The sequence below is a fragment of the Zingiber officinale genome, chromosome 1A, assembly GCF_018446385.1.
Source record: "Zingiber officinale cultivar Zhangliang chromosome 1A, Zo_v1.1, whole genome shotgun sequence".
NCBI classification, from domain to species: Eukaryota; Viridiplantae; Streptophyta; class Magnoliopsida; order Zingiberales; family Zingiberaceae; genus Zingiber; species Zingiber officinale.
Genome location: NC_055987.1, coordinates 113,463,395 through 113,535,250, shown reverse-complemented (window position 1 = coordinate 113,535,250; position 71,856 = coordinate 113,463,395). Strand labels below are relative to the sequence as shown.

The 71,856-nt window shown below is 36.3% G+C and overlaps 5 protein-coding genes across 8 annotated transcripts; 3 read left to right on the top strand and 2 right to left on the bottom strand.

Annotated features, from left to right (window-relative positions):
• Positions 1-6,995: 6,995 nt before the first annotated feature.
• Positions 6,996-9,815, bottom strand: LOC122028887 (guanine nucleotide-binding protein subunit beta-like protein A). Its single transcript, XM_042587843.1, has 2 exons — positions 8,876-9,815; positions 6,996-7,258 (listed from the first exon to the last, which is right to left on the bottom strand). The coding sequence occupies exons 1-2, from the start codon at positions 9,749-9,751 to the stop codon at positions 7,160-7,162; spliced, it is 975 nt and encodes a 324-aa protein (XP_042443777.1). The 5' UTR covers positions 9,752-9,815; the 3' UTR covers positions 6,996-7,159.
• Positions 9,816-9,959: 144 nt separating this feature from the next.
• LOC122028879 (threonine synthase, chloroplastic-like) lies at positions 9,960-11,936 on the top strand. The gene has a single exon (XM_042587830.1). It carries the CDS (start codon positions 10,021-10,023, stop codon positions 11,674-11,676), a length of 1,656 nt encoding a protein of 551 aa, XP_042443764.1. The 5' UTR covers positions 9,960-10,020; the 3' UTR covers positions 11,677-11,936.
• Positions 11,937-21,042: 9,106 nt separating this feature from the next.
• On the top strand, positions 21,043-29,857 carry LOC122028872. Of its 2 annotated transcripts, XR_006124990.1 has the most exons (10): positions 21,043-21,434; positions 21,758-21,942; positions 23,446-23,624; positions 24,327-24,611; positions 24,705-24,763; positions 24,890-24,926; positions 25,017-25,088; positions 28,810-29,110; positions 29,248-29,725; positions 29,819-29,857. XR_006124990.1 is itself a non-coding variant. In XM_042587816.1 (9 exons), the coding sequence occupies exons 1-9, from the start codon at positions 21,302-21,304 to the stop codon at positions 29,638-29,640; spliced, it is 1,644 nt and encodes a 547-aa protein (XP_042443750.1). In that variant the 5' UTR covers positions 21,043-21,301; the 3' UTR covers positions 29,641-29,801. The 2 variants fall into 2 exon arrangements, 1 of the variants encoding a protein (XP_042443750.1); XM_042587816.1 differs by lacking the exon at positions 29,819-29,857 and having other exon boundaries at positions 29,248-29,801.
• Positions 29,858-31,204: 1,347 nt separating this feature from the next.
• On the top strand, positions 31,205-35,292 carry LOC122028863 (ER membrane protein complex subunit 6-like). The gene is made up of 4 exons (XM_042587806.1): positions 31,205-31,424; positions 31,820-32,015; positions 34,393-34,412; positions 34,983-35,292. Exons 1-4 carry the CDS (start codon positions 31,318-31,320, stop codon positions 35,011-35,013), a joined length of 354 nt encoding a protein of 117 aa, XP_042443740.1. The 5' UTR covers positions 31,205-31,317; the 3' UTR covers positions 35,014-35,292.
• A 999-nt stretch (positions 35,293-36,291) lies between these two features.
• On the bottom strand, positions 36,292-48,368 carry LOC122028848 (probable isoprenylcysteine alpha-carbonyl methylesterase ICME). Of its 3 annotated transcripts, none has more exons than XM_042587784.1 (12): positions 48,028-48,368; positions 45,342-45,418; positions 45,075-45,144; positions 44,911-44,991; positions 44,728-44,802; positions 44,540-44,641; positions 42,895-43,032; positions 42,394-42,459; positions 42,134-42,277; positions 41,100-41,190; positions 39,321-39,518; positions 36,292-36,797 (listed from the first exon to the last, which is right to left on the bottom strand). In XM_042587784.1, exons 1-11 carry the CDS (start codon positions 48,279-48,281, stop codon positions 39,342-39,344), a joined length of 1,275 nt encoding a protein of 424 aa, XP_042443718.1. In that variant the 5' UTR covers positions 48,282-48,368; the 3' UTR covers positions 36,292-36,797; positions 39,321-39,341. The 3 variants fall into 3 exon arrangements, with proteins under 3 accessions (XP_042443718.1, XP_042443712.1, XP_042443726.1); XM_042587778.1 differs by having other exon boundaries at positions 36,294-36,802; XM_042587792.1 differs by having other exon boundaries at positions 36,297-36,802; positions 39,321-39,503; positions 48,028-48,365.
• Between the last annotated feature and the right edge of the window lie 23,488 nt (positions 48,369-71,856).

Below are 71,856 nucleotides of genomic sequence, written 5' to 3'. Positions count from 1 at the left end.
ACATGACTCATTGGAAACTCCATTAATTTAAAGAAATGTAAGTTCTTCACTAATAATCCTAGAGTTTATAGGCTATGCTATCTCTAATGAAGGAGTAAAGATGAATCCAAGCAATATAGAGGCCATTGTAAGTTGGCCAGACCAAAACCATTCAAAATTTTCAAAGTTTCTATGGTTTAACTTTATTTTCCCAACAGTTTGCCCAATGTTGTAACTCCATTTATCCTCCTATCATTGAGTTCTTAAAGTGGGTCTGTTTGATTGGACAGCAAATGCTCAACAAAGTTTTCAACATTAAAGGAAAAGGTAACAAATATCTGTATTCTTTTCATACCAGATAAAAAAACAAAGGTTGAATGGAATGCTCTTTTGACTTCAAGTATTTAACTTTGTCATCAAGCACAATGCAGGCTCACAAAACAAAGTGGGAGATATTGTAACTCAAAGACATTCTATGTTGTCTACATTACAAGTGAGTGTTCCTACTTTAAGGTGCTTAAAGAACTCTATAAAGGCGATGATTTCATTGGCCAAATATGGAAGAGTAAGCTAACAAACCATTCAAGTATTTTTTTTTTTCATTTTATACTTAGGTCAAATTAAATCCAACTTAGGTTAATCAAATTAATTAACCCTCACCTATGTGATAATCCAAACAGACTTTCTCCTATCCAAATAGATTCTTCCCCTTAAATGTGTCATATGAATTTCGTTTAAATTTTAAAAAAAAAATAAAAATTTTCAAAAAAATGTGTAAGGTTATTTCTCAAATAAAATTTATTATTTAATTGATATTTAAGTGTCATATCTAACACAAGAAGTCGGGGAGGAAGCCTGCTCAAGGAGAAGGTCAGAGTTGGATTCAGGTGAGCTCAACTCCGGGTAGCCGGAGCATCTCCCAAACAAGGATCAGCATATGGGAGCTGATCTGCCATTTGCCTCTTGGAAGGCGTCTTCCATGGCTTAGAAGGTGCATTTGATGAATAGTGTGAAGGCGTCTTCCAGACCATAGAAGGTGTCTTCCCTAGCCGTTAGCCAAAGATAAAACTTTATCTTCGGCGATAAGATTTGTCACGTTGGAGGCTCCTTCCAACCTATTGAATGTGCCTTCTAGCCTCGGATAGAATTTTTCAAGGGCTGTAAAAAGAGCTCTATAGCTAGGAAATATTCATCAACTCTTGTATTCATTTCCTAGTAATTTTCTGAGCATTCAACGAGTGTAAGAGGTTTCTCCACCTTCAACGAAGGAGATTTTTAGTGTTTTATTTTACCTTGGATTAACAACCACCTAGGTTGTAACCAAGTAATTTCTTTGCCGCTTATTTTTAATTGTTGATTTAATTTAATATAATTGTACTACTAATTAGAGTTGAAAGAACATGAAAGGTTTGATTTTATTTTACAGGTAATTCACCATCCTCTTGTCAGCTTCGCTGCATCAACAAGTGGTATCAGAGTCCAACCTCTTCAAAAGGATTAACCGCTAACTAAAGTACAAAGATGATGGTCTGACCGAGCATCTACCCGTCTAAATTTGAGGGGGAGTTCGCGATATGTAAAAAACACATAGAGGTATTTTTAAAGACTGATTTTAAATTATATTTAATAATAATATATGATTTTTTTTAGCCCCCAATGACCAACACTGAGATGAAAAGGAGGAATACTAGTGAACCAAAAAAGAACAAGCCAACTTTGTAGCAAATAGACTAGACGAGTTCCATCTATTGAGCGTACTTCCACCCTAGGAAGTCAGTCGAATCAGAACCTATGAATCAAGAAAAAATCTTTGGAAGAAGTTCCTGGAGATACATGAAGGAAAGTCAGAAGCAAAGCTCGCGAGATGTGGTCTGCTTCGAAACCAAATCAGCAACCTCTGTATGGAAGAAGGTGAATCGGTTGCTCATCTACACAAAAGAATAAAGGAGCTAATCACCGGATTAACAAAACGTGGAGAAACGGTAACTAATCGGGATGTTCAAAGGTATGCTTTAAATACGTTCCCGAGAACACCGGAATGGACATCAATAGTATATTCCTACTATATCTCCAAAGACCACTAAGTGAGTACACTAGAACATGTCTTCTCTTCTTTCAAATTACATGAGTCTCGGTGTACAGGACAAAGAAAGGGGCTAAGTCAGAACATAGTACTACAAGCCTAGAAGAGCGGACTAGATTCAGACTCATCGATTGACGAAGACGAAGCAGCCTTCATGGTAAGAAAATTATCTAAGTTTTTTAAACCTAATAAGTTTAAAAGTTGCAGGCCAAGAAGTTTGTTCCGGGAAAATGGAAAGTAAGGTGCTATAATTGTCAAGAAGAAAGGCACATCAAAAATGATTGTCCTAAACTGAAGAAGAAGGAGAAGAATAAAGGGCCAAGCAAACCAAAGCAAAGAAATCTGAAGGCGACGTGGGATGAGTTATCATCAAAGTCCGAACTAGAGGAGTATGCTAGACTAGCACTCATGGTAAGTCACCAAGAAGAAAGTATCGATGAGGAGGAAGCTATATCTAAAGAAAGCGGCGGCGAAGGGGGAGCATCCAACTTCAAACATGATATGGTAAGTGAGGTATGCCTCTTACCCCCTGATCAACTGTATTTTAGAATAACCTTAATGACTAGATCTTTATGTAAGCTAAAATCTAAAAATAATAATTTAAAAAAAAAATTAGTAGATGCATATCCACTAGAATTGTTTGATAAATTAAAATGGAAAATAAACAATTAAAAGAAAAAGTAGAATTATTCAAATAAAACTCTACATGTTCAAATACCAAATGTTATTCAACTATTAGATCTAACAGTAGACTTAATTGGTATTTACGATTTTACAAATGTCAAATTATAAAAATAGCCAGAACTAATATTCCTAAAAATTATTTGATAAATCTACCAAGTAAAAAATTTGCATTGGATTCCCAAATCATGCTAATTATAATTTAAATCAATTTTATGCATGCTTTAATATGTTTTATCTTTCACATTATTTAAACAAACTATTTAAATGCTTACTGTTCGTATTTCGAGATGAAATTTTATTCTATACTATTTGATGATTTAATCTACAATAGAAATTTTTAAAAAAAATTTCGAATGTTGCATTATTTTCTATAAAATTATTAATGAAAAGCATACCTTGAAATTTAAAATTATTTCACAGGCTTAAATTTTGAAAATCATTTTTTTTGTTACAATAAAATATAATATTATCTGTCAAAATGAATATTTTTGAAATCTTTTACCATTAAGTTATTTTTTATGAATTTTTTTTTATGAAAATGGTATATTAAAAATTAAAAATAATTCTATACTTATTTTTTGAAAACTTTTATTTTTATGTGATAAAACATGATATTCTCTATCCTTAAAAAAAAAATTTGAACTTTTTAGAATAGTATCTAAATTATTACGAATTATATTTTGAAAAATTAATTGTTAATATTAAAAATTCAGAAAAATAGAAATTCAGAAACTTTGATTTTTCTAGTATTAGACAATCTGTTTTTCATATCCATAAAAAATAGCAAAATTTTCAGAGTTGAAAAAATATTAAAATAGTTTCAAAATTCTTTCAAACTTTGACAAAAAATTTTAGGATTTTATGAAACCGAAAAATAATTTTTAAATTATTTTTTTCCCAAACAGCAGATTAATTATTAAAAATAAAATATGTTTGCAAATAATCTCTAAAAAATATAAATCTACTGTTAATCTTGATTATGTATCCCTATAAAATTATTTTAAATTTTTTAACTTTTATTTTATTTTTTTTAATTTTTTTATGTGATCAAAGGGAGAGAAATAGTTAAAAGTTAAGTGAAATTAAGGATTAAGGGGAGTTAGGAATTGTTATCCTTGTACTTATTATTGCAAAATTATCACAATTGCATCTACTTATGTTATTGCATTTTGTTTTTAACCCTAACTTTAACTTGGGTTGATGCACATCAAAAAGGGAGAGATTGTAAGTACCCCCATGGTAGTTTTGATGTGATCAACCAAGTTAAATTAAGTCTTATGTATTTGATCTTTGTGTCCAAGTGTGCGGGAACTTAGAAACACAAGACTCGAGCGGAAGTCGTAGCTAGCGAGAAGGATGACACGGAAATAGAGCCGACGGGTTCAGTGTATCCAAGGGACGAAATGTTGTGGAAGAATACACCGATGGACAAGAAGAATGTGCGCGACGTCCGAGGAACAAAAAGCCAGGGAGGAAGCTTTCTCGAGGAAAAAGTCGGAGTTGGATTTAGGTAAGCTCAATTCCAGGTAGCCGGAGCATCACCTAAACAAGGATCAGCTTATGAGAGTTGATCTACCATCTGCCTCTTGGAAGGCGCCTTCTATGGCTTGGAAGGCACCTTCGATGAACAGTGCGAAGGTGCCTTCCAGGCCATAGAAGGCGCCTTCTCTACCCGTTAGCCGAAGATAAAACTTTATCTTCGGCAATAAGATTTGCCACGTTGGAAGCACCTTCCAACCTATTAAAGGTGTCTTCCAATCTCGGAAAAATTTTTCAGGGGTTATAAAAAAACTCCTGGAGCTAGGAAATATTCATCAACTCTTGTATTTATTTCCCAGCAATTTTCTGAGAGTTCAACGAGTATAAGAGGTTTCTCCTCCTTCAACAAAAGAGATTTTTAGTGCTTTCTTTTGCTTTAGATTAACAACCACCTAGGTTGTAACTAAGTAATTTATTTGCCTCTTATTTTTTATTGTTGTTTTAATTGAGTATAATTGTGCTACTAATTAGAGTTGAAAGAATGAGAAATGTTTGATTTTATTTTATAGGCAATTAACCCCCCCCCCCCCCTCTTGTCGGCCCCTTTATTTCCTTAAGGTAACCAATAAATAGACACTTATCAGACTTAACGTTTAACTTTTCTGATACAAGCCTCTTCACATAAGTAAGATAACCCCATATCTTCAAGTAAGATAGATGAGATTTCTTACTAGCCCATAGTTCAAATGGAGTAGCAGAGATTACCTTAGTCGGGACTTTGTTTAGCAAGTAAACAACTATTTCGAGTGCATAACCCCAAAAGATTTTGGGAAGACTTGCATGATTCATCATTGACCTAACCATATCCAACAAAATTCGATTTCGCCTTTCAGATACACCATTATGTTGTAGCGTATAAGACGGAATCCATTGAGATAATATTCCATTGTCCCTAAGATAATCTTAAAACTTTTGACTTAAATATTCACCACCTTGATCGGATTGAAATATTTTAATACTTTTACCAAGTTGTGTAAAGTACGAAAAATTAAATAATAGGTGTTACTGGAAAAAAAAATATTATTGGATTTTTTGTGAATTTTTAGAAACGTTTCGGGATTTAATCGGAGATCGTATGACATGTTTTAAGGAGATCGATTTATTGGGTTAGGGAAAACCTATTTGGATTATCTATTAAGTGGGAGTTGATTGAGAAGTCAACTTAGGATTTAATGAAATTAAATCTAAGTATATTAGCTAATGGCACGGTGACCTAAGTTTATTTGCCCAATCCTCTCCTCCCTCTCCCACCCGCTACGATGTCTCCATCTCGCCTTCGTCACCAATCAGCCAAGCAATTGCCGGCACAGATCCAATCGCCGATGGCCCATCTTAAGCCTCGGGTGAGAGTACCGACTGTCCTTATCGCGTCGCCCTACACCCATCGCCATCATTGCCTTCCGATTGCAGACACCAATCACCCCAGATCTACTCCGAGCCGACAACTTGTAGGTATGATCATGGACACGCAGTTGTTACCCTAGAGCTCTATCTATAGCTCATCCTCTATTGTTATTGTTGTACCATTGATTTGATCTTGCAAGTAGAAAGGAAAAAAAATGAAAAGATGGTATAAATGTATCATCAGAGTGTCCTCTAGCCTTAAAAATGATCCATGAATTGTAATAACTAAAATCTGCAAGCACACACGGTAATATCCCTGAACAGACCTAATTTAATATGCAATTGATGTGACTATAAAAGGAAAAGGGATTAGATACATCGAATAGCATAGATGGTAAATGTAACTCAGACACTATATCATACTCCTTGCTTTAAACTGGATGAAGGAGTGCAAAAGTCCTGGTTATTTTGTCAACCACAAACTAGCCTCCATTTTTTCCAGCAATAACTTTACTTCCTTCTATTCAATCTTTAGAAACAGAATCGTGCTAAGAGAACTTTCGCTAAGTGGAATCAGTATCTCCATATAGTTGTTCCAAATAACTACGGAAAAGAATATTCTCGAGGAAAACTGCACACAGAAAACCAGATTGCAAAGGCTGATAAAATGCATTCAAAAGGCTCCAAATCCAGCGCCACTAACGAAATTCACTAAATGTAACAAACACTACCATTATCTATCTTACAAAAGAATGACAAATCTCGTACGTATTGCTAGACAACCAACAACTTGATCACTTGCCCATCACCTGCGATCTTCGGACGACTTTCGATCATCCATTCTGATCCAAACTATAATCTGAAAGGAAGATGAACCTAAAAAGGGATCACAATCAATTGTGATTGAATCGCTGCCACGATTCAATCACAATTCCATGTGATTCATCAGTCCATGATCGTCCGGCCCCCCGGTAAAAAATTAAAATGATAAGAATGAACGAGTCTTGGAGAGGGAAAATGCTGCATCTCGAGCACGTAAAGACGCCTAGTTCCAGGGGAAGAAGCAGAAATCCATAGAATCTTTTTAATTAAAAGCTTAGAACCACAAACTCAACACCTCGAGCACGTAAAGACGCCTAGTTCCAGGGGAAGAAGCAGAAATCCATAGAATCTTTTTAATTAAAAGCTTAGAACCAAAAACTCAACCGATATATTGATCATGCCAATTTTTTAATTCTTAGACTTGGGTTTTAAAATGTAAAAACCGCTTTTGTAAAAATTGAAAGTAAATAGTTCGTTCAAGCCAGCAATTAATACGATACAGTTTCAGTGAGCGAGTGCTACATTTGTGTAGCATGGTGGAAACTTGAGAAAAGCAACTTAAAATTCCAATGAAGGACAAAATGAGACATAAGCAGAAATGAGTCGGTATCTTAAAGCTAGGAAAGCATCAATAGAATTTGTTCATTCAGAAATAAAATTCTGGCTAGTAAAATGTAACTCCAAACAGGAGAAACTCCATCCATGTCTCTAGTATCGTATCTCCCACACTCTGATCGCTCCGTCCGTGTAACCGGTGAAAAGAGTACTGCCATCAGCGCTCCAAGTCAAGCTAGTGCAATAAAGCATCTGCGTAACATTTAAACCAATCAAAGTAACATGGATCAGATAATTGAACTAACTTGATTGGTATTTACTAATTAACTATCCAATAAAAAATTTAAGGGTACAGACAAATGAGAGATGTAAAATCACTTTCAGAATCTGATGAGTATAAAACAAATAGTTCAGCAATCAAAATTTAAAGTTTTGACCAGAAAATATAGTATCAGCACAGAACCATGTTAAGCAAAAATCTGTCCAGCATGACAAAGAAAAACCCAAACCAATCTGTTTAAACTTTATAAATTCAAAGAAAGGAGAAAGTATTAAAAAAAACAGCTACTAATCAACAGAATTGAATATATAATAAAAGATATCAAATTTGCATATGGTTTTACGTTGGAAAAAAAATCCTTGCTGCTTGTATAACCTTCACAGTCATACCTATCATGTCTAATATCAGGATCCAACAATATGATCACCTTAAATGCAAGAGGACAAGTCATTCAGCCTATCATGAGACTAAAGTAACTCAAGAATCGAAAGCAGCAGCTCAAGCATATCTTAAGGTATAAGATTTTCATTGATTGGCTTTTTTCATCTCCCATCTGAAATCATGAGTTTGATGTAATATGTCAAATCTTAAATGTTGCATTCTTCCAATCTTTAGCAACCATTGCCTAATTCCTTCAACTTTAAAATCTTGGTACTTCATCTTTATGAATAAACAAAACAACAGAAATGATAAAATTTCTACACCTTTGAATAGTTCGCACTTTATTTCATATATACTAATCTTGCACTCACAACATCAACATCAGTGAACAATGTTAATCCCAACTATTTAGAGTCATCTGTATGCATCTTATTCGTTTATTCAATAGTATGGTACAAAAAAGTAGTATGCATGCTTACAGAATTAACAAACACTGATTGCCAGGGCTTAAAGTTATCACTTTAGACATTTTTTCATCTAGGCTTGAAATAGACATTGGCAATTTTTGCACTCCACAATTGAAAAGCATACAAATCTCTAAATTAACAAAAAAAAACATATCATATACTAAAAGAAATTCCAATTTAATTCTCAAAACCAAATGACAATAAGAAATCAAGAAGATATAAAACATCATATCCTCAGAAAAACCACTCCGAATAAGAAAGAAAACAATGCCTCTACTTTTTTATCATATTTTCTGAACAATAATTACCAAACGAGAAGCCAGATATGAAAATGAACAATTAAGAAATGAATCAGAGAAATAAAATAAAAAATGTTTTTTTAAAAGTGTACAGTTCAATCCAATGTTTTGAAAAGTAAAGTGGAGGATTTTGTGGACTCTGAACAGCTAATCAGTTCAACACGCTGGGCAAATCAGAACCTGGCTCGGATCAATCAAAAACAAAGAACTGGCGGGGCTTCTGGTTCACACATTCCAACACATTGGTCCAATGACATCTAATCCACAATCACATTCTACCCATGATCTCTTAATAATAATAGAAATTATAAAACTGAAAATGTATCATTATCAAAGCAAGAGCCTCAAAACACATCAGAAACCAAATAAGAACATTAATTAGAGTAACAAAAAGCTAACCATGACTTAATCTTGCAGTGAAGTAAAATGAAAACCTAATTACCTGGTTCTTGGTGGCAGTGGTCTCAGGCTTAAGATCCTGCACAACAGACTTACTCTCGAGGTCCCAGATCTTGACGCTTTCTTGAGTGGCAGCGCAAAGCCAGTAGCGATTGGGGCTGAAGCAAAGGGCGTGAATAATAGCTCCTGCATCAAGCGAATAAAGGCGCTTTCCCTCGGCCAAATCCCAGAGAAGCGTAACTCCGTCCTTGCCACCACTAGCACAAAGGGATCCATCGGGGCTAACGGCAACTGTATTGACGTAGCCACCATGACCAGCAAGAGTGCATCGAAGTTTGCAGTTAGACAAGTTCCAGACTTTCACAGTACGGTCCCAAGATCCAGAGACAATGGTAGGCTGGTAAGCATTGGGACTGAAGCGGACGCAGCTGACCCAGTTGGTGTGCGCATCGGCATCCTGAATGGTGTACTTGCACTCCCCGAGGGTATTCCAAAGCTTGATGGTCCGGTCGCGTGAGGCCGACACGATCTGGCGGTTGTCGACGGAGAAAGCGACGGAGATGACGTCCTTGGTGTGGCCGCAGAAGCGACGAGTGGTGAGTCCGGTAGCGAGATCCCAGAGACGAAGGTCGCCATCCCAGGAACCGGATAACGCGAACTGGCCATCGGAAGAGAGGACCACGTCCTGGACAAAGTGAGAATGACCGGTGAGGCGACGCCGGGGCACACCATAGGAAGATCCCCCTCCGGCACCATCAACGCTGGCGGCAGGGGCGTCCTTGGTGAGATGCCAGACGAGGACGGACCTGTCCCGGGAGGAGGAGACGATCATGTCGGAATTGTCGATGGGAGCGGCGATGGCAGTGACCACGTCTGAGTGGCCGCGCATGGTGCCTCGGAGGACCAAGGTGTCAGCCATCTTGCTGTCGGCGGAGGAGAACACAGCAGCGGGGACAATGAAACGAGGAGGGCTAGCGTTGGGCGTATGAGATGTCAATTTATAGTGAAGGGTTTGGCGTCTCGGCTAGGGTTTCGAAATGGTGTGGTGGATCAAATCGTTAAAGATGCTTCTTGGGCCTGTGCCCGGCCCATTACAAGTTTTGCGATTAACTCTTCACTTTTGGCAATTGCCCAAATCTCCATTCTATCCCCACAATCTACTCTCTCCTCGCCGACGCCGCCGACCCCATGGCCATAGCTTCCCACGCCGCCGTGTCCTCCCCTTTGTTCTCCTCTCCCCGTCTCCACCGTCAACTTTTCTGCAACGACGACGCCCGACGAGTCCCAACCCTAAAAGCGTCCCCTCTCCTCCGGAACCCTAACGTTCCCTTTCTCGTCCTTCGCCACTGCCGTCGGGGGGTTGGGATCTCATGCTCCGCGACGGCCAGTGAAAGCGGCGGAAACCAGCAGAAGGTCAAGATCCGGCGGTCAGCGGATGAGAACATCCGCGAGGAGGCTCATCGTCGCGATGAGGCGAGCGGCTCGCATGGTTTTTCGGCTTGCTACGTGCCCTTCAACGCCTCTGCTGATTCCACCGAAACCTACTCCCTCGACGACGTGGTGTACCGTAGTCGCTCCGGCGGCCTCCTCGACGTCCGCCACGATTTCGCTGCTCTGAAGCGCTTCCCGGGCTCCTACTGGCGTGATCTCTTCGATTCTCGCGTTGGCCGCACCACCTGGCCGTATGGCTCCGGCGTCTGGTCCAAGAAAGAATTTGTTCTCCCTGAGATCGATCCAGATCACATTGTCTCCCTCTTCGAGGGAAACTCGAACCTCTTCTGGGCCGAGCGTCTCGGCCGCGATCACTTAGGCGGTATGCCTGATCTCTGGGTCAAGCATTGTGGCATCTCCCACACCGGTTCTTTTAAGGACCTCGGCATGACCGTCCTCGTTAGCCAGGTTAATCGCCTTCGCCGCGCTCCCCTCAACCGCCCGATTGCCGGCGTTGGGTGCGCCTCCACTGGGGACACTTCTGCTGCCCTTTCGGCCTACTGTGCCGCCGCCAGGATCCCCTCGATTGTCTTCCTCCCTGCAGATCGCATATCTCTCGCCCAGCTTGTCCAGCCGATTGCCAACGGCGCCACAGTTCTCTCCATCGACACGGATTTTGACGGCTGCATGCGCCTAATCCGCGAAGTTACTGCCGAGCTCCCCATCTACCTCGCTAACTCCCTCAACTCCCTCCGCCTCGAGGGCCAGAAGACTGCCGCCATTGAGATCCTGCAGCAGTTCGATTGGGAAGTGCCAGACTGGGTCATCGTCCCAGGCGGCAATCTTGGCAACATCTACGCCTTTTATAAAGGCTTCGAGATGTGCCGGGAGCTTGGACTGGTTGACCGTGTGCCGCGTCTCGTTTGTGCGCAGGCGGCCAACGCCAACCCTCTCTACCTGCATTATAAATCTGGGTGGTCTGACTTCAAGCCGATCGTTGCTGCAGACACATTCGCATCAGCTATCCAAATCGGTGATCCGGTCTCCATTGATCGAGCTGTTTTCGCGCTCCAGGCAACGAATGGCATTGTCGAGGAGGCAACGGAGGAGGAACTTATGGACGCCATGTCCCTCGCTGACCGCACAGGCATGTTTGCCTGCCCTCACACAGGAGTTGCTCTCGCAGCACTGTTCAAGCTGAGGGAGAAGGGAGTGATTGAGACCAAAGACCGCACCATAGTAGTTAGCACTGCGCATGGCCTAAAATTCGCACAGTCCAAAGTTGACTACCACTCCAAGGAGATATCAGACATGGCTTGTCGATTTTCAAATCCACCAGTAAACGTGAAGGCTAATTTTGGCTCTGTCATGGATGTCTTGAAGGAGAAGCTCAATGTTAAGGTTGGCCTTTGAACAATGTGAGTTATCTCAAATCTCAGATTCATTGGCTTTGAACTCCCTCCGTGTCTTATTTTTCAGTAAGAATTATGATCTAGTGCACCAATGCTTTGAAATCCCTATTATTTCTCAACTTAAATGATGAGGAGTCAGATAACTGTAGGATGCTATTGAGGTGAGTTTCATTGAGTTTGTGCCAGTATGTTCTAATAGCATTAGCTTTGACTGAGTATTAGGATTGTTATCGATTTTGAGATTGCTGAATCACTTCTTTACTTTCCTTTTTACCTGAATTGTGCTTCTAATCTATATGTTAAATTATTGTCTGAGTGTTTGCAATGGGATAGAATAAAGTTAAGTCTTGCAGTAATGGCAACCTCATTGTTCAGTGAAGAACTTAGGATTTTGACAACAATTTTGAGAATTTTATCTTCTTGATGAAAGCACTTTCTCATGGTTGACACAATCTGGCAGTTTGATCATAGAGATTTGTTTTCGAGGCGACCTTAAATTGATGTTAAAACTGAAAAGTATGAGGTGAAATAGAAACTTAAAATGGTCATGAAAACACAAAAATACTTTATTGAATCCATTGGCCCATATAGATACCCCTTAATCTGGCCTCCTTCCTTATCCAGAATTCTTTCCTTGGAGCATCCACAATGAGAGCTCCCATTGTCTATGTGGCTCAAGTGAGGGAGCTCCCACATTTATGGCAAAAAGTGGCTCCTTAAACTTGCTCCTTGCTCTCTTTTTTTTAATTTTCTGTAAGTTTATTTTTTAAATAAAAACAATAAAATATCAAAAGTTAATAATTTGTGAGAAAATATGGAGCTCATAAAGGAGTTGGTGAGAGGTGTCTTTATAGTGGAGAGGTGTGTGAGGTTGTTTATTTTTGACGTGACACTAGTGTGACATCGAGGGAGTTTTTGGAGAGCTCCCGTCATGTTGTGGGAGCTCTCCAAGAGCTCCACATTAGCGCCGCATCAAAGTAAAATTTTCTATATATCTCTCCATTATATAAAAAAAATCCTCTAACTAACTTTTTTATGGGTCCCATACTTTTCCATTGTAATTTATCTTATATATAAATAAAATTTAAGAAGGGGAGCCTTGGCGCAATAGTAAAATTATTGTCATATGATCAAAAGGTAACGAATTCGAATCCTGGAAATAGTTTCTTGCAAAAAGCAGGGTAAGGCTGGGATCCCGCATGACGGGAGCTTCGTGTACTGGGCTGTCCTTTATAAATAAAACTTAAATTCATAAATTATCACTAAATAATATTAATAATTAAAAAATAAATTACATTATTTGAAATAAAAGACCTAAATAAAAAACTTATTGATTTGTTAATTTAAATTTTAAAAAAAATTATTAAAAAATAAAAAAATAAAAAAATAAAAAAAATGAGGAAGAAGCAGCTTCTTCCCAAAAATGAGATAGCTACCTCCCCTATGCTCGTAAATCTCCCATTATGTTTCTCGATTTCTTCATAATTTTCTTCTAATATAAAAGTGTTTATTCTGTCTCTAAAGACATTTGTAATGACTAAGAGCATCCACAATCGTCGGAGGAGCTCCTTCGTTGTCATATCCACACCACGTCAAAAAGTAAAAAACCTCACATCTCTCCATTATCAAAAAAAATCTCTCAATAATTTTTTCATGGGTCTCACATTTTTTTAAACCCCCACATCATATATCTATGTCATAATTAAAAAACACCCCCAGTATTATATTTAAATTAAAAAAATTATTTTAATTAAAAAAATAAAAAACAGGTGAAGAAGCGGCTCCATCTGTGGATGCCCTAAGAGGTAAGAACTAATCCCCGTCATCTTCAACATCAACAGTCTCAACTCTCAAGAATCAATATCAAGGCCCAGCAGCATTTTCTAATATTTTTCAGACTATGGTTTGCAACTTCCATTGTCCTCTTTTTTCATCTCTGGAGATATGCCATTATGTAAATGATTTATGAGACATAAACTTAACTCATATTTGGTCGTGGGGAATGGAAAGGAAATGTCTTGGTTCCCTCTATGATTCACATTCCATTATTTGGATGGAGAATTTAAGACTCATTTGCTCATGGTTGATATGGTGCTTGTGAACTCCAAAACATGTTCGGGTGGAGCAGCGTGAGTTCAAGAATGGCAGAATATCAGGTTGGACGAATCGATCAAGTTGGTTAGACTAAATGAAAATTTATGATTGGTGAATTGGGTGAGCTAGTTTGTTCAATTGGGCTAGATGGGTTGAATAAGTTTAGAGCTTCGGGAGGGTTGGGTAGCCTGACAAGATGAGTTGTCTCATATAACAAAGAGTAATATGGTTTATTTGAGTGAATAGAGAGAAAGGGAGAGGCAAAAGAGAGAGGTGGCTTGTGAATATGCTAGTGATATGCATTTTGTGTCCTTTTCTCTCTATTCCTCTTATTTTTATTTCTTCACTGGAGTAAGCCATGAACCAAGGAAATGTTTCTAAAACTCAACGGAAAGAAACAAGTACTAAGTTTCTTCACCCACATACTTCTCATGGACAAGTGTGTAGTGAAAGACCATCTTTGTCTTTTGGGCACACATACTAGTCAGTAAAGGACTGAATTGGACCCTCAGGTTTTTTCAATTTCTAGAGTTTGCACTTATTGAGCCTCAAGCTGATTGTCCATAGAATGCCCCATGAAATCCTCTTTCGTTTGGAACCATGTCATTCATTATGTACAAGAAACTTAGAGGTAAGTTTTTATTTGGATCAGTTGAGCTTCAAATTAATAACTTTTAGTTATTTTAAACATTAGAGTTTCCAAGTAGCAGGTGCAACCAGCATCCAGAAGCAGAGGTGCAGAAAAGGATAACAGCAAAAGCACTTTACAAAGAATATCTGTCACTTTTAGTTGGTGCAATTCTATGTAGTCCCATCATTTTCTTGTCCCCTTGCGCTTGTGGTTGGCAACCATTTTCTTCAACAATGCAAGCTCACTGTTTATAAAATCCAATGGGGAACATCCAGTTTAATCAGTTAATCTAGAACCAGAAGGTCCCACTTTAGAACGACTGTCCTCTACTATATGAACTTTATGGGCAAAAATCAAGACGTCCTGTTTTTTAAAATCATTAAAGGGCATTCCTTATTGTTAATCAAAACACACCCCCACCAGTAACCCGTGTATAGCTCTCCAATAGATTATTTTCATACTATTTATCGTCTCCACAGTTTCATCATAACCAGTTAACAAAATAAGTCTTTTTTGTAATCTCCTATAGAACAAAAATAAATATGTATTAAAGCATCAATAAAATCATAGATATTGTAATATAAATATTATCGAACAACATAAATTTATATTTTAGTAATTATAAACTCATAATTATTACAATGTGAATGTTGTTGAATAAATCAAATTCATCTGACATTACATTTAAAATATGTGGCAAAGATATCGAGGATAACATTGTCATTGCACAGGAAAAAATGATGGGTGGGACACTCTTTTGATTAAAAATATAAATTTTGATGATTAAAAAAAAATGAGATATCCTTTTGATTTTTGTCAAACTTTCATAAGTTGTTCAGTGTTATGCCCCTTAGGACTTAGTGTGGATGTAAGAAGCAGAATGTATTTTTCAAAAATTTAGGATTCAATTCTCATGTAGGATACATCTATAACGATTAAATCACTTGTGAAGTTAGAATTTATATCAGGAGCTATTGTACTTTCTTAATTTATAGAGCCGGACTCTATTCCAAAATTAATTGGATTGTAAAATCATTATATCTGATTGATCAGTCTGAATCGGGAGGATGGAGCCTTGGAGAGGTGACTTCGATGTTGACCGCGAGGCAACTTTAAATGGGTGAGACCTCATGCTACGAGTGAACCTGCGTATCAAGTAGAAGAACTAGAAGCAAAAAAACATCAGTCATCAGTTCAGGGAGGGGATCTCTGGTGCAGACACTACAACATTTAAGTCAGACAAGTGGTAGTGGAGAAGATAAAGAATAGCAACGATGAACCATCAACTTTGATAGCGAAGCCTCACGTACATGCACTTGTAGATGGAGATTCTTTATATAGTGTTATCTTTCTTCTCTGTATGAATCTCGATGCATTATTAAAATAGGACCGACCATTATGATACTATGACATCTTTCCTATAATAGACCTTTCAATTCCTACGCTTTGCAAGGTAGAAGTTTCCGATATACAACTTGCTCAGGGAATATTCCTATGATTTCCTAGCAACGATTACATAAAATGTCAAAAAGGAATGTTGAGTTGGTGGACCATTAATGCGCTATGATGATAGGTTGGCTAAGTCTCCTCCATCATTCGATCGGACCTTGCTCTCGGAGGGGATCGACTCTGCTAAAGGATGTAGACCACCTTGAAGACTCGGCCTATTTGAGAACTCAACTTGGCCTCTATAAGGACACGACATGGCCTCTCTAAGGATTCGGAGTCCGATCAAGTGGGGGGACTCGGGATCCGATTGGTTAAAAAGTCCGATCGATTATATCGTTCGGTTGAGCCATGCGATTGTGTGCTTCTAAATTGAATTAAAATGGCTCTGCTCGGGATTACCGAGAGCCATGAGAACTCGAGTTCCGATTGGACAAAAAGTCCGGTCTATTGGACTTCTTGGCTGAGCTATATAATCATGTTGGCCTCGAGTATTATCTCCTCTTTGATTTTAATTACCATATTCGTTATTGACTGCAATCCCAACTTTGGAAGCCCTGCCTTAATCATCTTATCGCTTATATTAAAAAAAAAAAACGTTTAGTGTTCCCCTTCGATGAATCAAGGAAAAAAACTTAGGATGTCCTTTTTATTTCTTCCCCAATTTTCAGCTTAGTTTTACTCTACAAACACTTACTTTTACCCTGCTAAGCAAGAATGACTGCTCTGCGATATGTTGCAGAGCCATTGTGCTCCCCCACATGGATCTGCCAATCGCATGTGCGGTGCAGGCCACCGAGCGTGGTGCGCCACTAATTCACCTTTAATGGGCAGGTTTCGTGGTTGGTTTGCAAATTAGGAGAATAAATGAAATCTCAGATGTGAATTTATTGTATTTTATGCAGCATTGAGTATGCAGTCCATGAGTGGATGTCATATGGTCACGGCATGGCATGGGTGCTGCTGTTAATAATTGAACATCTAATTCGTCTGTGTATAAAATATATATGGCTGGAAGACGGAGGAGGTTGACCTAACCACACCTGCCTAACTGGTCACTTTCTTAATGCTGCCGTCTTATTTGACGTCTTGTTTAATTGTTAAATGGGCCCAAAAAAAACATTTAGTTATCGAAAGAGCTTCCCTACTTTTATTCTTTTAAAAAGTTAAAGCTATGTTATCATATTTTTCATATTAAAAATGTTTCCATCTCGATGGAGTTCTATTATTACAATCAATGACGGATCCAAATAAATATTTAGAGGGATATTTAAAGAAGAGATTAAAAAAATTTCTTATTATCAAATAAATATATTAAAAGATAAAAGTACTAAATTGATAATGATAATGATACAAACATAAAAATATGTGCATACCAATAATGTAATTATTTTTTGATACTTGAACCACCAACATCATATCTAGACATACAGACAAGAGGAGGCAACTGAATCCTACGAGTGTTCATCTGTTGAAAATGTTGTAAAATTTACTCATTTTCAATTGTAGCAAAAATATCCTTCTCGATGTATACTATCAAACTGTCATTTATCCACTCATCCCCCATCCTATTATACAAATCAGTCTTGATAATTTTCATCGCAGAAAAAAGCTCTTTCAACCGAAGCAGTTGCAACTGGTAAAACTAATGCTAACTCGATCAAACGATATACCAATGAAAAAATTGTATTCTTGCTCGTTTCAACCATCTTTTTAGCAAGAATTCCCAAATATTCAATCATAGAAAATTCACCTCGTACATTTTTAATGTAAATCTCAAGTTGGTCCTCAAGTATTACACGATCAGTCAATGAAAAGTCCTCCTGATAAAGTTCAGTGAGGTGAAGTAGCTTGCCAATATCAAATTAAGAAAAAGAGTCCTTTGGATCTAAGCAAGCAATGTAAGTAAGTACCTCCATACTTGATTCTGAAAACCGATTATTCATCTCTTGAACCATCATATCAAGAACCTAATATTGTAACAATAAAAAAATGAATAAAAAATATTATTAGAAAATTAAAATTCAATAAAATATTTAAAAATAATACGTGACAACAAATTTCAACATGATAGTGATGAAAATTAGTAATCATTTGTCCATTACGTCTGCTGCGACCACGAGTTCTCATATTTTTCTTCCATATTCGGTACTGGGATCATATGGTTACTACAAAATTTGTTGACGACATCCAAAAAATTCTCCCATCCTTCCTCTCTCAGTTTTTGTAATCAATCTTTCATTGTCTTGATCAAACTGACAACCAGTACAATGTTTTGATCCTTTTGTTGTAAGTGACAATTCATTTGTGATTCCCAATAAAGATTTCATCAAATGCATCACAAATACAAATTCATAACTCTCCATCTTATCAATCAAACTGGTGGTGATACCATTATTATCATCATTAGTATCATCATCATACACATTTTCAAGCACTTTTAAAACAGAAGTCCACGTAGACATCAAACGGATAATAGTCATGTAATGTGAACCCCAACAAGTATCCCCTGGTCGTTTTAAACTGATTTCCTGATTTTTTCCTTTTCCACTAACAATATCTCCTTTCTCCAAACATTCTACAAGTCTATCATGTTCAAGTTGTCTAAACTTATTTTTTCTTTTGCATGAAGCACCGGTAATATTCACAATCATAGTAACATATTGGAAGAAATCACTCACAATTTGATTGCTTTTAGCAACTGCAACAACAACTAGTTGAAGTTGGTGAGCAAAACAATGGGCATACCTTGCAGATGAATTTTTCTTCAATATAAGAGCCTTCAATCCATTATACTCACCTCGTATATTTGAAGCTCCATCGTATCCTTGACCTCTCAATTTTGATAATGACAACTTATGTTTTACAAATAATTCATCAATAACCTTCTTTAAAGAAATAGCAGAAGTGTCAGACACACGTACAATAGCAAGAAACCTTTCAATAACACATCTATGTTTGTTCACATATCTTAAAACAACTCTTATTTGTTCTTTGACTGAAATATCTCAACACTCATCAACCATAAGAGAAAATATATTGTCTTTTATATCATTAAGAATGACATTTGTGACTTCAGCAGCACAAGCCCGTGTTAAATCCTTTTGAACTATTGGAGACTTCATTTGATTGTTTCTAGGGGCATTTTCATTCATTGTCTTGGCAACCTCATCATTTCTTTGGGTATACCACTCAATCAATTCAAGAAAGTTACCTTTATTTGAGGAACTCAATGACTCGTCATGTCCACGGAAAGACAAACCTTGTTTCAAAAGAAAGCATGTAACATCTAGAGTTGTCGTTAATCGAGTGTGATATGCAACTTCCATTCCACGCCCCTGTGCTTGTAGCAAATGTGACACACTTTGTCGTTGATTTTGAAAAGCCTCAAGTTGTGTTCTTGCATCATTGTGAGCACTAGCTACAACACCAACATGCGTATTAAATACTTCCATTGCTTTTCTCCAATTAGTCATCCCTGAATTAGTAAATGCTTCATCTCCAACTCGACATCCTTTATGAGAATTTTTAAAGAGATAACACCAAAAACAAAAAACTGCATCTTTTGATATGATGTACTCTAACCATGAAAATTTTTTAAACCAAGCAAATTGGAAACTTCTATGCTCTTTACCAAATTGTCTTTGGGGATAACTATGACCAAATGGTTGACAAGGTCCTCTAATCAAATATTCTCTTCGAATCTGATCTCTAATAGAAATATCCAATTCATTAATTAGTTTGCGTAGCCCTGAGTCACTAACAACATCATCCGGGTTGAATTCAACACGAGAATATTTTTTTCTTACTATTTTCTTCCATAGAATTCTTAGAAGACTCAATACTTCGTTTTAAAAATTTCTCCATAACCTATGTCAATTTCTCAAAATTATTAATTTATGCAATCAACATAACAATTACTGTACTACCAAGTATAAATCATGAAATTAGAAATTAGATGAAATAAGAAACAAGATTCACCTAAAATTTAAGAGATTTTGCTTGTTGTGGAGGATCACTGGCGGAGCACAGTGGCAACAGCGTCAACAATGGCAGCGGCGTCGATGGAACAGGCGAACCGCGAACAGTAGTGACGTTACTAACTTGAGGCGTCGACGAAGTGAAGAGGCGACAAAGATGAGTGCAATGATTTGAGGAGATCGGAGAGGGGGAAACAATGAGATCTCTTAGTGCGATTAGGGTTTTTGGTTTGAAGAAAAAAGGGTTGGCATAAAAAAAAGAAGGTTCAGCGGTTGAAAAAGCTACTGGAAAAAGGATCGGGAACGAGAAAAAAAAAACAAAACGAAAGCTGCTTGGAAAAGGATTGACAATGAGAAACGAAGGGAAAAGGTGTTTTTATGACACTTTTGTGAAAAAATTCAATAAGTTTAAAAAATTATAATTATGTCCTTTATTGTTTAATCATGATTATATATATATATTTTTTGTCAGAAGTAAGGGGTGCTTCCGCACCCCCTCGCGTCCCTACCTCCGCTAGTGATTACAATTTGTAGTAGTTATACTGTATCTATAATATTTGTTTTTAAAATTCAATTTATCAAATATATTATATATGAAATACTTTAATTTGATCAATATTACTTAAACATAATTAATATCATTTTAAAAAATTAAAATTATTATAGTTTATATTTATGGTTGTTAAAGTAATCAATTAATGGATGCTACAATAATTTTAAAATTATTTTGATCAAGTTTAAAAAAATCAAATTAATAAAGAATTTATTTTACATAATATTTAAAATTAAATTTATTTATTTTTAATATATTTTAGTAGTCATTATAACAATTACTCTGTTAACTAATATAACAGAATATTTTTAAAATAAAAAATATATTGAAATATCATTTTATTTTTTTAAGAGATTATTTTTTCTATCAATCTAATACCATGAGCAAGAGAATGTAGAGACATGAAGAATAACCCTATGACTAAAGTATTTTTATTATTTTTGAATAATTTAGCTATTCAATTTTTACATCCATCGGATCGTCCAAATAATTATTCTAGATTTCATCAGTCAATTCAGAAAATTACTTAATGATATTTCAGATAATTAATTAGTAAATAAAATTAGTTAGAGATTTATTTTTATTCTTTTTAGGCGATTTGGAAAAGTCTCAAATCTGTCAAATTAACTACTATTTCCCCTTCTCCTTTATTTATTGCGTCTGCGGTCTGCCTCCCTCCCTTCCTTCCCTCTCCATGTGAATGAGTGATTTACCAGTGAGACAGTGAACTGTTGTGTGAATCGCAGAGGACATCCCTTCTTCTGTCCTATTGCCACCCTTCTCGCTTAACTTTGGCCTCATGCATTTATAGACTCCCGTCCCCATCTCTTCGCGGCGTGCCCGAGAAGGGAACCCTAAAAGCTCGCTCTTTTGGTTCCCGCGATGCCCCCCTTCTTCTGCTCAAGGTCGTTCCCATGAGTACATGGCCATGCCGATCGACGGGGGAATCGTCCTCTTCTCCCTCCTCTTCCTGGCGTGTCGTCCTGTCGCAGCGGCCTCCGGAGCATCGCGTGTCATTGTCGGTGGAGGAGGCATCTCCCCAAAGTCTATACTCGGTCCGTTTCTGCGTAGATCGCGTCGGTCTACGCCTTTGTCTTTACTCTTCTCTCCTTGCGTGCCCTACTTTTAGTCCATTTCTAAGACCAGCTATGTGGATGTGGGCTCATTAAGTCGTTTTCGTAGAAAAAATTGCATTTTTGATTGATTTTCTGGATATGACGATAAATGTGTCTTCTCTCGCTATCTTTCGTCGGGTATAGACAACTTCGGAACAGTGTTACGGAAAAAATAGTGTTTTTTTTTAAAAATTTTCTTGTTGTTAGTTGAGTTGTTTGGATGTTGATATGGAAATTCTGTTCTTATTTTTGGCGTGATGAAGGTGGGGAGAATTTGGCGCCGTGGGCAAATGGGCTACTGAAGTTCTCTCCTGTGGCTTCTGCTCCTGCCCCTGATGGGAAAGCTCCGCTGGTTTTGGCACGGAAAAGAACAAAGCGGCCAGATATGTTTAATAGCCTCAGGATGTATCGTGATGGTTGGGATGTTACTAACAAGCACTACTGGGCGGTAAACTACTGCAGTTCTTTGACTTGATGGACGTGTTTTGTTATAATTTGGAAGAGTAGATACACATAGATTTCTCAGTCCTTTAACTTGGCATCGTTGAAGATTCAGTTAGTCATACTGTAAAATCCCATGATTCACTGAAGCAGGGACAAGATAAACTGAAGACTAACTAATATTTAGGAAACAATAATGTGACAAACTAATTTCAAGTGTTCTCTACCTGACCTAATCTCATCGCATCTTCAACTTTCCTTGCAAGGTTAGACCTTAGTACATTCTTATTTCATCAGCTCATTTCCTGCAACATGAACTATAGAATCAACACTAAAATTATGACCTTGGAAAGATGGGTTCAAACTAAGATATTAATATGGGGCAAGAAAGTATCAATATTAACTCATTTGCAAAGCAAAAGCTAAGAGGAATATGACAAACTGTTAATAGGGAAATTATGATGTTTTACTAGCCTATGGCTGACAATCATTAATTTTGTGACATGTATAACTGTTCTGTGCTAATAATTTACAGATTTCCAGTACTTATGGACCAAATCTAGCATCCACTCATAAGTTTAATTTGCTATGCACGGGTGTCTAACTTGAATACTAGAAATTGACCTGTTCACTAACAAGTTCTGTGCTTATTTTTTCTTCTTCTTTAGGTCCACCCTATGTATTTGTTTTTGACCCTTTCTTTTTTGGTTTCTAGATTAATTCATGCAATCCTTTGGTTAGCTAGCTAATCTTGAAGTTGTTAATGTTACATGGCATTTTCCAAGATGCATACTCAGAGGAACTTTTTGTCCATTGTATAATTTCCAAATGCTGTTTTAGTCTGGTTTGGGGTGGGTCTGATGGTTGTTTCCATGAGACATGCTTACTTTGGAGGACACAGACAAGTCTCAGTTCCACATGCTAGCATAGGGGTTCTTTGTGTCCATAATTCATACATTTGGGAGTGAATTTCCCAAATGGGTCGATCGTTTGTGGTAGTGAATGGACATCCTGCATATATATGGTATAAGAGACAAATTGACTTCTAATTGTATAGTCTGAGTGGATTAGCTTAACCAAGGAAAGAGCTTGGACCTTGGGCAGGTTGATTGACACCAGATGGGTCTGGATCATCATTGTTACCATGAGAGACAGCAAGTGAAGGACATAGGTTCCTTTGCAAAGATGCTGATGTAGTTAGGCAGAGGCTTCACTGTCATATTATTATGTAGGAGTGAGCCTTACTTGAAATGGCTTAGTCCTTTTCTAGTGAATTGGCCTCCCACATTGTAGTTCTCCACTGGCAATCATGTTAACTTTTCCCTTAACTTTATAGAAAGAATCTGCTGCATCTTGAATTTCCTTTGGCTGGTTCCCTTTCTTCCTTACATCATGATCAATGGCAATAGTTTTGAGTTCTTGCATCTTAACCTTGCATATTTATAACTGAGGTATAGCGTTGAATCACTTATTTGATTTTATTTATTTTATTTCTGTTTTTCTTTTGCAGTCTGTTGGATTTACAGGTGCTCCTGGATTTATTCTTGCATTCATATGGTTCGTCTTGTTTGCATTGGCACTGGTTACACGAAGATGTTGCAGCTGGAGAATTGAACTTGACAAGGAAAAATTGATTTTCTTAAGGCAGATGTCTCTTGTCTTGCTCCTGGTTTTCACTTGCGCAGCATTGTAATTCTCTCAAGCTCAAGTCTTAGTTGTCTAGTTTTGAATCCTTTTGCTTTGCATTTTGGAGCCATTGATATCCTTTTTTCTATGTGCTTTTGTGGCCACTCAAGGCTATTTTCTCACAGCAATAATTAGTTTCCAACAGCTGGTGTTTGGTTTTGAGAATTGTTAAAATCGAATGAGGATATAGCCTCCTATCATAATTTCTTAAATGTGATCTCTCATGTCCCCAGGGCGTAGCACAGTTGGGGGTGCATGGTTTCGTGGCCGAGAGGTCCAGGGTTCGATCCTCGGGGTGTCATTGCCTGGGGTTAGCGTCCCGGCTATGCGCTTTCAGTTATATACCTGCATTTACCTCCCTCCATATCCGTAGGACCGACTCTAGGGGAGCCGCTAATGTGGCAGTTCCACATTTTTTTTTTTTTAAAATGTGATCTCTCATATAGCTTGGTATTATTTGACATCCTAATTGTAAAACCCTCTTATGTTTGACCTTAACTTCTATTCTACTATAAATTCAATGCCCACAGAAAACCAACAAGATGCAACTGGAATTCATTTATTTTCTTTCTTCCTCCCTTTTTTTCCTTTTTTAAGAGTTTGTGCTAATCATTGACATAATGAAATAGCACATCAACTCAGGAAAATGAGTACTGGTTTTACCTCTTTGAAGTTCTAACTTATCTGTTAGTGTATCTCTCTCAGGATTGGATGTGTTCTTCTTTCAGTTGGTCAGGATGAGTTCCATGGTGAAGTAATGGACACCTTAAATTTTGTTGTTAATCAATCAGATTTCACTGTAGACATCATTAGGAATGTCACAGATTTTCTGTCACTTGCCAAATCAATCAGTGTGGATCAGCTCTATCTTCCATATGATGTTCAGAACAAGATTGGCAAATTAAATGTGGATTTAAATGATGCTGCTAATACTCTATCAGGTGAAACAGCTGAAAGTTCTGCAAAAGTAAGACGAGTTTTCGACAACATGTATGATCCCAAAATTCTTTCCTGGTTTATTTGGTGAACATACTTGCACAAAATGCCTAACATGCCTTCTTGCTTTGATGTCGGCCATGGCAGACGTTTCACATTAATCCTGGTAGCAGCTATAATGCTTCTTTTAGCCATCATTGGTTTCTGTATGTAATCAATTTTCATTTTGCAAAATTTACATCTTATTTCTAGTGTTCTCTACCTTCAAATTTCTACTGTTTGCACTTTATTTGATGCCTATATTAACTCATCCATTGGTTTGTTTTCTGCAGTGTTGTCGGTTCTTGGGCACAAACATGCAGTCTACATGTGAGTTCTTGGTTGCAAAGTAGTTTGAAATTTGTTTGTTGGATTTAGATTTTGAGCATCATTACTGACACTGTTAATTTGAATTTTCAGATTTATCATAACTGGGTGGTTGCTTGTGGCAGTTACATTCATACTCTGTGGATTTTTTATCATTGTCAGCAAGTAAGATACACACAACCACTTTCCATGTTTATTACTTGGTAATTATTCTTATGATTTAACATGAATTGTCTTGTTTTTGAAAAATAATAAGAGGAAACCGAGCATTGGACAAAGAAGAAAACCTCTTGATTTTGTATTCCACTTTGTACACCAATTAAAGTATTTTGGTGCATAGGCAAAACTTGTTGCTTCATGACATTTTATTATGCTTCAACAAGCTATTTCAGTTTGTAATAGCTTTCTTTGGCCAGTACTTTAGTGAGTATCATATTCTTTTCCCATGCTTTGTTGTCAAGGAAAAAAAAATGATTAACCAGGCTGGGTAATGTCGAGCCTGGGGTGAGTGACCGGCCCGGCCCTAGCTTTGTTGTCAAAGAAGCTTCAACTTCTGGTGAATCTACTGTCATGAGGCAGTGACTGATTTGCTTTAGGATGTTAAGGACTAACTTTTTGGTTGTTGAAATGAAACCCCGGTTTACTCTGAAACATGGAATGGGGAAGGAATTCAAAGTGGAAAAAAATCCCTATGGAAAGGAAAGAAAACAAATGTCTAAGGGAAGGGACGGAGAAAACAAAAAGAAAAGAAAAGTGAAAGAGAAATACGAAGGAAGAAGAAAATAATGGCGGCTTTGGAGCCACACAAGGTGACCTCATGCCGGGCTGCAACACATGGCCGCACGAGGCAATCTTGTGTGGAGCGCCTAATTGCAGGGGCATGAGGTGACCTAGTGTGGGGCCGCCGATCACGATTGAGCAAGGCGAGCTCACGTAGGGCTACCAACTGCGAGAGGCGACCTCGCGCGGGGCTGCCAACCGCGGCCGAGAGAAGCAACCTCTCGCAGGGCCACGAATCGCGATAGCAAGAGGCCACCTCACGTGGGGCCGCCAACCGTGGTCGTGAGAGGTGACCTTGCGCAATGCCACCCATCGTGGCCGCACGAGGTGACATCACGCGTGGCAGTCCATAGAAGCCACGAAAGGCGACCTTGCATGGGGCCTCCCACCGCGGCCATGCAAGGCTGCTGACTAGGGTCGCCGAGTGGGACCTCGGTTGCCGGTCACGCTTGCAGGAGGCGCAATCACGAGTTGGGAGAAATTCGACTGCATCGTTGGGAGAAATTCGACTGCACCATTGGGAGGGAGGAAATTGCTTTCCGTCCTATTTAGACTGATGAAAAAATGATCAAAAAATCATTTGCGGATGAAAATCTTTCCACCGTGGAAATCGGTCTGCCCATTAGGTAAACAAAAGAAGGATAGTCACATTGAAATAAACAGGGAAAAGTCATCCACCATGGAAATGTTTTTTATTTTTGTCCTCCCAAGTAAACATAGGGTTAAGCTTTGCTTCCATGATTGTGCATGGCCGGTGTCCTGATGCACTAAACCATGGAAAGCTGAATTTTTAGTAGCATTTATACATAAACCAAGATCTTTCTAGTTTCATTGGCATCTGTGTAGCTGGTTATTTAGACTATAATGATTGCTTAGTTATATACCTATGGAAAATAATAAATTCGGTTTTCAACTACAATTAGGAGTAACATTGAAAACTAAAATATATTTCACACATTTTTATCAATTTATTTTCTGAAATATTGATAATTTTAGATGCTTTCAATTTAATTAAAGATTCCTATCCGAGTTAAACAATTGTTCTTCCCTAACAATTAAATTGGTGTTTAGGGTGCGCTTGGTTTGTGGAAGGGAATGAGAATAGGAATGAGATTCATTGAAGTAAAGAATGAGAATGGGGAGTTTTGAATCCGTGGGACCCACCATCAATACCCCAAACCAAACATTAACTTTCAATCTCATTCCCATTCCTCACTTCCATTCCCTCCAACCAAGCACTGATGCATTTGACAATGTTTATATCCATTCAATATATATCATGTCTCTGACATCGTTGGGAGAAATTTGACTGCACCATTGGGAGGGAGAAAATTGCTTTCCGTCCTATTTAGACTGATGAAAAAATGATCAAAAAATCATTTGCGGATGAAAATCTTTCCACCGTGGAAATCGGTCTGCCCATTAGGTAAACAAAAGAAAAGATAGTCACATTGAAATAAACAGGGAAAAGTCTTCCACCATGGAAATGTTTTTTATTTTTGTCCTCCCAAGTAAACATAGGGTTAAACTTTGCTTCCATGATTGTGCATGGCCGGTGTCCTGATGCACTAAACCATGGAAAGCTGAATTTTTAGTAGCATTTATACATAAACCAAGATCTTTCTAGTTTCATTGGCATCTATGTAGCTGGTTATTTAGACTATAATGATTGCTTAGTTATATACCTATGGAAAATAATAAATTCGGTTTTCAACTACAATTAGGAGTAACATTGAAAACTAAAATATATTTCACACATTTTTATCAATTTATTTCCTGAAATATTGATAATTTTAGATGCTTTCAATTTAATTAAAGATTCCTATCTGAGTTAAACAATTGTTCTTCCCTAACAATTAAATTGGTGTTTAGGGTGCGCTTGGTTTGTGGAAGGGAATGAGAATAGGAATGAGATTCATTGAAGTAAAGAATGAGAATGGAGAGTTTTGAATCCGTGGGACCCACCATCAATACCCCAAACCAAACATTAACTTTCAATCTCATTCCCATTCCTCACTTTCATTCCCTCCAACCAAGCACTGATGCATTTGACAATGTTTATATCCATTCAATATATATCATGTCTCTGACATCGTTGGGAGAAATTCGACTGCACCATTGGGAGGGAGGAAATTGCTTTCCGTCCTATTTAGACTGATGAAAAAATGATCAAAAAATCATTTGCGGATGAAAATCTTTCCACCGTGGAAATCGGTCTACCCATTAGGTAAACAAAAGAAAAGATAGTCACATTAAAATAAACAGGGAAAAGTCTTCCACCATGGAAATGTTTTTTATTTTTGTCCTCCCAAGTAAACATAGGGTTAAACTTTGCTTCCATGATTGTGCCTGGCTGGTGTCCTGATGCACTAAACCATGGAAAGCTGAATTTTTAGTAGCATTTATACATAAACCAAGATCTTTCTAGTTTCATTGGCATCTGTGTAGCTGGTTATTTAGACTATAATGATTGCTTAGTTATATACCTATGGAAAATAATAAATTCGGTTTTCAACTACAATTAGGAGTAACATTGAAAACTAAAATATATTTCACACATTTTTATCAATTTATTTCCTGAAATATTGATAATTTTAGATGCTTTCAATTTAATTAAAGATTCCTATCCGAGTTAAACAATTGTTCTTCCCTAACAATTAAATTGGTGTTTAGGGTGCGCTTGGTTTGTGGAAGGGAATGAGAATAGGAATGAGATTCATTGAAGTAAAGAATGAGAATGGGGAGTTTTGAATCCGTGGGACCCACCATCAATACCCCAAACCAAACATTAACTTTCAATCCCATTCCCATTCCTCACTTCCATTCCCTCCAACCAAGCACTGATGCATTTGACAATGTTTATATCCATTCAATATATATCATGTCTCTGACAATCTAGCTGATGAAAATCACTTGTTCATATTTAACTGATTTATAATCTTTGGAGAATGGTTTCATGATCACAGAACTACAAGGAAGATTATAGACACTAGCTAGTCTGTTATATGTTTTTCTTTTCCACATGCAAGAATTCATTAGTTGTCTGAGTAGACTCGGCTAGTTCCCAACTAAGCTGAAATTTGAAAATTCTATCATTTTGTCTCAGTGCCGTTGGGGATGCTTGTGTGGCTATGGGTGAATGGGTCCACAATTCTCAAGCAGAGACCTCACTTAGTAGCATTCTCCCTTGTGTTGACGAGCAAACAACAAATCTGACATTGTACCAGAGTAAAGATGTCATCGTCCAGCTTGTTGGCGTTGTCAACACTGCAATATATTCTCAAGCTACATCTGTGCATTACAACCAATCTGGTCCTCTGATGCCATCTCTCTGCTCTCCTTATGATTCTAACCTGCACGACCGACAGTGCACACCTGAAGAGGTTTCACTGGTGAATGCTTCAACGGTACATATGCAGATTATTTCCTTCTACATTTAGTGCATTCGTATCTAATTAGTTCTAAGGTTTCCAACATTCTATCAAAGATAATATGAACTCTCCGTCTATTAGCTCATATTCTATCTGTCTGTGGACAATGTCAGGTTTGGCAAAACTACACTTGTGCTGTCTCTGAATCAGGACTCTGTGTCACAGTCGGAAGGGTGACCCCCGACATTTACCAGCAGTTGGTTGCAGCTGTAAATGTTAGTTATGCCCTCGATCACTACACACCATTCTTGCTGAGCCTTCAGAATTGCCAGTTCGTGAAAGAAACTTTCGACGCGATCACAACTTTCTTCTGCCCCCAGCTGGAGCTTGATCTCCGGGTTGTGAATGCTGGACTAGGCCTCATCTCCACGGGGGTCATGCTCTGCCTCATCTTCTGGTTCTTGTATGCAAACCGCCCCCAAAGGGAGGAAGTGTTTGCGAAGCAATATGAAATAAAGACTGCAGTAGTCAATCAAACTCCCACACCATCTCAAACTCCCTCCTGATGTGAAGCCTCTCCGTAGTCTGTACTTCCCAGCATCTAAATCTTTTGTCGATGAAATGCATGTTTCATTTGCCCATTTACTTGATGTAAGTGAAACGGCTTTAAGTAAATCCTCTACATGCTTTGCACAGCAACTGTTGTGAAAGCAGATTTTCTTATGTTTCTGCTATGTTTTCTAGAGATTTAAACTCGATGCCTCGATGACATGCACCGAAAGATGAGAACCCTTTCACGAGCAAAGTTTGAATCCATGGGATTCTTGTTACACTACAAGACGACGATACCCACTGAAAGATGATAAACTCTTTCATAAGCAGGTTTGGGTCCACAGAATTCTCGTTCATGCTCTGTCACAAGGCATTCTTGAACTCTCTTTCAGTATCTTGTTTTTTGATATAGCAAAATAGTGTATACTTTTGTCTCAGCGCCAAAGTAAATAATCCTATTCCATGGGTTCCCCTATAAATAGGAGTGCAAATGAGCCAAGTCGTTCGTGAACTATTCGAATCTCGATTCGATAAAAGTTCGTTTAATGAGGCTTGTTATGATAAATAAATAAAGTTCAAGCTTCACAATATTCGGTTCGTGAGCTCGTGAACATGTTCGTTAAGCTCATAAATCAACTTTTAAATAAAAAAATAATAATTTTGATATTGAATTTATAGATTTTACACTCTACTTATGAAAAATATAGATAAATATATTAAATTTATTTATTAGAATAAAATTATAAATTTTAACAAGAATATTATATTTTTTTAAAATATATAATTTAATTTTTAATGAATATTTAAATTTATAATTTATATTTATTAAGCTCGTTAGGCTCGATAAAAGCTCGAATAAGCTCGTGAGCCATGAATATATTTGTTAAATAAAACTCGAGTTCGGCTCGATTATAAACGAATCAAACTCAAACATCCAAAAGTTCGACTTGATTACATCCCTAGACTATAAAATAATACAATTGCCTTTCAGTAAACCTTGAACCGGTAGGTCAGTTATATCAAAAGGATAAGGTTGTGTTGTACATAACCGCTACAGAAAACACTGATTTAATCTATTTAAAAATATTTACGTTGTAAGTGTTAATTTCACAATTGTTACAATATAAATTTAATTTGTTCATCTAATAAATCATAACAGTTGCAATTTGGATTTATTCTCATCAATAATATTGTATTAGTTACAAATTATGATAGGAGATATTAATACTGGATACTGTATGTAATTTTATAAGGTTTTGATTAAAAAAACAAACAAAAAAACCTCTCATGTGATGATTAAAAAAAACCTCTTTAGATTTCTGTCCTACTTAATTTTGTTACATCGTCATTGTCACGTTTAATTTTTTTGTTTTAAAAATACAAAATAAAATAAATAAATAAATTACGGATCAAATAAAGCCCCATTGCTGACTTCGTGTCGAGCACGCACATGGCCGGCCTGGAAGATTGAGGTAGCACCTAAATGGGCCGTACTGGGGTGCTAGGGAGGCCTGCTGCCTGGTTGAGAGGCCATGGTTCCATCTCAATCAGACGCAGATTGGGCTATTTGAACGACGTTGGCGAGGGGAAAGTACTTCTTCCAGATTCCAACGCGGTGCTGATCAGATCAGGTCGACGAAACTTGTTTTCTGATTGTAGGGTTGTCACTCGCGAGTAAGCCAAAAGTTGCCATGGCTGGGGAAGGAGATCTCAGAACCTCCGCCAAGGAATCCGAAGATGATTTGCCCATCTTGAACGCCGAGAATCTCCAGAGCAATATCAAGTCAGTCTATTACAGGTGATCTCCTCAAACTACTTTATGCTTGCGGTCAACATCTGCCAAGAGCGTAAAAGTTGGATTTTTTTTTTTTTATGCCGATGATTTTGCATATTTGTGATAGAAGACCGTTTTCCTTTTTCTTTCTTCACAACAAGTTCTTAGAGGCACTGCTTTTTTATATGCTTGCGTTGATAGTTCCCTGCTATTCTGTATAACCTGAAAAATAGTGTGAAAATTAGTAAAACTTAATGAGGGACGAAAATCTACTTCCTTCTGTAATGGGAGTTCTTTTTCAACTAAGCTGTGCACCAGAGAGATGCTGATAAATCTATTGTCGAGTTTATATGCAGTTTGTTTTCATGACAAGTTTGTTGAACATAATCAGACGTTTGATGCTTTTATTTATTTTGCAGCCGTACCTTCCTGTCTATCATTGGTGGTGTGGTTGCTGGAATATGGGGATTTACTGGCTTGACGGGGTTTGTCTTTTATTTCTTGGTCATGGCAGTTGCTTCTTTGGGTCTTGCAGCTAAAGCAAAATTTTCCGTCAACAAATACTTTGATTCTTGGAACCGGATACTAATTGATGGAGTTTTTGGTGGACTCATGGTATGCTTATAAAATGAATTTTTAGTGGTAGAATGCACCATTATGTTTCTTTCTGCTTCTTCCTATGGTTCTGCACTGAATTTTTGTTGGAGTGTGTGAAGTATTTTTTTGAACATTTGCATCTATTTAGTTAAGGGAGCTTGAATTGCCCAGCGGGCGAGCCTGATTCTTATTCTATACACTTGACACACAAAAGTTAGTTTAGTCTGATAATAGAAATTCTGGCATAAATGCTTCATTCCTCATAAGGTTATGTTACTGATACCATGGCACTATCTACCTTTTCAGCTATCTCCTAACTCTTCCTTTGAAAATTATTGCCAAATTCACTATTTTATGTACATAAGGTTTAGATGCCAGAAAGTTATCTATTACTAAGAAATTTGATCATTGAATGCATCCTTTATTTCCATTAGTGATGTTTTGGAGAACACAAGTTTGTTGAAAGCTGCACAATCAGGAAGCAGGCATCCTACTGATTGTTTTAAAGTATGAATGAAATGCACTCTACCTGTTGCTTTTAATATGAGATACAACTCTATTCTATTAGTTGCTTCTTAAGATGTATAAGACATTAGGACGTAATTGCAGTTTAAGATGTGGGATAGATTATGTCTAATGTATTTTCAGGAGTCTTCTTTGAATGATGCTTGGTTTGGTTTTCTCACCCCATGACTTTTAGGTTCATATTTTGGTTGGTTTTCTTCCCAATAGTATTTGATCATGAAGAATTGCTGCCAAAATTTATCTTTTTAGTAGTGTAATTCTTTTCGTGTTATCTTCTGCAAAGTTGTAGATTCATCCAAAGCAATTGTTTCACAAGTTTCTCATGTATTTATGATTTCATGTACATGGGAAATGAATTGATTGGATCAGTGAACAGAAAGAAAGAGAGCTAGAAAAGCTTTTCTCATCTCCATAAATAGCAAAAGTCAATGTCAACAGATAACAAAAATTTCCCTAAATTTGCTTGCAACTTATTTAGTGTATGGAAAAGTTGGATAAGTAATTAGTATTAACTGCAAAACTCAAGATTTCGTTTGGTGACTTTTATGGCTTCATAAAAAGCCCACCAACAGAAAATTAATCCATAAATGCTTCTTTGAGAGGTTGAATATTCATGCAGTTGATTTAGAAAAGTGTGTCTTACATAATTCAAATCAATTTTACTTTTTCCAAAATTGTGCCAAAAGGATAAAATGGCTATTAAAATTTGCTAAAGTGACTATAGTGACTATCATGTATATTTTAGGGCAAAAATCAAGAAGGCGGTCAATTTTTTTTCCAAATCATCAAAGGCCCTCTTTGATTTTTTTTATCAAAAGGGCGCCCCACTCCACTTAAAATGACAACTATGCTTCAGTAGTGTTCTCATTATTATTCCACCTATATCTTCCACTTAAATCCTAAATCAGTCGGGCGCGTTGTAGCAGTTACGAAACCGTAGTTACTACACATGCAACTATAGCTTCGTAGCTCCTACAACTATAATAATTGTAGCTTGTAGTTGTAGTAGTTAGCGGTTTTATAACTGCTATAACAATTGTCGCAGCTACTAGTGGTTTTGTAGCTGCTACAACATGGAAAATAACCTTAATAAAGAGGACTAAAATTTTTCGGAGCTTTCGAAAAAGGTTTTAAATGACATTTTTTTGGGCCTAAGACTGGGCCGTTACGGGTTACACTCAGTAACAAATGTAGATTTCTTAACGAGTTTCGATTTGATATATTGCATCTCATGGTTCAATCTAAGTCAAAAGTTATTGTCTTTCAAAGCTTACCTAACATTCATGTTGTAGCAGTTACGATTTTATAGCTACTATAACTGTGTGACAACTCAATTGTAGCAACTATGAAACCCGATTCAAGATTTAGGCGGAAAATATAGGCAAGAGATAATAATGGAAATAGTATAGTGAAGGGTAGTTGGGTAATTGTACATCAGGGCTGGGGCACTCTTTTGATAAAAAATCAAAGTGGGGCGTCATCTCGATGATTCCAAGAATAAGGGGGCCCTTTTGATCTTTTCCTTATATTTTACTTCATGTTAATCTTGATGTATAAAAATGGATACAACTGTTAAACTAATTAATATACATATGATTAGATTAAAACTATGTCACTACTAAATGGAGGCGAAAGATTTGTTGTTTGTATATTGTAGGTATGGCTACATTTTGAAAGTCAGAAAATTGTTCTTTTATTGTTGAAATAATTTTTCTTTAAGACAGGATTTTTTGTTTGCATTTACAATATAATTGTCATAGCTGTTTTGCGAAATCACTTTCATCAGTGAATGTGCTTCATAAATGCCTATCTGTCTTTTTTGCTCATATGGTAGCTGATTAACCTTCTTATCATTTTGCTTTTGTTGCAGTCGTTCGTGCTCTCCTGGGCGTATCCTTGTTTTATTGTTTTTTTCTGACCTTTCAGTTTAGCAATTCAAACTATTTGCATAATTCTAGCAATACTGTTAGTTTTCTTTTCTACTTGTTCTTTTTTGACCTTGGAATGTATGCATTTATTTTAGTATGTCATTTATTTAAACTCCATTCTAGTTGATCTTGGTAAAGGCTGTCATGAGATACCTTACCTGAGATATACATCGCACTCATTGGCTTTCTGTTAGCAACCAAGTTGGAGAACAATGGTAAAGGTTTAGAATTGCTTTTGTAATATTGAAAGTAGTGTGAGAAGTAAGAACCTTACTGATCTAGTATTTTGCTTGTGCAACCTTTGCTAAACTAGTGATTGTTTTGATATTTGACTAAACAAATATGAGGACTCTAGTTTGACCTTATCATTATAGTCTTCTTAAGTCGTAGATGTTTACTGATGCGTATATAGCAAGTTCTTTGGATTTATCAATGATTTGTATTACTTTGTGTCTTCCGTCAACCACAAGCTAAAATCGTAAGGGTTCGTGTGATGCATATGCTTTCCCATGTAAATCCTTGACATATTCAGATTCGCATATGACATTGTTCACATATTCTGAAGAAGGGCACGTAACGCAAGATGATGACTTAGAGCTTCATAATTATCTTCATCTACAGTCACGGAGCAGTGTCGACCTTGTTCGGCTCTCTTGTTGCCAAAGCTACTTTGACGCAGTGGAGACCATCATCTTCGATGTTCATGTGTTACTTATTTTGGTACTTCAATTGACGGCTCAATTTCAACTATTTGTTTACCTATGCTCAACTCAAGGATCTCAGGGCTTCGATTTTCGTTTGCTGATAATTGCTCCTGCTCAATTTATTGCTTTTGTTTTTCATCTCTGCTCAAGATCATGTTTAATTGGGAGGAAACGTAGGACTAGGGAGATGGATAAATTAGTGAAACAGGAAGGATATCTGGAATGCAGTTCTTGGAAGACATTTACTGGTAAGGCATTCCTGACTAAATGATTCTGTTTCTAGTTGTTTCTCAAATTGTAGGTTTCTGCTCAATACCTCCTACATGGTAGAGCTTATCCAGCACATTCCTTTTATATAATGCTGAACCTAAAGTCAACATTAAACTACGCAAACAAATCATTAGGAGCAGCACTAGCCGAGAAGAGTCATCCTCACCGTCTTTGTACAACCACAACTTGCAACAACTATACTCATACCCTTTGTTTGTGTCGTGACACATTACCATTGTCATTGCTCTTATTAAGTCATGACCACAACCAACGAAGGAAGAATGTCTGTGCACGAATTAGATCCAATGACAACCTACCAGACCAACAAGTAAAATCTCTGTAAGCTCATCTGCAGATAAAATCTCTGGAACCAATGGCCAAGGCAACCTGTAAACCTACCTTGAGCTTCCAAATCTTTGGCGCTAAATGAATTTATCAAACAACCCACCTAAAGAAGACTTCATTGCAACACCAACCTAAAGAAGACAAACCACCAAGAAAACGCACGCTCATCTGGATCATCAAGTATCATTCCAGACAATGCGATAGAACGGTTGCAATTATCACTGTCAGAGCAAAGTTCTGACGTTCCTCAATTGGATTAATGCTAACTGGTAGAGGCTTGAAGTTTCAAACAACCCCAAGTGCCAGTCATCAATTTTAGTTTTCTTTAGATTATACTTGAGAATTAGAGAATTAGTTCCTTGTGCAACCAAGCAAATTTGACGAAAGGAGCAAATCTCGTCGGCTATTAGAACTGTTTGGGTGAAATATTGAAACAGCTGTAGCCGATTTTCAAAGACAAATGCAGGATGAAATGGTAACAATGCAAAACTGAAACCTGAGAGAAGGCTTTTGTCAACTAAAAAGAATAACGACTTTGCGATTAGATATTGCTAATTGTAATATATACAATAATAATAACAACTAAACATTATCCCATCTAATAGGATCGGTTATATGGATCCTTTACTAATTGTAAGATATATAAAAAATCTAAAAACACATAACTTGATTCAATTGAATCAACACAAATTATATCTGTCGAAGGTTCAAATTGTGACTAAAAAAGCCAATGTAACACCAAATTGTCAGATGTGTGAACTACTTCAAATATAAATTCTTGGCATCAGCTGCACTATTTAACAGGATGTCAATCATTTTATGCCATCGAGCAGTCACTTCATTTCTTTGGTATGCCACTGGTATGCTTTGGCTATCGCTTGATTTCAATTCCAACACTTGAAGGGTTCCACAAATTACAGGGTTAAGATTCTTCTGGTGCTGGAAGAGAAAAATTGTGGTACTTATTTGATTTCACATAACACCGGAAATTCTGGTACTTCCTTGATTTCACATAACACCAGACAAACCTATCCTGCATAATTACCAATGAGGATTTATATAATTGATAGCAGCTTCAAGGGAAGACAATAGACTGCATAGCCCAATCTAAACATCATTGGAAAAGTTTCAGGAATGATAGACAATGACACTCTAAGTACACACTTGATATTTATATTGATCACGTCTAATTTTTTTTAAAAATAACTATATCAGACACTTGAATCTGCATCCATATTGGATACTTGTACCCGAGACCAAGTAAAAAGGTGATATTATCTCACAGATGGGAGTATACAGCAGCCAAATGTAATCCTGTTCGGGCTAAAAATGAATGTTCAGCCTTCAGTTAATATAAATAAGAAGACATTCTGGTTTTTGTCCAACTTCACAGACATAATTTAGTGCCTCAAAATATGAGTTAAACCATGCTGAAATTAGTTTCATGATTTACTTTTTTTTATTTCAATTGCAGATAACTTAACTAAGCATTTCATTTAGGTTGCTCCATCAAATTAATTTGACTGAGGGATATGAAAAACTAATTGGGATGCCCAATCAACACTTTTAAGCAAAAGAATTAATTTGGAAAAAAAAATCTGATCAATTATCTCTCCTCTTCTATTCCCCCTCTCAGATTCTCTAGTCTTGCCTCTTATTCTCTTTCTAACCTTTGGGTAGCCATTCTTGCCAGCAATAACACGTAAATTCCATCAAATGCTGCATCAAAGGTGCAGCAGATTCCATCGTTTTGCTGGCCTAAACACTACTTATTTGCTTGCCTAAACACCTTCACCAACACCCCAATACAACTGTGCTGCTTGTTCTTACAGATCCAACACCATGGCATTCTATGGAGAAGCGCTACCATGTCAATAGACCGTGACTACAGAAGATACCTCATCATTGCTGCCAGCCCAAACAAGGTCATCTAAAAGCTGAGTGCCCAGAATCTTTATTGGTGTGGCGGCAGTGTGGGGGAAGCATTGGCAAGGAGGGAAGATGACAAAGTACAAAAAATGTGTACCTCAATTGACGATGGCACATACAGTTGCATCTGAATCAGCAGTCTTGCATGAGAAAGAAGATATGAGAATAGAAACTTGTGTAATAGACTTGAATCTATATAGCAGTGACACGGAGACCTCTTCTAATGACTTAAAGAATAATCTTAGTGGTCTCAAGCCCAGATACAGAGGAGAGTTTGAGTTAGGTTCACAGTTAACGTAAAGGATAGGCAAATGTAATGTATGGAGGATCCATATAGTTGATTCCATTAAAGGCTTGATTGTTGTTACATCTGGAGCACTAGTTGCTTCTCTTCTCCTAGTTTATAATTGTCTATGATGCAAAATTAATTTTTAAGCGGATTATTATGGAGAAAGCATGAGGGAAAGCTAAGATCTGTCATCTCACAACTGAGAGCGTGAGATCAAGGGCAGAAGACTAATAGTGAGGATCTGCTAATATCCTAACCTCAGGGATGGTGAGTGAATCCAACATCAGGGAAGAGGTTGGTTCAATGCAAGAAAAGATAAATTTTGTGTGCCTCAGGTAAGAGTCTCCTGATTTTGTGAGGAAGAAAATAGATATCAGAAACTTATTGCTTGACAACAAATAACAATAGGAAAGCCTCTTTTTTACACTTATAAATAACTTAATCTCATTAAGTTGTAAGAGCATCCACATTAGTTTCCCTATCACTATATTTAAAATTTAGAGTAAATAACTCACTTTATAAAATTTAGACAATCATTTTTTACTACACACTACATCGACTACCCTAAAAATTTCCATCATCCTTAATTTTTTATTATTTTCTTCTCTTTCTTCTATTTTTTTTATTATTATATTTACGGAATGAATGGAAGGAGAGAGATTGAAAAGAAATATTATTTTATTTGTAGAGTAGAGGTTTTATTCTCTAAATTTAGAGAATCACTATTCATCAACTCTAAATTTAGAAAATGGATAGGGTAGCTGATGCACAAATTTTTTAGTTACCCTATCCAAAATTTAAGGTAAAATCTTTATATAAGGTAGTTGATGTGGATGCTCTAAGTAAAATAGGCTAACTACACTAGAAATAGTAAAAGAAAAAAATAAATTAAATTTCATACGTCGTAAAAGTACAATATCTCCTATACTAACAAAAGGGCCCACATGAAGAACAATATTAGAAGAAAGGAGAGGGAAAAGAGAAAGGGGGGATGAAATCTAGACCACAAAACATTAACTAAATGATATTAACTTGGGATCCTCTTCATCTTTCCAGCCTTGTCAAATTAATTTGACCCAAGTTGATGACTTGATGATTGTGATTTCAATTTTTAAAAAAGCGCATTTACCTAATTGCAACATTGGGTATAGTTCATGAATGATTTAAGATATTAGCCATGACTCAAATAATCAAAACTTAAAATGATAAGTGCAGGAGGAAAGTACCCACGATTTGAGTGCATTACATAAATAATTTATAAATGATGGAAGTATGGTGGGAAAATATTCAGATAACCATTAAATAGCATAAGTGTACTATAGATTGTCATTACCTAGATATTCTGTCTGTATTCTCAGAAGGGACTTATTTCATGAGCCAGTTTCAGTTGCCACTCAGGAACTAACCGTCTTGCTTGAGGGGCTGTTGCATGTTTTGCTAATGCAACTGCATCACCAGCATGAATTACCGAAATAATATCTTCAAGAAGTTCATCTCTACCACCTCTTAGGGGATCCTGTTTGCAGATGATCTGTTGTCAGAGTAAATCAAGAAAGTTTTTAAAAGAAACACAACTATTTGAAGAGGAGGAGATGGACACAGCATAAAAGATCTGTTCTGCCGTTGCAGCAAGAAAGTAGGTGTGCATTAAGAGAGCAATATATGGTGCGACTAACATCTACAATGACCTTCTAGAATGTCACCCTATGCTCGCGCGCACTTGCTTCTCACCTGATACAGAACCCATATTACCCTTTACATTCTTCTTCACCCAGTCAGTTACTCTTTCACTCATTTATTCTGTTTCTAGGTTATTTGGCCTGCCAATTTAAAATAAGGGAACATACAGATGAAGACAAAGAATACAAGAGGTGAATCAGCAAAAATATTTCTCCTTTCTCTCCAAATGATCTCAAATACATGTTAACACACAGCAGTTCATACATCAGTGTCAGGCCACTATTTAGTATTCACTCTAAACTCTATATTGGAATCAAGTTCAAGGCAAGCAATTTTTTAAATATAAATTAGTTCATGCTACAATTATGTTAAATGTAATATTTTGAACAATTTTAAATTAAGCCAAGCTCATAATGTATCTTACTCCAACATGCTAAAGCAAAGAATCAAGTTGGCTCTGCCTGTTGTGATTATTCAACTTAACTCTGGATTTGTGGGTTTTTAATGTGCTTTTCTTATCCAACAAGAAAAATCAGTTGTGTGCCTATTTTTACCAGAGATGAGAAGATTTTGGCAGCTTTTCAACACAAAAAATCAGCAATTTGCAGCTCCTTTCTCACTTTTGGTTCTGTCCAAAAATGGAGGGAAATGATGGAGGCCTTAAAAAGCGGTTAAAAAACTGGTTTAGCCCAGCATATCTTACGAATAACAAAATCAAAGTGGGAAGCACTGTGAATTTGTCTACTTGAGGGGAAAGGAGCCAAATGACGGCAATGAATGGGAAGGCAACAAAGTTGCCTTGTCCACTTCAGTTGATGAAGAAAAAGTAAGGGGAAAGAATGGAGCAATTCAGAGCTCCTTTTCCAACTTCTGATTCTATCCAAAATTGGACAGAAGAGGATGGAAGCATTGGAAAGTGGTAAAAAGACTGGTTTAGCTCAGCATGTCTTAGGAACAACAAAACTAAAGGGCCTATTGTTATTTTCTCTCATCCCTCTTTTCGTCTCTTTTCAAGTAGACAAAACAAAAGAACCCCTCTCCTCTCCTTTCTGTCTCCTCTTTGTTTTTCCCTAGCTGAATAGTGCAAAGAAGGCATATAAAAGAGACAAAAGATTGAGAGAGTTAAAAATAGATGGATGGATCAAGAAAGGAGGAATAACGACAAATGGTTAAAAGTAAAAACTAAAAACTAAAAACAAGGCGCAAATTAGTTTCATTTGGAAACCTATTATTTTGGTGGCCAATTAAACTGGTTTAAGCCAGTTAGTGTGCCATATATATACCAGTTTTTAGCACCATGATGGATTATATGCCATAAAGATATCTTTTGATTCTTCAGTAAATAAAAGAACACAAGAAAATAAACAAAGGATATCAGCTTAAACTGGGGGAAAATGATAAAATAAGTCAATTGTTCAAATGCTCAAATTACCTGCAAAAACAAATCAGTGTGCGTCTTGCCTTCATACAAGACTAATCTAGCTTGAGCTCCAGCACTCTTAAGAGCATTAGCGAAGTCTTCACTGCAAAATTAGGTAGGTTGCCCACAAAAGGCCAAACCAAAAATTTGAATCAAATAATTGGAGTATTAATATAAAACAGTGAGAAGAACAAAAGAGGCAAAAACAAATATTTTAGCAAACAGGTAAAAGAAAGGTAGGAAAAACAGCTAATCATCTTTATCTTTTTATATATAATATAGTTAACAAAATGTCACTGCATCCTATAGTAATGATTTCATAATTAACCTTCATATTATAGCCAATTTGTTTCAACTGATTACTGCAATTGGTAAAGCTAACGGAAAATAGTCATCTGAACATGGCGCTTAAAATCTCAAGATTAAATGGTGATGCTGTTCTAGTGACAGATCTGAATTTAAGGTTAATTATAACTATTGCCAGAGTCATTATATGGAGTTTTCAAGTCCAAGGAATTAGATTAAAGCAAAATGCACATACCAAATTTGTCTCAGAGATCAGAAGTGATAAATAAAATAAGGCATGGCGATATGAATAAGTTCTAGCTTCTAAGAGCAAGTTATTTCAACTTCCAACAAATATGTTTTTTAATAGAGTATAACTGTTGAATTTAGATTAATGGAACAGAATTCAATTTCTGAGTTTGAAAATTTGAGTTTCATTCATCTATTCTTATAATGACAGTATGCAGACAAATATAGAAAATTGCTGAGATCAACAATGCACTATGTTTGAATACTAATTTGATTGTCAAGAATGAACATATAGAAACCTGAACAAATAACTTCATAAGCATAAAATTTAAACAAGTATGATGGTAGGAAATAAGGTATATACGATACAAACATGCTAAAGCAAGTCCTAATTATTTTACATAACTTTCATATTTTCAAGTTCTTAAGAAATTTCAGAAACTGTTGTTCAATAAAGAGTATATTTTTCATTGTAATGTTTTAAAATCCCCTATAAGTTTGTCATGACTAACCTTGCAATAGAAGGTATCGAATAGTCGCCTGTTCCATGGAAAAGAATAATCTGCGGGAGATAAGAAATAGCCGGCTCAACACTCTTGTCCCGTGCAGTTAACTCTGGAGAAAATAGCCGCAACGATTCTTCCCCTTCCATTATGCTGTCATAGGATTTCAAAGTTGTGGCATTGATATACGAGAGTGCTATTAAGTAGAAAATAGAAAATAGAGTAAAATAACACAGCAGTGCCAACCATGCAAATGACAGAAGCATTACCTGAGAAAGATTCTGCGATACAGGCCACGATTATGGAAGTGATCGACCAACTTGAGCAAGTTGTATCTGTTGAAATTCAAGAACATCTAAGAATTTCTATTTTGTTATAAACTGAGTACAAGAAAAAGTAAATACTAAACAGGACATGGTGGCAAAAGGCGAATGCGCTCGCCCCCAGCGCCCCCGCCAACCCGTCCAGGGCCAACACGGAGGAGGTAAATCACGGGCGACTACTAGCCTTTGGAATAGTGACTAGCACATAAGGGAGGCATTTATCTCGGCTTTGCCGAGATTCGAACCCCGGACCTCATGATAGCAACACCTCATGCGCTAGCCACTAGACCCATCCGAGGGGACCAAATACTAAATAGGACATGCTCTATACAATCATAATGCAACAGTAAAAAAATAGCTCTGATTTGGAACAGTAAACTGAATTAATCAAACTAAGAATAACATGACATAAGACACCAATGGAACTTAGAAGAACTCAAGTATTACCCCCCAGACAAACCAAAGTAGGTCTTTATTTGGGATAGACTCCAAGTTGTCTTTTCTCCTTTCGATTGTTTCACTGCCTGATCCAGAAGCACACATGCAGCTATATGTGCACCAGCTGATTGGCCCATTAGATGGATCCTGCATATTAAATAATTTATAAGGTAACATATGTGAGACATTTGGAATGCTGATATTACCCAGCATGCACAAAACTATGGCCATTACACAATTTTTCTTTTGCCATTACATAAACTTTGTTGTGCCATAGTTCCATCTATTACTTTATTAGGTACCTTTACTAGTCAATCTGCTTAGATTGACACTATGACAATGAATACATCAGCTGCCATTGAATATGAGTAATTATGTTACTCAGATTTGGACTTGAGTACCAGTATGCCAAGGAAAGAATGAGGATCTTAGAACTAAATGTTCTTATATAGGGGATGGGCTTCTACTCCTTGAATAAACAAGAATAGACTCAAGTCTCAAGGAATGTGTTGAGAAGCTAATAAAAGAAAATATTTCCATACAAATATATGATTCAATGAATATCTAACCCGTCAACAATATTATCAAATCCTAAGTGCACCACCTTTAACAATCACATCATCCTATGATTGGAGAAGGCTCAAGCTCCTTTTATGTATACCCTAATAAGCATAACACCACCAAATTAGAGATCAATTAGAAGTTCCAATAACACATTTTAGATTGGAAGAAACTTATTTGATGGTCAATCATATCCAAGCACATTCCTATATTGGTTAATTGATATAGAAAATTATTTTTACTGGTACGACATCATCAACCACCACACACAAGCATTATTTGCCAAGATAATTAAAATCACTACAAAACTTAAACAAAATGCTCAAATCAAATTAGAATAAATAGAAGCATCAATCAAACATTAGAGAGAAATGAGGCATAACAGAGAAAAGTATACTTCATACACTGTCAGTGTAGTGGAATACAAAAGGCAATATAAAAACTGCATAGGCTTTCTAACATTAGTGAAGAACCTTGATCTACCATAAATTGATTCATTAATGAACTTAGGCAGTCTCTTTGGAGACATCCAATAAAATTAACGAACTTAGCCAAGAATTTAGGAGAGAGATCAAACTATTTTCCCTGACATAAGGTTTTAGAGAGTGAGCATTACTTTCAGCATGAAATTCCACAAATCGAAGACATAAATTGAAGATGAAAAAAAAGTAGAAGATCCAATAGTTTCACAGATTTTAGTGTAACAAGATAATCTCCAAACCCCACTACTATACCACATTAGTACTCTCTATCCCACATTTCACCGCCCAAACACACACACACAAAACAAAAAAACAATGTCAAGCACCAAAAGCTGATACTTACACACTGAGTGGGATACAGACTTCCCCATGAACACATCTAAAAAATTGTAGAAAATGAGAAAATGAGATTCATACATCTAAATCACTATACTTTTGTTGGATACTTTTACTCAAGTTCTAGTAACATAGCTACTATGCTATACATGTCCAAGCCCACATTAAATCAAAATTAGCAACTACATCCAAAAGTTAATCTAGATGTCTTTATTAGTTTAATTTGCAGTGAAAGTTGTTTAGAAGCATATATGTATAGTGATCAATAATTATACCTGTTAGGATCACCTCCATAGCTAGCAACATTGTTGCATATATATGATATCCCCTGGGAAGCATCTTTTATCATATCACTTATTGTCCCTTGAGGAAAGTTTCTGCAAAAGAGAAAAATTCCAAACAAGATCAAGTTGTGTATCTAATTAAAAATAATAAGTTCCATTTGTATGTGTCTCCGCATTACCTGTAATCTATGCAGGCAACTATGACATCTCTTTCTGCTAAACGTTTCCCTAGAAGAGCACCCCATGCTTTATAGCTGGAAAAAAGAAAGAAAAATAGCTAACTAATAATCATTTAACAGTGTACAGATGTTAAATCATAAGTAACTCAAGCTTTGTCATTCTTTATGATGAACTTAACTCACCCAATGATCCAAGCCCCACCCGTTACAAATGCAACAACTGGCTTAGGTGTACTAGTATCAAGAGGCAAATACAGATCCAAACTGTTTGGAAGAAATGAGTAGAAGAGAGGAATCAATAATAAACAAAATTAAGAAAAGAAAATTCACAGTTTTTGTAAGCCTACCGGTTTCTTGGTTGTTCTCCATAGATTACACTTCTACGTACATGTTTAGAGAAGAAATAGTAATAACCAACTAGAGAAAAAGGACAAATGTTAGTTAAGGCGCTTCCCTCAAGGCCAACTTGATAAATTATATTGATTTGTAAGTTAACACCATAAGCCCTGGTAGCAAAATTAAAATTCTAGTACAAACACAATAGCAAAAAAGTGATCAAAATAAGAAAATCATGTACCAGATGCACTAGGACAAAGTTTAGTAAGAGGTAGCACCTTGTATGAAACCAGGCATAAGTAATACAGCATAAAATCCAAGAGCAAGAAACCTTGAAATCCACCGATAACCAACTCTGCATGAAAGTAAATACTTAGTAATAAGCATTCCACTTGTACTTCTTCTAAACAAGCCTAACCAAAATGAATATGTAACTAAAAAAGAATAAAATTGTCATAAGTATATCCTTTTAGGCAACATAGCCACCCTCCAAACACAAAATTGAGAGCTAATAGGAATAAATATGATTATGGTATGTATAGTTTCTTAAAGGTATTATCTTGGAGTTGTAACCAATTCTTTTTCGCATGAATAAATATGATTTTCGAAAAAAAAATTTGAATATATCTTCTCAAGCACAAAAGGTCGAGTGTTTAACTCCTTCAACAATTTCATGCTAATGTTGAAAGGAAACGAGTACTCCATGAAATGTCTTTGCTCTAACAATAAACAAGAGCACATCTCTCATGGTTTAAGGTGTACCATTCCACACGTGACATGGGCATGAATTATTAGCAACAAAATTGCAACCAATGCTGCCTAAGTAGCTTTGATTTATCAGCTGATGGTTGATGGTGTTCTATGAGATCTCATGGAAAAAGAACCAAGATTTAGTGCTAGAAGATATTAATTATTGTCTCTTGAGCTTTGATGGTTCCTTTAGATGAACTATCTCAATCATGACTTTCTTTCTCTCTTAACTTGTGGAATGTCAATATGTAAGGACTAAGAAATGTTCTCAAATTAGGGAACTCTTACTCATCTTTATGATTATACTACTTCAGGAGACTAAATTGAAATAGTTTTTGGGCTTTTAGATGAAAGAACATAAAAGAGGAAGTGAACATATAACGCATGAAAGAGAAGAAAGGGGATATACTAATGGAATTTAGATGGGTTATCACAATACAACTTGAGGTGCATGGACTCTCAGTTGCACAATTTTGAATTTCATAGGATTGTCATTTTCACAATTTCACCTTTCTTGTGAGTCATACTGTTTTATATAGCTCCATTTTTCCATCACCTTCTCATTAACCATCTGTGACCTTTGGGGGAAAAAAAGGTAGATATTTATTCATTAAATACCAACTGTTATGTACCATTGATGTTTAGGCCCTTGATAGTTCTAGGGAGCTTCAATATTGCACTCTGAGAGTTTCTAGTGGGCAAGAAAAAAATCATGGACTGGTGAGAATAGGTTGGACTTGAAATTATTCAATTAGATCAATGAAATATGACATATTGATGGTCAGTAAGCTTACTAGGACCAATAGATATACAAATTTCAGCTCTTGACAGACAGGATAGTACCCCAAAATATGTGATGGGTTTTTGCTTCATGAAATACCAAGAATGCTATCCTGATACCAAAAGTAAAGGTAGATAAAGTTATTGTCTTGTCTTTCACCGGAGTAAAAAAATTCTTGAGAAATTCTTTTAATCTTTTATAAAGCACCAAAATGTTCTTATATTTTCAGTTCCTATAGCTGTACTTGCTGCTCATGTCTTTTATGAATTTTTAGCTTCGATCATTTTATTTTTATCCATTGAAGGTTACATCATCAAGAACCATTATTTTTATTTCTCTAACTCTCTTTTTATTCTGTCATATGACTCCTCGTGACAAGGGATCAGGCTAATTCCTCTTTTTCTTCTGAAATAATGGAGGAAAACAAATGAGCTATATATTTTGCAGGGTTGAACGGTATTTATATATTTCTTGTAAAGTTCTCCTGACACTTGAGTATGAACTACTCTTTCTTCCCATTGTATATGCTGAAGGAACAATGTAGTAACTGATCATATGGTAATATAAAGGAAGCTTCTTTGAGAAGTTGGCAATTTTCCTGTGGCATTTCTATTTTGATTATCATGTCTCAGTCAACAAGTTCCACAATTTGGAGCGTCAAATTAAAACGTCATTTTTGATACCGTCCATGGTTACCTTCCTAGGATGTTTGGGTACTCTAAAAAACTGACGCCAAACTAGAGTGATTTTATAAATGACATTATAGTGCACTACTAACCTGTGTTGCTCCTCGAGCCATATTGTTCTCCAACAAAACTAATTTTTCAATTATTCTAACCACGAAATCTCACAGTTTCTAACAAATAATTTTGAAACGGTCGGATAAATTAGAGACGTCAAAAAAAAGGGCATATCTTGATGTGCTTGCAGTCAGAAAAAATAAATGCAAGATTTTGAGAAGTCGGAACTGCACAATTATAATCCGAGAATTTCAAGCTAAAAAGAATATCTTTAGTATTTCGACATAAAGGTACCTTCAAAAGGGGAATTGAGACAATAAAAAAAAACTCTTTCATAAATGGCTCCATTGAAAAACAGCTTTCATGAACCTGTGGACGTGCACTATTGTTCGATAGGGTTATTAAAACAAATCAACTGTACCCAATACGCGCAAACGCAGAATTTCAAGTCAAAAAGTCAACATCAAGACTGAAAAGCCACGACGCAACCGAAAGTCCGAAAGAAAGAAGTACTAACTGGAAACCACGAAAGTCGAGCAAACACGATACCAAAATACTAGTAAGAATAGCAAATGGCCAAAACAATAATAATAATAATAATAATAATAATAATAATAATAATAATAATAATAAACAAAGGGCGCGGCGCAGGCATAACCTTTCTAAATGTGAGGATCAAGAACAAGGGCGTACCCGAGATATTGAAGGAGGATAATGGTAAGACGAGTAATGAGGTACGTCTCTGCGGCAGCGTGGCCCATTTCCTGCCGGAAGGATTGGCGGCGAGGTGGGGGCTTGAACGATAGATCACCGCTCCCCCTTCTTCTCAAGCTGCCGGAGGAGCCCCACCAGAGGAACGGCCTCTCCAGATCTGAGTCACCTGCGGCCGACGAGTCTGTTCCTGCACCACTTCCTGCGGTGGCGCGACGCCCGAGATCGGAACCCATCGCTTATTCCAGGAAGAGAGAGAGAAGCGAGTTTTGAAACGAGAGAGATAAACAAAAGAAGGCAGGCGCGATGTTTATGCGGGCGTGCTTTTTTCCTTTTCCTTGTCGTCAGGTATCGTAACTCTTAACCTTTTACACCCTAACGTATAGAATATTTACCTTTCTTCCATATAAATAAAGAAGAGCGAACAGAGAGACCCTCCAATGGAGGACACGTAGGTCACGTTCATTTTAATATTATTTATGGCTTTAACTGTCCGATCATTATTTATGGATCCGGTTGATCCAAATCGATACTCGCATGCGCCCGAATAATTTTTCATCTATAGTTAAAGTCCTCATAGTAAATATCCATAAATTTAACATTCTATAATTATACATTTCATTTAGAGAAATTTTTTTATAAATATATCATTGTTAAAGATTGAATTATAGATTATATCTTATCACGATTTAGAACTAACGATTTGATGATTTTTAAGGATCAATCCTTAATCTCAATCATGATTACAATTTATAGTTCGAAACTACTCAAAATTATTATTATATTTTAAAAATTAAAAAGATATAAATTAATTAATAAAACTTTCTTAATTAACTAATAATTTAGAAATTATTATTATCATATCTAAAAAGAAAATATAAATTAGTTATTAAATACTTAACTAACAATCATAAATGTCATTATAATATAAATCATCCTAACATGATAAATCATATGATAGGAACTATAAGATATTCAAATCTATGTCACATCATTAGTTTTTAACAAATATTTATCCATAAAAATATACTATCTGTATTAAAATTAAAACAAATAAATTAAAAACAATCTATATTAATTTAAAAAAATGAATTGAATCATCGATTCGTTCGGATAGGATAGGCGGTTCTGATTTAATTTAGCCTTGAATCGTAATTGACTGGGGGCCGGATCATTTACGGTTCAAGGTCACGGGTAACCACATACTTGGCCCGTGGATAAATCTACTATGAATACTTGGATGATAACTTAACACCTTTCCACTATACCATGACCCGAGAACCTAGTCTCCCTCATGTTGGTACACTCCGGAAGCTAGAGTGGTTGAATAGCTTGCTCGCTTTGTCAATGATGATCTTTTGAAGTGGAAATACTCGAAGTGAACTCTTCAACACTAACATAAGGATTTACTTGTTATCCACCTCAAGAAAAGATGACTAATCCAAGGATCCATACCCGAGCACATTCTCCACTACGAAAACAACTCCTTCTCGGAATAATCCGGAGGTGGAGAAACCTCGAACAAGCTCACATATAACAAGAAGAAAAGGAGAAGCTAATACAAATAAAATCTTACATGGTTTACAACAATAAAACCTAGCTTGCTCTCTTCTTGTTTGGAAGCGTCTCTTAATGCTTGGAAATGTAATAACACTTTGCTCCAAGAACCTTCAAGAACTAGCGATGAATATTGAAGAATAATCGTGTGAAGAGATGTTGCATTTGAACATCTCTGTTACCTTTATACTTAATGATCTAAGGCTCCTAATCAATTGACTTACTCCTAATCGATTGTCACATCATAGTGGTCCAAACAATCCCAGTGGTCCAAAGTTCGCAACCTATGCAACGGTCATATCTCAATCGATCAGTTGATCAATCCAGATGTCTTCTGTGCTCTGTAGAAGACCTCGGAATTGATTAACCAATTGATTCCGACTGCCTTGCGTCATCACAAGAAAATCAGCTCCAATCGATCGGTTGATTGATTGGAGTAGCCCAATCGATTAACTGATCGATTGAGAAGCTTTCTGTATTCACGCAATTTCCTTTCAATCAATCACCTGATTGATTAAGCTCCTCGCATCAAAAAGCACTACCCAATCAATCTACTGATCGATTGGGCTCTGGCTTAATCGATCACCTGATCGATTGACCAACCCAAACTTGCTCAACTCAAGTCCGGGTTCAATACATCTAACATTCGGTCAATTGTGACTTGTTGGAACTCCTCATTGCCTAGTATCCAGTCAACCTTGATCTACTGGGACTTTGTCATCAAGTGTTTAGTCAATCCTTTAACGCACTTGAACTTTCCTTCTTATGCCAAGTGTCTGGTCAACCTTGACCTACTTGAACTTACCATCTTATGTCAAGTGTCATGTCCTCCATGACCTACTTGGACTTCCAAACATCAAATGTTCAGTCAACCTTGACCCACCTGGATTTCCACATACTTGGCTTCACTCACTGGGGCTTTTCACCACTTAACTTCACTCGTCAGGAGTTCCCTTTGCCTAGCTTCACTCACTAGAGTTTTTCACCTTGCTTCACTCACCAAGACTTTTCTCACTGACTAGTTTCACTCACTAGGGTTTTCTAACTACCTAACTCCACTCACCAGAACTTTTCTCACTGCCTATTTTCATTCACCAGAACTTTCTACACTAAGTGTCCGATCAACATTGACCCACTTGAATTTTCTTCTTTTTCTAATCATTTTGTTGGTCTTACCCTTGCCTAACCTCCAGTTAGGACTTCCCAGTCAAGTATTCGATCAACCTTGACTTACTTGACTCTTGTGCTCAACCTTTGACCGTCAATATTCATATGGAGTATGAACAATTGCACCTGCAATCTCCATACATTGTCAAACATCAAAACTTAAATATCAAGACTCAAACTTGAGTCAACTCAAGCTTAGTCAACCTAATCAATCTTGATTCTGGGGAATTGCATCAACACCTCGAGATGGACAGTTAGCTAGTGCATGGTGGTGTTGCACTATGAGATATGAGGGTCAAATCTAGGCTAGTAGTCTGGTGTCTTCCCTCCCCTATGTATTATTCAATTATCTAAGGCTAGTAGCCACTCGTGATTTTTCTCTTCCATATTAATATGAGGACGAATTAATAAAGATACTAGGACGAACGAATCACCTTCTGTCACTATAAATGCGAGAGTCCATTTAGATATTATAATACTCGTATAGTGAGATGAATATGACTGTTTCCATAAATCATTTAATCTCCGCTTCCTTATTAATTTAAAAATATTTTTATATTAATAGAGTTATAATAGTTACCGTCATTAATATTATAATATAAAATACATTTTTTCTAAATTCAATAAAAATTATTATATATCAAATATTTTTATATTAAAATATGTGGGGGAAAAAATATTGTGATTAAGTTGAGTATTTAAATCGGTAAGAATTTATTTATACTTATTATCTTTCCTGTAGCCGCACAGATGTAACTGTATTCGTAAGATTTCACCGTATATAAATCTCAAATATACCATTTAGTGTGAATAAAATTTTACTTTAGATTCAAATTTCTCTGGATTATAATTTTCAGTTAAAAATAAAAAAAATAGACTTTATAAGTAATATATTTAAAATTTATATTCGAGAAAATATTGATTTTTATCTGAATAATATTCACCAATAAAATTAACAGAATTAATGAATCATATTTGGCAATAAATTCTTAACAACATATAAATAAATAAATAATTTTTTTAAAATAAAATAAATAAACTACTATTATTAAATTTAATAATCAATCAAATAAATTTTTAAATATAAATTTTTAAATAATTAAATAAATTTGAATTGAACTTGGATAATATTAAAATAAATTATGAATCAAGTTAATGTCGAAGCTTAAATTTATAAAAAAAACAACATTGAATAATTATTTAATAATTTAATTCATTTTAAATTTGACTTAATATATCTTAATTATTTTATCAAATAAATTTAAAAAAATATAAATTTTATTTGGATTGAATTCGTTTACCGCCCTAGATAAAAAGATAATGCTTCGATGTCATGCCGATACTCCTTCACTTTTATTAAAGTTCCAACGAATCGTTTCAATTAAATATTTGTGTCGTTGCAACTAAAACCGTAAAGAACGGTGACTAGACGACACCCTAAAAAGACATGCTTTGCCACTGTCTGTTTGGCTGGAAATTGGTAAGCTACACCATTTCAGATTCTAGTCTTTTCAATTTATTATTATTATTATTTTATAATCGAATATCTAATTTTTCAGACGGATTAATATTAAAATTAACAATTCGGTCCTATAATTTTTTTTATTATTATTCATCAAAATAAATTGAAAAGCAACCGTAGAGGTTGGTTGTGACTGTCATCCTTCTCGATTCAGTATTCATTATGAAAAAAATCTTCCACGGTGTCAAAGATGAAGAGTGAGCGACAGATGTCAGTTTTTTGGAATTAATGGAGTAATTAACTAGCATGAACATCGTTTTTAGTTTTCGTACCAAAACCAAAGTCAAGTTGGAAAAGGGCATCGAAGGCGGTACGAACAAGAAAGGTGTGACGTCATGTCTACACTCGATTTACAAATTTTTTTTTCTTTATGGACGTCAATTTTTGTTTTTAAAATAACGAAGAAAAAGAAAATGGAAATATAGAATTGTTGTGAGAAGAAATCAATTGTTAGAAAAATCATTTAAAATATCAAGAAATTATAATTGACTAATCCACTAATGAGTTGATTTATTTGTTAAATAATTGATTTAATTGGGTGATATACCAATTAATTGATTTATATATTAATTAATATAGTAATTACAAAATAATTTACCCTTATAGTCCGATAAGTAATTTCCTTCTCGTATGACTAAAATACGTAACGGTTAAGGTTTGAAATTTTCTTTTGAACGGTTTCTTTTCAAGACTTCAAGAGTTTGTCATACGTTATTTTTATTAGAAATATAAATTGAATAAAGATAGGAAAATAAACAGATGTATAGACTTCTAACTTCATTTATTATTAGTTTAAATTATAGTAGATGTATTGATGTTGTGAATATATATAGGGAGAGGTTTTTTTTTTCATGTAGGGATGCATAGGGATATAAATTTAGTATCCAGATTATACTCAATCAAGTTAATTGGTGTACGAGCATGACTTACACATGCTGAATGTTAGATCAATAGAGGTAAAATATGCCTAAACGAATGAACCAATGTTTTGTTACATGCTTAAGAGTGTAACAGAAGTATTAATCTGAATTTGAAGGTGATTCCGTAACTTTTCGGTAATAATAGACAATAATAAACTCATTAATGGTGACAACAATAATAGTTGACATTAAACCGAACGTTAAACAATCATAACTCGGTCATTCATTGCAGTCAGGGGTGAGCGCTCCTATAAAAGGAGGCCATGAGCAAGTGCATAAAATATAAAAGAAAGCAATGTAAAAGAATTCTTCCACTTTCGTTCATCGATTCTTTCCTCTCAGTCATGCATCAACTCAGTTGAATTACTCATAAAAGCATTTAGGTGCATTCTCGGTTTGCTGTGATCCACTAGTACTTGGTGGCGATTACGATCTGCTGCAGTATCCTGAGAAATAGACGACCCAAAAGAGCCTTGAAGCACAGTCGGAGGTGGGATGAATCTGTTTCAAAGAAACTACGTTAAGCGTAGACCTTGACATCTTCCTTCCTGACTCAGCTTCCTGACTCGATGACTCTACTACCCTACTCCCGACTCAGCCACTTTGCACTCGGACTCAGCAGTAAACAATCATCTATACAAAGACAACCTAGTCTTCCAGACAGTCTGGTCATCCCAAGCAGCTCCTTCCCTACTTGGTAGCTTGGGATTACTAACTTGAGTCTCTCAATAAATAAGTCTGAATTTAGTTTGTAAATTCAATATTTTTTTTCAAAATCTCTGATAATAGATTGCCCAATAATCTTAAAACAGACTCGTTTATATTGAGATTGCCATATAAAGTGTTGAGGTGCAACAGACTTATCACACGAATGCCTCCTCAGTCCTAATTATAAATGTTCCAATCAACCATGGGAGAAAGGATAAAAAAGTTCACTAGGTTGAATTTCAAGAGGTGCAAGCAGAAGATGCTCTTCTACTTAACCACGCTCAATCTGGCTTGTTTCTTATCGAGGATCCTCCCAAACATGCTAATAATGCTAATATTTAGAACATCAGTTCAGTAGAGGCATGGACTCATTTTGAGTTTCTATACTAAAACTACATCCTCAACTATCTTGCCAACTTGCTGTATATTGTGTACAACACAAAGAGAACGACTAAGGAGTTGTGGAAGTCTTTGGATAAGAAGTGGGGGATGTGGGGGCTAAGAAATTCATTATGGGCTGATTCCTGAACTACAAGATGGTTGACTCTAAGACAATAATCAGTCAAGTTCAGGAGCTTCAGGTGATCTTACATGAGATCTACTAGGAAGGTATGGTTCTGAGTGAAACCTTTTAGGTGACTGTTTTAACTGAGAAGCTGCCTTCTGTCTGGAAGGGCTTCAAGAACTACCTGAAGCACAATCGGAAGGAGATGAACATGAAAGAACTTATTGTTAGACATCAAATTGAAGAAGATAACAAGAGTTTAGAGAGAAAACTATAAGTATCCAAAATTAGTTTTGATGTAATCAATCGAGTTAAGTTAGGTCTTGTGTTTATGTGTAGAAGCTTAGGAACATAAGAAGTTGAGCGAAAGTGAGTCGACGAACTCTGCGCATTCAAGGGACGAGAACCTACGGAAGAGTATACTGGTGGACGAGAAGGACATGTATGACGTTTGAGGGATGAGAAGCCGAGAGAAAGCATGCTCGAGGAGAAGGTCAGAGTTAGGTTAGAGTGAACTCAACTCTGAGCGGTTGGAGAATCACCTAAATAAGAGCAAGGAAGAGTTAACTAGTTTTTGAAGGTTAACTGGTCGAATTGCCTGGTGGAAGGAGCCTACAGCATGGTTGGAGGCACCCTTACGTTGGAGGCGCCCATGTGCCTCCTTTGAAGGCACCCTGGATCATCTGAATGTTGGTCGTGGCCGTCACTATGACCGTTGCGAAGAGAATAAAACCTTATCCATTGGAGACACCCTAGATGTCATTGGAGGCAACCTGGATGTTATTGGAGGCACCTCTAACCCATGAAAACCAATAGTAACATCTACCCAGAATGTTATAAATAGCATCCTGGAACTAGGAGTTAAATATAAGAACTTGTAATCAATTTCTATACTGCTTAGTGAGCTGTCAACGATTGTAAGAGGCTTTTCTGGCTTCAATAAAGGAAATTCTTATTGAGCTTTCACTTATCTTGGATTAATAACCACGTAGGTTATAATTAAGTAAACTTTGGTATCTCTTAATCTTTTATGTTGTTTATTTTAATTGTTTAGATTAATTTGATTATCCTTGCTAAACAAAAGTAAAAGATTTGGCTAACTTATCATTGAGACTATTCACCCCTTTGTAGTTGGCCTCATCAAGACCTTCAAAAACTATTCTCTCAAGCTACTATGAAAGCCAATGTAGTTAAGCACGATTAAAAATTGAAACAGAAGAACCTCAAATCTCCCAAGATAGGATCCAGAGGAGGTATCAGCAAAAAGAAGTTATCTGAGAAGTGCTTCAACTGTGACCGAATTGGTTACAAATCTTTGAAGTGCAAAAAACCAAAGAAGAAGTAGGATGCTAACCTAAATGAGGGACCAGAAATGGACAACCTTTGTGCTATGGTCTCCGAATTAAACCTGGTGGGTTCAAATCTGCAATAATGGTGGATTGATACTGATGCTGCCAGACATATCTACTGTAATAAGGAGCTACTCCACAACTTTAAAGATATTAAATATGGAGAGAAACTGTTCATGGGGAACTCAACAATCTCAGATATCATGGGCCAAGGAAAAATGGTGCTGAAGTTGACCTCGGGCAAGAAATTAACTCTTAACAATGTCTTGTATGTTTCAGAGATTTGGAAGAATTTAGTGTCTAGATCATTATTAAGTAAGCATGACTTCCACATCATTTTTGATTTGGATAGAGTTATTCTATCTAAAAATAGAATATTTTTAAGAAAGAGTAATGTAACTGATGGGTTATTTAAGATTAGTGTAATCGCGATATGCCTAAGGTCAATTAATTACAAACTCTTCTATTTATATAGTTGAGTCTTCGTGATTGTGGCATGGTGGACTATGACATGTTAACTACGATATGTTACGTAAATTAATTAACATGCAAAGAATACCAACATTCTGTAGGAATGAGTGGACCGGCTAGAAGGGGCGAATAACCGACACAAAGAGTTAGAACTTTCTCTTGCTATCGAACTTAGCAAGAACACACTTTAATTAAATAAAAAAAAATAACATAAATAAAAATAAGAAGTAACTCCAGATTTACTTGGTTTACAACCGGGGAGATTACTAATCCAAAGCAATGAATGCTCAATTAAGATTTCTTTTGTTAAGGGGGAGTAGCCTCTTATAAACTTTGAAAGCATAGAAATAAGACTACGAATTTGCATATGAAAGTATAGAGTGTGTTATTTCACTTAAAAGACAAGACTTCTATTTATAGCCTATTGATCGAAATGACAATTATATTGAAGTGGCACTTAGCGCCTGGAAGTGATCCGGGTGCCTGGACTCAGTCGAATCGAACCACTTCACAATGGACCTCTTTAATGGTTATGATCTTCCCGGGCGCCTGGAAGGGATTCAGGGGGGCCCCTGTAATTGGCTAACATGGAATGTATTGGTATAGGGAGCACCAGATAATAGCAATCAACCTCTAAGATTTCGATGTTTGATAATATAAAAGGGTATGGTCAAATTGACTAAGGGTTTTTTCAAATAGGACTTAATATTTGGAAGTGAGTGAAGTCTAGTCAGATCAATGTTAACTAGATGACTAGTAAGGAGAAGTATAGTCAGGACTAGATGACTAGTAGAGGAAGTCCTAACTGAAGGTTAGGTAAGGAAAATTTTTAGTAAGTGAAGTTAGATCTTGGTGAGTAAAGCTAGGAAGTGAAAATCTTAATGAGTGAAGTTAGGCCTTGATAAGTGAAGCCAGGAGGTGAAAGTCCTAGTCAGTGAAGTTAGGTTCTGGCGAGTGAAGCTAAAATTTGAAAGTCCTAGTGAGTGAAATTAAACCCTAGTGAATGAAGCTAGGCGGTAAAAGTCCTGGTGAGTGAAGTCAGGAGTTAGAAGCCCTAGTGAGTAAAGCTACACAGTGAATATCCTAAGAAGTAAGCCTTAGGTGGTAAAGGCTTAAATGTAGTCCAAGCATGAAGCCTAGTAGGCCGGGTAGACTTACATGAGTATGGTTTGATCCTAAGGAATTGACCCTTAGGTGGTAGACTTAGAGGAGGGGCCTTTAAGTAAAAGGTAAGTCTAATAGGTTATGTAGACTTACAGGAGTGCAGCTTAATCCTATGGGATTTACCCTTAGATAATAGACTTGGAGGAGAGACTTTCAAGCAAAAGGTAAGTCTAGCAGGTTAGGTAGACTTACAGAATCAAGGCTTAGGTTGATTGTTTGTTGTTGTATAATTATTTTATAGGAACCTGAAGCTGAAAGCAAAATAGAGAGTAGACAATCATAAATGGATGAACCGAACTTGCGTAAGGTCGAACTGGACCCAAACCAGTTCAGTAGACCGAACAAGTGGTTTAGTGGATTGACTGGGTTTGGTCCAGATTGTTGAGTTGTCAGAAATATTGACTTGGAAGATGATGTGGCAAAAGATCTGGTTCATCTTTATGATTTAGATAGAGATACAAATAAGAATAAGCCAGATAATGTGGATAGAGATAAGACTTGGTCCAGATATGACCGTTGGTCCCGGTGCGGCTGGCAAGAGAAGGATGAATTGCCTGAAATGAAAATCGTACCCTTCTCAAAGCTTTCAACTTTTAAATTAGACAAACACTTTGAATAAAAAAAGAATACTTAAAACAAAGTACGAGACTACCGGGGTTACTTGGTTTGTAACTTGAGAGGTTGTTAATCCAAGACAAATAAAGCTCTATATATCGACTCCTTCGACACAAGTCAGAGGTGGAGAAGCCTCATATAGGACGTTGATAGCTCAGATAAATAAAGAACAAAACTAAAACTCGATTACAGTAAGTGTTGTGTTCAAATAAATAAGACCAGAGCTCTATTTATAGCACACTGGTTGAAAATATATGTTTGCTGACATGGTGACTCTGGGCACCTAGAGTTGACTTTTGTCTAGTCTTCCGTTCCGATCGCTTGGGTGATTTTCCGGCTATCCAGAGTTGAGCTCATCCAAACCCAACTCCAGCCTTCTCTTCGAGCAGTTTTCTGCTTCGGCTTCTCATCCCTTGGAAATGTCGCACGCTTCCTTCTCATCTGCTAGTGCACTCTTTTGCAACACCTTGTCCCTTGGACACATCAAGCCCGTTGACTCCCTTCTCGTGCCATCCTTCTCACTAGCCGTGTCTTCCGTTCGACTTTTTGTATTCCTAAGCTCATCCACACTTAGACATAAGGATTAAACACAACAAGACCTAATTTAACCTGGTTGATCACATCAAAAGTAACCCGAGATATTTATAATCTCCCCCTTTTTGTTGTGCATCAACCCATGTTAAGTTAGGGTTAAACCAAAATAGTAAATTAAATAACTATGCAAAAATTAAATGCAATAACTAAAATAAATACAACAAATTAAATAAATCCTCCCTTAGACAATCATTATTTCTCCCCCTTTGATCATATTAAAAATAGGAGTAGAAAATACAAATAAAAAAAATAAATTTTAAGATAAATTCTAAGGGTTATAGATACAATTTCTAATACTTCAAAGAATTTTGAGAATTATTTTTCGAGAATATGAATTTTTATGATTTAAAAACTAGTTTTTATAAAAATAATTTTAAAAATAATTTTTATTTTTTAAAAATTCTTAAAATATTTGTCATTATTAAACACAATAATTTAGAATTGTGATTAAAATTTCACAAATAAACAAATTTAATATAAGTAGTAATCAATTATTTTATACAGAGAGATATATATATTTTAAAAATATTTAAAAATAGATTTGGACTCGAAAAATTTTATAAAATTTTTTGAGTATGTAAAATAGAAAATATATTTTTAGAAAAAAAATAAATTTTCAAAGATTGATGTTTTGAGAATTTTTAATATTAAAAATATTTTGGTAAAAAATTTATTAACGGTCAAAAAAATTTTAAATTTTTTCCTACTAATACATAATAAAATCATTTTTCAAGGAAAAATTAAGATCTAACTAATTTCGAACCGAAAAGATATAAAATAATTTATTTGTAAAAGTTAGACAATTTTAAGTATGCACCGAAAATATTAAAGTAAATTAAAATTAAAACCTACATAAAAATTAAATCTAAACATGATTTTGGAATCCAATATATGTTTCTTCTTACTAGATTAATGAGAAATTTTTTATTAATGTACTTTCTTATCACTTTTTTTATTTAACCCTTATAGAATCTATAAAATCAATTTAGCCCTTGAGAATTTCTTAAATTTGAAGTAGCAAAATTTGAACATGCAGAATTTTTTAAAATTTCTATTTGTTCTTTCAATTTTGCATTTTCAGTTTCAACATCATCAAATTCTTCTAGTGGACATTCTTTAGCTAAAATTGTTTTCAAATTTATATTTTTCTTTTTTAAATTTGTATTCTTAGTTTTAAGCTTACATAAAGATTTGGACATTGACTTTATTCCTAAATATAATTGAGAAGGAGGTAAGAGATATACCTCACTTATCATGTCTGATCTGAAACTTGATTCTCCTCCTGCATTGCTGCATTCATTTGATGTGGCTCTCCTTTCATTAATGCTAGCTTCCGAGTTGTTTGGTTCTTCATTATTAGCCATAAGTGCTAGTCTAACATAGACTTTTATCTCAGATTCAGATGAAGAACTTTCATCCCAAGTGGCCTTGAGATTCTTGTTCTTGGTTTGCCTTGACCCTTTGTCTTTGTCCTTCTTGAGCTCTAGGTAGTCATCCTTTATGTGCCCTTCTTTCTAATAATTATAGCATCAAATCTTTCTTTTGCTCCTTAGATTTTTCCTAGTATGCATTTCTTTAAACATATTAGATTTAAAAAACTTTTAAATTTTCTTACCATATACGCTTCTTGGTCTGCATTAAGATCCGAGTTCAACTCTGGCTCATTCTTCTCATTGGCTCTTAGTGCCAAGTTTTGACTTGGATATTTTCTTGTACCTGCACATCTAGATTCATGTAATTCTAAAGTCAAAAAAAGATCTTCTAAGGTACTTACCTCCAAGTCCTTAGATAAATAGTAGGCGTTAAGTGTGTAGCGAATTGAGTCCTAGTTGGTTATCGTTTCACCGAGATTGATCAGTCCATTGATCTACTCCTTGATCTTCGCGTGTAGTTGAGTCACTATCTCACCTTTTTCTAAGCGGAGGTTTGTTAGCTTACTCCAAAGAATATCTCGTCTTGATAGCTTCACTTCGGATGTGTCTTCATGGAGCTCCAAGAATTTTTCCTAGAGTTCTTTAACTGACATATAGCTTCCAATGTGGTTGACTTCTTAAGACAGTATTACACTTAGCAAGTGGTATTCTGCTCTGCTGTTGGCTACGAAGTCACTTTGTTCCTTCTTCATCTAAAGGTTTTCTTTTTTCTCTTCTCTTTATTGATCCTTGAGAACTACAAAATGGTACTTTATTATTAAAAGAATTTCAAAATCTATTCTTAGAAATACCTCTATTAGGCATTTCCAGTATGCAAACTCTCCCTCAAACTTTAGCGAGTTGAGGCTTGGTCTGGCCATTGATTTATTTACTTCAATCGGTAGTTAATCCTTCTGAAGCATCCTCGCTCTGATACTACTTGTTGGTCCTGGTGTGGCCGACAAGAGGGGGTGAATTGTTTGAAATTAAAAATGTACCATTCTCAAAGCTTTTGACTTTTAAATTAGACAAATATTTTAAATAAAGAAAAAGAATACTTAAAACAAAGTACAAGACTACCGGAGTTACTTGGGTTGCAACCGGGGAGATTGCTAATCCAAAGCAAATGAAGCTCTATATGTTGACTCCTTCTTCAACATAAGTTGGAGGCAGAGAAGCCTTGTACAAGACATTGATAGCTCAGATAAATAAAGAACAAAATGGAAACTCAATTATAGTAAGTGTTGTGTTCAAATGAAGAAGATCAGGATTCTATTTATAACACACTGGTCGAAAGTAGTCATTTGCTGACGTGGCGACTGTTGGTTGGTCCTAGGAAGATCGTACCGGTTCCACTGTACAAAAATTTTGTACAAGTGTCGAACCTTTCCTAAATAACCTATTGTGTTCTTTAGAAGTTAAATTAGGAATCGCAAACGGAACTTAACATTATTGATTCCAAATTTAACTTATCTGTTCTTAATGGTTTATATTTGGATCGCAAGCGGAACTTAACACTATTGATCCAAATCCACCTATGTTATAAATTCAATTAAATATTAATTTCCAAAATTAGCTTCCAGGTTAAACATGGCGAGGCACTAGACCTTCTTGGATATGGGAGCAACCTCCACATCCTAGACAAAGCCTTTTAAGGAAAGCTAATATTTAATTTCCTTATATAACTCTAGATTTAACCAAAAGGAACAATCAAATCACAAATTCGAAAAACAAAAGTACAAACTTGAATAACAAATCCGAAAAACTAGAATCTATTGCCTCTTGTGTTTGGAATTCATACAAAGAAAAATAACTAGCATGATGCGGAAGAATATTACTAGTTATACCTTCTCTTTGTATGCTAATTCCTCGACTCGCCTTGGACGTCGTGTGGGCGACAATCCTCCAAGATGAACACCACCCAAAAGCCTTCTTCTCCTTCTCTATGTTTCGACCACCACCACCTCAAGGGAACAAAAGAGAGCAAGGGGATAAGAAGAGGGAGAGGGTCGGCCACAAGAGGAAGCACCAACTTGAGAATAAGAATTGTTATCACATGAAACCTCCTCTCCCCTTCTTTTATATATTACTTGCCCAAGGCAAATAAGAAAAAACATTTTACAAAAATTAAAATATTCCTCTTGTTTTTTCCTTTTCCCCTTTTATTTTCCCTTTTCTTTCCTCTTGATTGATTCAATCACCAATCATTGATTGGTTTAATTGATTGAATCTTTTAAAGGATGATTGGCCGGCCCCTTGCTTGGGCACCAAGCAAGGGTGGCCGACCACAATTAAAAGGAAAGAAATAATCCTTGTAAAATTTTATAAGCAAAGAAAAAAAACTCTTATAAAATTTTACAAACTCTTTTTTAATTTCCTAAAGTGAATGTTAAAAAATAAAAGTTTTAAAAATTAAAACCATGTTTTAAAATTTAAAATTTCTCTTCTAAAAATTTTCTTTTTTAACATGGTTACAAAAATAGAAAATTTTAATTTTAAAACTTCTCTTCCTTTTTTCTAAAACCATGAGGATGGTTAAAAAAGGAAAGTTTTAAAACTTTTAAAACTCTCTATTAAACCATGTGGCCTAATTCAAATAAGAAAAGTTTTTCATTTTAAAATTTCTCTTTTAAAACTTATAGTTTTCTACAAAGAGAAGATTTTAAAAATTCAAAACACCCCTTCACTTTTGAATTAATATGGCCGACCCCTTCTTGCTTGGGCACCAAGCAAGGGGTTGACCCCTTAAGAGAAGATGGTGGCCGGCCCTTGGCTTGGTCACCAAGCCTTGGGTCGGCACTCTCTTAGACACCAAGAAGGGCTTTTATTTGGATGGACTTGAGACTTTAATGAGGCTACGATAGGGACCTAGAGGAGAAATTGGTTTTGGCCTTCCGACGAGCTTGAGTATCCCGTGTTCACCCCGAACACACAACTCAAGTTCATCAATAATAACTCATTCCACTAGAGAGTTATTATTGCACTACCGCACCAATCTCAAATTACATTATGGGCTCCTTCATATCATGAGTGTGTTAGTCTCCCTGTATTTAAGATAACAAATGTCCACTAATTAAGTAAGTTACTGACAACTCACTTAATTAATATCTAGCTCCAAGAGTAGTACCACTCAACCTCATTGTCATGTCGGACTAAGTCTACCTGCAGGGTTTAACATGACAATCCTTATGAGCTCCTCTTGAGGACATTCTCAACTTAGATTACTAGGACACAGTTTCCTTCTATGATAAAAAACACACACTATAAGTAATATCATTTCCCAACTTATCGGGCCTATTGATTTATCAAGCTAAATCTCACCCTTTGATAAGTTAAAGAAATAAATACTAAATATATATGCTTGTTATTATATTAAGATTAAGAGCACACACTTCCATAATAATTAAAGTCTAGTTCTTTTATTCAGTCAGTATAAAAAGAACTTACCTAAAATGGTCCTACTCAATACACTTAGAGTGTACTAGTGCAATTTATTAGTCAAGATAAACTAATACCTAATTACACTACGACTATTCCAATGGTTTGTTCCTTTCCATCTTAGTCGTGAGCAACTGTTTATAATTTATAAAGAACTGATAACATGATCTTCTGTGTGTGACACCACTCACCATGTTATCTACATTATAAATTAATTGAACAACTACACTTAACAAATAAAATGTAGACATTTGACCAATGTGATTCTTTTATTTCATAAATAAATGTTTACAAAAGCTAGACTTTTAATATACACTCTAACAACGACTTCGAGCACCCCCCAGCTGTGCACCTTATCTACTCACAATGGCTATATAATGGTGCAAAGATAAAATTTTATCACTGTCTAGGCACCTGGACTCAATTCGGGTGCCTAGAGTGTTGTTGACGTGGACCAAAAGTTGATCTGTAGCAAAGGGGGACTAGTTGGCACCCTAGTGGTTCGGGCACCCGGACCAGCTCCGGGCGCCTAGACTCTGGACTCTTGGATTTAGTCTAGGCACTCGGACAGAGGTCAACTTTGAGTTGACTTTTGTTCAATCTTTCACTTCGGTCGCTTGGGTGATTTTCCATCCATCCAGAGTTGATCTTACCCGAACCCAACTCCAACCTTCTCCTCAAGTAGTCTTCCACTCCGACTTCTTGTTCCATGAAAATGTCGCGCGCTTCCTTCTTGTCTGCCAGCATACTCTTTCCTAGCACCTTGTCCCTCGGAAGCACCAAGCCCGTCGAGTCCCTTCCTGTGCCATCCTTCGCACTAGCTGCGTCTTTCACTCAACTTTTTATGTTCTTAAGCTTCTGCACACTTAGACACAAGGATTAAACACAACAATCTAACTTAACCTGGTTGATCACATCCAAACTAGCCCGGAGTACTTACAATGACTTCATCCAGATAATAGTTGATCCAGATAAGGATATGATCCAACTCTATAAAAGGAGACGAAGGCTCTACATTCAAGATCAACTTCTTCTATCCTACTCTTCATCTCTGTGCTCAGACGAACGTGTTGAGAAGCTTTGTGACCAGGAAACGTCCAGGAAGGGTGCACTATGCTTAGGACTTCCAGATTAATCGCAATAGTTTGTTTGTATTTTCTATTTACAAGTTGTGCTTAATTCTATATCTTATTTGTGTTTGTACTCTGAACTATAAGATGAGTTTCTCCGCCTTCAAAAAACTCCAGAAATGAGACCACTATTGGATAGGCACCTCTCGTGATCAGGCCTTGGACGTACTGACCTTGGGGGTTGGGAACCAAGTAAATCCTGCATATCTTTCTTATCGTTTTGTTTATAATATTCTGCTACATATTAAATCTGATAGAAAGATGAACAAATGACGAAATTGAGAAAAGCAATAGGTCGATATTCACCCTTATCGATGTACAACAATCCTACAAATTCTGTTCTGATCCTCTTCAGCAATGACTCTCATTGATGTGACTGCCCTTCCCGGGCACCTGGAATGGATCTAGGGTTCTAGAATGGTCAACTCAGAAGTTGACCATTGCTCTATCCATTTGCTTGGGTGATGCTCCAATCTTCTAGAGTTGAGCTTACTCAAACCCAACTCCAACCTTCTTCTCGAGCAGGTTTCCTCCCTAGCTTCTTATCCCTCGGGTACACTGCACGCGTCTTTCTCGTACACCGGTGTATTCTTTCACAGTTCCTTGTCCCTTAGATGCACCAAACCCATTGACTCCCTTCTTGTGTCATCTTTTTCTCTCACCGTGTCTTCCTATCGACTTTTTGTGTTCCTAAGTCCCTACACACTAAGTCACAAGATATCAAATCCACAGGACCTAACTTAACTCGGTTGATCATATCAAAATTATATTGGGGTATTTACACATTCCACCTTGACCTAAAACACAACTATTAAATTTGTGTTGAAGTGAAAATGATATGTTCATCATTTTAACACCTTGAAAGAAGCAACGAATTGAAGGATCATTTAGGGCGAGAGTGGGAGAGTTGGGGGGGGGGGGTTAATCTCGTCACTTTTAAAATCATTCTTTTCTTTAGTTAAAAATAGAGTATGCAGTGGAAATGAAGTAAGAAAGAAAAACAAAAGATAAGTCTTTTTTTTACTTGGTTCAGATCCTGTGGCTGTTAGTGCAGTTTGCACTAATAGTTTAATTTAGATTTTGATGAATGGAAAATAAGTTAAGTTATGTATAATTGTGATCTAACCACTTTACCAAGTGTGCAGATAGGTCGACGGGCCGACCAGATATCTAGTAAGATGTCCAAATAGGTTGACAGCCTGACCAGATATCTGGTGGGATGTCTAGATAGGTTGACAGGCTGATCGGATATCTGGCGAGAAGTCAAGATAGGTCGTCGGACCGACCGAATATTTGGTAGGAAGTCCAGATAGGTCGACGGGTTGATTGGATATCTGGTAAACTGGTAAGTAAAGGTAAGTCACTGGAGGAGAGTGACTAAGTGAGGATGTATCCCGGTTGAGGGGACAGTAGGTGTCAGTCTAGTTTAGGTCCATTTCGGATCCCTAATATGAGACCTTGACTAGTTCCGGGTCCTGGGTGGACAAGAACTAATTACTACTGCTTATTATTGTGCTAACACTTGTCTTGTAAGTTATTATTTGATTTATCGCACTAACATTATTTTGCAGGACAAAGGAGTAAATTTTCCTTCGGATGAACAGTATCCGAAGAAGACGCCTTCCAAAGGATGAAGTTTGGCGATCGAAGCAGATAATGCACAACATTTGCAAGATAAACTTTAACCCATTGGAGGCGCCTTCAATACCTATAGAAGGTGCATTCAATGCCTATGGAAGGCACCTTCCATGCTCTATTTAAGGCTGCTTGCTCAAGGCTTCAAAAAGAACTCACATACAAGATTCTAGACATCCAATTGAGGTTACGATTGCTCTGGCCTACTGCTGTGACTCTACTACGATGCTGTTGTGCCTAACTACTACTGAGGAACTGACCGACACTGAGCCTAAGCTGATAATATTTGAAGGTGTTGGGTAACAAGTTGTAATTTATGTATTTAACTATTTGAAATAGGACAAGTGTAGGGTGTTGCACTTGTTCTGTCTTTTTGTGTACTCAATTTCCTTTTCTGGAGGTACCGAAAAAGGTATTTTAGTGGATTACTCATCGATAGGTCTGCGGGACCTGGGTCTTGAAGTAGGAGTTGTCAAAGGCTCCGAACCAAGTAAAACCGAATGAAACCGAATGCGTGTTCTTTTACTTGCTTTTCTATTTTGGTCTTTTTTTTGTAGTTTTCCGCTGCATACTGAGTTCTTAAAAATGAAAAAGACAAGTTTTTTTAAACCACATGATTCACCCTCCCCTCTCACATGTGACTCGATCCAACAGTGGCAACTCCTACTTTCAAAGGCCGGTGATCCTAGATCGCTTTCGTTGGGTAATCCACTATATGAATGAAAGTACAAGTACAAGTATAATAAAATTTAAATACAATTATATTGACAACTATTGGGTAATAAGGGGCATAGGTTGTTGGTGAGCTTTTAGGTGTCGTAGGAGCAGAGCTTGCGCGTGTAGTGATGGAATGAAGTATAGTTGTAAATGACTTGAACAAAGAAGTGATGCCCAACTCAAATTCGGAGCCCTTCTTTTATAGCTATCGTTCAGTTGATGGATAAACTATTCTGTCAACTGATCCTTTCTATTGACTGAATGTTCTATCAGTCGACGGATCCTTGATATTTCCTTATGTGCTATGATTCGATCTGTGTAATCCTGAAAATCAAGTTATTTCGTCGACTAAACCACTTGATCAGTTGATGGAACCTTTGCTCTTCCTTGTTTGCTTTTATCCAGTCCATCAAATCCCGTAAATCAATATGTTATGTCAACTGAACCACCTAAGTTGTCGACTAAACCTTGCTTTCCTTTTATGCTCTGGTTTGATCCATTGACTGAATAGGTCTAATCTATCGACTGAACACTCTGTTTCGTTGATGGAACAATTTGTGCATCTGTCAACTAAACCTTACTTTCTATCGATGAGACACCTATAAAATAAAGTTAGGGCATTTTATCCTACAAAACAAGGTTAGAATAAATATGACATTTATCCTTCAAAATAAGGTTAGAATAGATATATGCATCAAAAAGATAGTTAGAACTATCTTAATCTTAACTTAGAAATCTCTTGATTTCTTTAGTTAGATTAGCACCTAGGATTTGTCCCTGCTGGGACCCGAGCTCACTGCACTTACTCCAGGAGTTTACCTCACTTACCATATATTAGACTACCATGCTTGACGTCCGATCCCTCAACTACCAAGTCTTTCCTTACCTTGATGTATGGTCTACACTGACCCACCTAGTCCTCTTGCTAGATACCTAGTCCTTCTGACCTATCTAGACTTTTTGCTAGTCAGCCCTTTTGACCCATCTAGGCATTTTGCCTGGTGTTTGATCCTCTAGATTCATCAAGGCATTTAAGTCTGTACACTTAAGATGCATATAAAATACATGTGTTTTGACTTTAAAGTCTTTGTCATATGTCAAAATACAAGTTCGATTATCAGTGCATTCTGCACTAACACGAACCACTTGACTTAATTCACACTAACATGTGCGACCTCAAAGGTACATCGACACATTGTGGGAATAAATACTTCATCACTTTTGTAGATGATAATATAAAATACTATTATGTGTATCTTTTCAAAAGTAAGGATGAAGATGTAGAAAAATTTGTTCTATATAAATAAGGTTGAAAACCAACTTAAAAATTAAGGTGGTTCGAAGTAACTGAGGTAGTGAATATGTTTCACTATTTGCTGAGTTATGTACTGAACATGAGATTAAACACAAAATAACATCTCCTTATACTCCTCAGCAAAATGGAGTTCTTGAGAGAAAGAACTATACTCTAAAGGAGATTATGAATGATTTTCTATTGAGCTATGGACTGCGAGAGTTCATGTGGAGGAGCTGTGCTAACGGCTAATTACCTTTTAAATAAGGTATTTTGAAAGAAAATATATAAGAGCCCTTATGAATTATGGAATGTAAGACAACCGTCATATAAATATTTGTGAATGTGGGGGTGTCTTGCCAATATTTTGGTGCTTGATCCGAAAAAGATTAAGATAGAACTAAAAATTATTAATTGCATATTTATTGGATATGCACATAATAGTAGTGCATTGTTAGAATGTATACTAAAAGTCTAGCTTTTTATATAAACACTTAGTTTGAAATAAGAATTACATTGGTCAAATATCTGCATTTATGATAAATGCAGTTGTCCATTTAATTTATATTGTAGATAACATGGTGTGAGGCGCTACACAGAAGATCATGTTATCAGTTCCTTATAAATTATAAATAGTAGCTCACAACCAAGATTGAATAGGACAAACCATTTGAGTGATTGTAGTGTAATTTGGTATTAGTTTATCTTAACTATAAAATTATACTAGTACACTAGGTGTGTATTGAACATGATCATTTGAGGTAGTTCTTTTTATACTGACTTAATAAAAGAACAAGACCTCTGTTATTATGGAAGTGTATGCTCTTAATCCCGATATAATAACAAGCACGTATACTTAGTATTTATTTATTTAATTTATCAATGGGTGAGATTTAGTTCGATAAATCAATAGGCCCGATAAGTTGAGAAATAATATTATTTATATGGTGTGTTGTTGATTATAGAAGGAAACTGTGTCCTAATAATCTAGGTTGATAATGTCCCCTTAAGGACCTCATAAGAATTGTCATGTAAACCCTGCAGGTGGACTTAATCCGACATGACAATAAAGTTGAGTGGTACTACTCTTGGAGCTAGATATTAATTAAGTGAGTTGTCAGTAACTCATTTAATTAATGGACATTCGATATCTTAAACACAGGGAGATTAATGCACTCATGATAAGAAAGAGCCCATGATGTAATTTGGGATTATAATTAGTGCGATAGTTCAATAATAACTCTTTAGTGGTATGAGTTATTATTGATGAACTTTAGTTGGGTGTTCGGGGCGAACACAGGAAGCTCAAGCTCATCGGGAGACTAAAACCAATTTCTCCTCTCGGTCCCTGTTATAGCCTCTATAATGCCTTGTATCCACAAAGTCTACTTCTGACCCAAGTAATAGGCCGGACACATCCTTGCTTCGAGCAAGGGGGCCGACCGAGCATTATTTTGGAGCTCATGTAGTGGCCGTCCAAGCCATGCTTGGTGACTAAGCATGGGGCCGACCATAGGTAAAGGAAAAAGGAAGTTTTGTTTAAAACAACATTTTGTTAAAATATTTCCTTATTTGTAGTTATTTATAATGGTTAAAAGAGATATTTTATTTTGTTAAAATCTTTCTTTTTTTTAGTTAAAAGAAAGATTTTAATTTCCTTTTATAGTCATCCTCATAGTTTTAAAAGAGAGTTTTAAAATTTTAAAATCTTTCCTTATTTGTAGTTATCTATAATGTTTAAAAGAGAGATTTTATTTTTTGATAAAACTTTCTCTTTTTGTAACCATGGTTTAAAAAGGAGAAGTTTTAATTAATCTTTCATTTTTTTTGTAGTTGTCTACATGTTTTAAAAGAGAGAGATTAATTTTAAAACTTTCCTTTATTGCATGTACAATAGGAAATTTAGAAAAGAGAGATTTTAATTGTTGTTGAAATTTCTTTTTTAATTGGGAGGCCACAAATAAGAAAGTTTTAATTATGTCTAAAACTTTCCTTTTTTGACATGATCAAGGATTATAAAAGAGGGGTAGAGGGTGCCTCATGGGGAGTGACAACCCTATTCTCTCCTTTCTTTTCCTTGGTGTGGCCAGCTCCTTTTCTTCTTATCCTTACTTGTGACCGGTCCTCTGATCCCCTCATCCATCAAGGGTCGGCGACACAAGAGAGGTTCATCTTTATCTAGATCCAAGGATATACAAGGGACCTCTCTTCCTCACCTTTGGCTGGAGGCAATTTCATCCTTACTTTGCTAAGGCCGGCAGAACAAAGAGAGGAAGAAAGCTTGTGTTCGGTTTGAGAGTCTTGGAGGAGAAGAAGTGGTTCGAGTGGATTCCATCTTGGTAGATCGTTGCCCACACAACGTCCAAGAGGAGGAGAGGAATACAACCAAAGATCAAGAGGTCTTTAGCTACAAAGAAAGGCATAATTAGTTATTTGTTTCCGCATCATAACTAATTCATGTTCTTTGTATAGATCTTGAAAAACCAAACACAAGAGGCTATCAGTTTTAAGTTATCATTTTTGTTATCGATTTCATGTTTCGATAATGTGCTTCTATTGAGGTCTCTATAGTTACATCTAGTTTACTGTAAGAAGTTAAATATCCGATTTCTTTGAGAGGCTTTGTCTAAGAAGTGGTGGATGATCCCATACCCAAGAAGGCCTAGTGCCTCGCCATGTTTAACCTGGAAGCCGATCTTTGAAATAGATATTTGATTAACTTCTGTAATATGGTTTAACTTAGGAAGATCACATCGGTTAAACTTGGAGTAAAATGTTAAGTATCGTTTCCAATCCAAGTTTAACTTCTGAAGGACAATTTGAATTAATAATGTTAAGCATCGTTTGCAATCCAAATTTAATTTCAGTAGAGCACATGGGTAGCTAGGATAATTCTATGCTTGTACAAATTTTTGTACAGGGGAACTATGGTGGTATTCCGAGTAGCAACCAACAATTAGTATTAGAGCTAGGTTATACCTCTGTGTGTTTGGTTTTTAGTTTAATTATGCACATGTCATACATATTTTAGGCAGGATAATAGTAGGATGTGTAAATAGATTTAACTCTGTGGTTGCAGGCTCCAACTATTATGGCTTATTGTGATTATGTGTGATTGGACCCTCGGAGTTGTCGAGGGCATTTTATGTGTGTGCATGATTGTATGTATTAAATATAGCAGGAGCTGTATTAGTTTTAGGATTTTATATTTTGTTCGATCTAGACTTTATGTACATTCCTTTGTGGAATATAGGATCGATATATGTAAAATTTTATTTTTGTCGCGGATCGTATCCTTGCGAGGCATGGTGCTATTTGAGGACCAGAGGCACAGCGAAAAAAGAAGCAAGATAGATGTGACGACTAGACCCAATTGCGGTGGCTAAAGATGGCAGCAGTTAGGGTTGGCAGCACACGAAGGACAGTGATGGAAGATGCCATAATAGTTGGAAAATTGTTTTTCCATATTTATTGCTTTTATTTGCTATGATGTGTGTGTGCATGTTAAAATCCTCATCTTAAATAACTAAGTGGGAGAGGAATTTATAAATAAATTCCACGGCCTCCATTACTGGTTTGTAAGTGATGCCAACAAACTTGCGCGTTAGCTCTG

Coding starts and splice junctions, on each gene's coding strand:
- LOC122028887 (XM_042587843.1), bottom strand. CDS start 9,751: ATGGCTGACACCTTGGTCCTCCGAGGCACCATGCGCGGCCACTCAGAC. Junction 7,259..8,875: donor CCACTGCCACCAAGAACCAG/GTAATTAGGTTT, acceptor AATGTTACGCAG/ATGCTTTATTGCACTAGCTT.
- LOC122028879 (XM_042587830.1), top strand. CDS start 10,021: ATGGCCATAGCTTCCCACGCCGCCGTGTCCTCCCCTTTGTTCTCCTCT.
- LOC122028872 (XM_042587816.1), top strand. CDS start 21,302: ATGGCCATGCCGATCGACGGGGGAATCGTCCTCTTCTCCCTCCTCTTC. Junction 21,435..21,757: donor CTCCCCAAAGTCTATACTCG/GTCCGTTTCTGC, acceptor GGCGTGATGAAG/GTGGGGAGAATTTGGCGCCG. Junction 24,764..24,889: donor TTTAGCCATCATTGGTTTCT/GTATGTAATCAA, acceptor TGTTTTCTGCAG/TGTTGTCGGTTCTTGGGCAC.
- LOC122028863 (XM_042587806.1), top strand. CDS start 31,318: ATGGCTGGGGAAGGAGATCTCAGAACCTCCGCCAAGGAATCCGAAGAT. Junction 31,425..31,819: donor ATCAAGTCAGTCTATTACAG/GTGATCTCCTCA, acceptor TTTATTTTGCAG/CCGTACCTTCCTGTCTATCA. Junction 32,016..34,392: donor GAGTTTTTGGTGGACTCATG/GTATGCTTATAA, acceptor CTTTTGTTGCAG/TCGTTCGTGCTCTCCTGGGC.
- LOC122028848 (XM_042587784.1), bottom strand. CDS start 48,281: ATGGGTTCCGATCTCGGGCGTCGCGCCACCGCAGGAAGTGGTGCAGGA. Junction 44,642..44,727: donor GTTGCCTGCATAGATTACAG/GTAATGCGGAGA, acceptor TCTCTTTTGCAG/AAACTTTCCTCAAGGGACAA. Junction 41,191..42,133: donor TCGATACCTTCTATTGCAAG/GTTAGTCATGAC, acceptor CTAATTTTGCAG/TGAAGACTTCGCTAATGCTC.